The following is a 72089-nucleotide window of genomic DNA, read 5'->3' on the forward strand; positions in this document are numbered from 1 at the left end:
TCATGAATAAGCATATCCATAAAGCATTATACATAATGCTTATGCACAAATCCACAAAACAAATCCCCAGCACCCGAGTGCAATAATAATTAAGGAAAGAGAGGAAAGATAGAAAAGCACTTACCTCTTTTTCATGATGTTGAAAGAGAGGAATAGAAGACCTACAAAACTAACAAAAGGGTGAGGAAATGATTAGTAATGCATACATACAAAAGCTTATGTATGAGGCCTTATACATAAAGCTTATGCATAAAGCATTATGCATGAGGCTTTTGCATAAAGCACTATGCAAGACACACTATCCTAAACTAAACCGTATCCCGGCACTATGCATTAAGGATGCATGCATAGAGCTTAATGCTGCATACATAGATCAAGCTCTATGCATGCATTAAGCTCTATGCATAGAGCTTAATGCATGCATAGATAGAGCTGAATGCATGCATAGAGCTAATTTATACATGCATAGAACTGAATGCATGCATAGAGCTAATCTATGCATATATCTCTATGCATTATGAATGCATGCATAGAGCTTAATCTATGCATTAAGCCATAGAAATAGAGCTTAATGCATAGATTAAGCTCTATGATTAGAGCTCTATGCATGTGCATTAGACTCTATGCATAGAGGACCTACAAAACAAAACCTCTATGCATGTGCATTAAGCTCTATGCATAGAGGCCTTATACATAAAGCTTATGCATGAGGCTTTTGCATAAAGCACTATGCAAGCCATGCTATCCTAAACTAAACCATATCCCGGCACTATGCATTAAGCATGCATGCATAGATAGAGCTGAATGCATGCATAGAGCTTAATGCATGCATTAAGCTCTATGCATTAGGAATGCATGCATAGAGCTTAATCTATGCATATATCTCTATGCATTAGGAATGCATGCATAGAGCTTAATCTATGCATTAAGCTATATGAATAGAGCTTAATGCATAGATTAAGCTCTATGATTAGAGCTCTATGCATGTGCATTAAGCTGTATGCATAGAGGACCTACAAAACAAAACCCCTCTTTTTTGGTAGATAAAAATAGAGGAAAGAGAGAAAGGAATTTACCTATTTTTGGTGAATTTGAAAGAGAGGATTAGAAGACCTACAAAACAAAAAAAAAGTTGAGAAAATAATTAGTAATACAAAACCCTGAAAGTGTGAATAGCACGGATACACAAGGAGGTTTATCCTTCAACACACACACACACACCAATTTAACAACCAAGAGAAGAGGAGAGGAGAGGGGAGGGGAGGGGAGGGGAGGGAGGGCAAAGAAGGAAGTGGAGAAGAGCTTGGAAGAGAGAAAGAACCTGCAAAACAAATGAGAAAGCAAACAAACAAGAAAATTACTCATAATTACACACACAGACATTTTACATCACATGTACATGTAACCAAGAGGAGATGGGAGGGAAAAGGAGGCATACCCGGGTGAGGAAGCAAAACACATGCGCACGAAAAAAACGTAAAAAAAAAGAGAGGTTCTGTTTTACTATAAAAACTTGCATCGTCAATATATGCGTCGAAAAAAGCATGAAAAAAGCGTGGAAAAATGCGTTGAAAAGTACGCGGGAAATAGCGTGGAAAAAAGAGTCAAAAAAAAATTTCCCACGCTGTTTTCGACGATCTTTTCAATGCTTATTTCGACGATCGCTACTTTTCATTCAAATTCAAAATCTTTCTAGATCTTGCATGCCCCCGACATTTCAAATTACCTATCACCGACTACCACCCTCCACAAATACTTAAGGCAGGGTTCCCCTCCAAAAATAAGCATTCATTCCCATTTTGCAAATCAGTATGGAAATCATGGATGACTCCACACCCTCAAATTTTGTTGATTTAGAGGAGAAGACACTTTGCCCATGTACTCGTCACTGCAAATATCAAGTGGCTCGATGTCGACGTCGACGAATTTACAACAAATTAATCATTACTGATACCACAAACTAAACATGCATGCAATCCAGTGTTATCCACAATGGCTCTCTCTCTCTCTCTCTCTCTCTCTCATATCATGAAAAGTTACATTATTTAAACTTTATGTAGACATTATGTATAAAAAACCCCACTTGTATTAATAAAAAAGATATACATTGATTGTCGAACACAGTATCTAAGATAAATTTTCAAGCTAACTCATAATGTTCTTGAGATGCCTAGCTATAGTCTTGCACCTCTTCTTGGTTGCTAAGTGGAAGGGTCCCCGACAATATGGCATTGATGACACAATCTTGATCCTTCTCACTAATACTTTCCACAAATGCAGTGTGTGCGAGCACTTTAAAAGCGTAACCCCCTTGGAAGGCAACGTACACTGTAGCCTTGTTGATGAGCACTATCTTGCCAGTGTTTCTTGGAATCGTTGACAAGCATAGGACCTTGCTAAGTAATTTGAAGGCTAACATGTAGAAGCTTGCCATGGGGTTGAATGCATTGTGCACCATAACAAGGTGTTGAGGTGCAATACAACCCATGTAATGGGCTAACGTAGCATCTCTTCCAAAACCCTCGCATGTGCCACCTTTACGTTGAGCTCAAACATCTACAAAGACTATATGCTACACACAAGAAAGAGGATTAGTGGAATTCTAGTAGTATTATCATACATATTTATTAGATTCATACATAATTTATCTTACCGTGTGTTTGAAATCAGAGCTAACCACCTCAAGCTTGCAAATGTCAATGGAGGACTTGTGTTCCTCCAACAACACTAATGTAGCATCCTCTGGTTGGCGGCGGCAATTATTCCCGAGCTTTTCTAAACTCCTCCTCGATCACAAGTCTTTGATCATCCTCTTCAATTGCTGATTTCAAGATCATCATAGACTCATGCACACCACCCTGCACACCGGAACAAGCCCTTGTGGGCAAAGCCTTCGAGCCCTTGTTGTTCGATGGGAAATTCATCATTCACAGCTAACAAGGAGAGGCACTCGGCTTGGTTGAGCTTGTAGGCCTTTTCTAGGTCATGTAAAAAGAGAAATTCCTCCCCTTCAATCACCATAGAGCCAATCTTACTAAGCTCAAGCTCCAGCATCTCATGTGTAGCCTACTTTCCCTTGCCCACAACACCCTTTGTTGTGGCTGAGGCACTTGTCTCTCCAGAGTATATCACCAATGCCTTTCACAAGGATGCTTCACCAGATTGAGGTGCCTCAATTTGGAGGAGGAGATCTTTAGCCATAACGGCCTCAATTTGGAGGAGGAGATCTTTAGCCATAATGGCCTCAACAAGCTGGTTGAGGACCTCAGTTTTAGGATCCTCCTCCTTGCCTCGTACCATGCCTCCAATTGAGACACCCTCCACGTCTACCTCTTCATCATAGTCTTGCTCACCACAAAGGTATATGAAGGTGGCAACCCAAGAGAGAAAGTCAAGGCCAATTCCCCCTCTGAAGTGCAAGCATCTCTTCCTTGGTGATCTGCTTGTAGTGACCATCAAAGAGCACAATATCTTGGAATTTTTGCAACCTCATGAGGGCATTCATGTCATTCTTGTTGATAAATTGTAGGAGACCTCATGGCACCCAATCATCGTCCTCCTGTGGTAGCTTGATAGTCTAGGGTCTCATGTACTCCTCCATGTAGTCAAGAGTACCTCTGTAGTCCTCTTCTGCCAAGAGGATGGTCGTTCCAAAGTCAATCTCAAGGGAGAATATAAAGAAAAGTTCCTCTCTGTTAGGCCACTCGGTCCTCTTCACATCAAGAACTTGAGAAACCTCTCGTATGCCATGTTTGGGTCCATGCTAGAAGGGAGTGACGAATGCTAGAAATGGAGAGATGAGTGGTGAAAGAGAGAGGAACTTCAAAACAAAGTGTTAGAAAATGAGAGAGGTCCTATATTTATAGACCTCAAAATTAAACATTGGGCATTTTAGATAGTAACATAAGTGACAGGTAAATAACCAAGTTAATATTAGGTAATCTGGGAAAAATCTCATATTTTGGGAATCAATTACTCCATATAGTTTTTGGCATATCTTCAACATACCAACTACAAATTTGTCGGAGATCGTAGATTTAGATTCTACTCTTCAAGATCTTTCTAATGATATGTCACATGAGGGGGTTTTGACAAATTTTGGGATAAGTTCACCATGATCCCATTTTGCAAGTGGAAATGGGATTTTTCCCAAATTATCTAATATGGTGTTAACCTCAAATTTATATAAAAATATAAACTAAATCGACAAGACATGACACAAGTGGTCATTCATAAGGAACCATCATTTTATAATAGGTTTGATACAAAACCATCTTAATTAAAAAAAAAGACAAATAGCCCCTTGACGACTTGTGACACTAATTCTGAAGTTGAAATTTTCATTCACCATTACTCTAGTCTTTGCAAACCTTTAAGCTCTTCTCCAAACGTCTTCCAATCTAAACAAGGAAATTCAAGTGTAATAAATAAAACAACATATTCAAAAAACACAAAGCAACATAAATTTACAAATATTAAAGGTCACCTTTCGTTGGCCAATCTTGATGCTTGCTTCTTGGACCTCTTGAAATCCCAGAATGAGAAAATGCTCCCAGACATGTCCTAAGCTCCATTCATTGCTTGCATTCACCACCTCAATTGAACCATCAAGAAGAGTCACAGATAAATCTTTGGGTGTATCCACACCCTCACTTGATTGTTGCAAGGAAACCCACTCCCCATTCTTCTTCATCCATCGTTCATAGAAAAATTGAATGGATAAGATCTGACGAGTCTTCAATTATCAAAAGGTCACACTTGAAGGCACCACTTTACACACGAGTAGATGTCACCTTTGTGAAACCCCTCCACAATATTCCATCCAATACCCAAGACATTGTTAATTTGTTCAATTTGTAATTTCTTGCAAAATGAACATTGTTGGGATGGGTTGTGGAGAAAGCTTAGAGAACATAAATACAAATAGATGGATTGGGGAAAACCATCCAAGCCCCACAGACTTAGAGGCCTTAGATAATTTTAAGGAGGAGTCAGAATACATCTTGTTTTTAAAAGCATTAACACTCCACATATCCAGAACTGGCCACTCTTACACTATTTAAAGAGTCCATAGAGATCTCCTCAAGGCTACCATATTCTATAGGCCGAGAAGGGACTTTGTAAGAGTGTGTGTAAAAGAATATATTTTTGTTAAAGAGGGATCTATGATTCTCACCTGGAAACATAAGCTCGCCTATTGTACTATGAAAAGCACTAAACACACCAGTCAAGCTTCTCAAAGGTTGTTCTTCAATATAGCTTGATGGGAAAATGTCTACAACCCACATACAATAATTAGTAAAAAAAAACAAGTCATTTCCAAATAAAATTACAACCACATACTTACAGAGACAAGGGAGCATATTCCTCTCCATGGAAGGAGGAAGATACATGTCTACAGCCATGTAGACACGTTGTATTATTTCCTTGATTTCTCCATTCTTATCCTTCTTGAAATGAAGAATCCTTCCCTTCCAATGGTGTTCAAAAACACCACGGTTAAGAACTCGATGTGGACCTGTGGCACGTGGTTGCATATAAACCCAATCTTTCACCCTAAATGGATACCCGATCCACTCACCTTCAACATTTGTATATATGGGTATATAGATGCAGATTGGGCAGGTAACATTTCAGACAGGAGATCTACCAATGGATTTATGTTTTCATTGGGGAGTGCTGCTATGACATGGAGCAGCTAGAAGCAATCCACATTTTCCTTATCGATTATAGAGGCAAAGTACAGAGGAGCTGCGATGGCAGCATGTGAGGTAGCTTGGTTACGTAAGCTACTTGTTGCTGATTTGGGGTTGCATGTGGAGAGAAAGATTGTCATATACTATGACAATCTTAGCAGTATACAGTTGGCCAGGAACCCAGTTTTTCATGGGTAGAAGAAACACATTGAGGTGCATTACCACTTCATCAGCAGAGAGAGAGCCTTGGCAGGTGACATTGACTTGGCCTACATCAGCACACACAGGATGAGGTTGCTGACATCTTCACGAAGGCCTTAGGAGCTAAGAAGCTTCGTAGATTTCAAGATATTCTTGGAGTTCATGAGATAGATTTGAGCTTGAGGGGAGTGTTGAGATGTAAGGCTCAACATGAGCTGACACTCACGAGGCGCCTGCATGACCGTTCGACATTTATATCACTGGCGGATTTGGTAGCTAGCACCGACATATCTTCGCCAGAGATTCTACATTTGGACTACACCAACTAGTCCACATCTACCCACTCCTCTTAGTGTGTTCACATTATGGACCGCTTGTATATACTCTATTGTGTGTGTTAGTCACTTTATCCTCTTTGTAGACCTCTTTTGTTGTGTGAATAAGAAGAGGAATTTTCAGCCTCTCACCTTGTGTGCTCTCTTCTAGGGTTTGTGTGAGTGTGTGTCTGCTTGCAAGAGCTCAAGATCTCTTCTCCCCTGCATCTTTTCAAATACAAGAGTATTATCCTTGAAGTACCTACATTGGATGGCACTTGGAATAGGAGACCTACTTTTGGTTGACCTACTAATAACCAAGGGGATCAACATGAATTTGAATGTCTCAAAGATAAGTTGGTATTCACCAAGTTCAAAGGTGAATGCAACTCCAATAAAAAGTTTTAAGAATGGCTGAACAAAATGGACAGATATTTTTATCTCAATCCAAGTGATAGGACTAAAGTCTTTTTGTCTACTTTACATCTTGAAGGACATGTTCACACTTGGTGGAGACATCTCTCTTCTAGTAAGTATGAAATAGCTTTCAAAGAGGAAATGAGAGAGACCTTCATTTTGGAGTTTCATAACAACAAGGTCATTAGCATGTGGAATGACCTAGAGCAAAAAGGAGGAAGTGTGAATGAGTATTCACACCAATTTCTCAAGCATTCTTTGCATGTGGTTGAAGCGGTTAGTAAGTGGGACAAAATGATCAAGTACATCAAAGGATTGAAGTCTAGCATTGGTGCCGATGTGAATGCACAAAGGCCTCTTTCTCTCAAGGGCTATGATGTTAGTGAAGATCTATGATGTTAGCAAAGATCTATTAGGCTATGATGTTAGGAGAGAGATCTATGAGGCTATGATGTTAGCACAGATCTACGAAGAGAAACACCTTCGTGATTGGCACTCCAAGACTCCTTCAAGGCTTGAAATGACTCCTCTTTCACATGAAACCTCCTATGGTGCTACATTGTGTTATACAATCCCCACGGTCTATGGAAGGGGTATAAAGACAACTTGCAAAGATGATAATGCTTTTTATAAAGGCCCTAGTGGGGATGGAAAGGCTCCAAATGGTGTGAACAAGAGTAACCATATGAAGGAGGATTGTATCAAAAATGAGCTTAAGGCCAAGGGTTTATGCTTCAAGTGTGGAGAAAAGTGGAACAAAGACCACGACAAATCATGCAAAGCAACGAAGCTTTCTCTAAATATGATTCTCGCATGATCAAATGATGAAGGAATTGAGGATGAGGTTGAAAATTTTGTGGATTGCTATGAGGCTGAGGACCTTTACTATGGTCATGAGCCTAATGGTGACTTCCCTTTTGATCCAGATAGGTCATGAGCCTAATGGTGACTTCCCTTTTGATCCAGATAGGTCATTGAGGATGATTATGATGATGGTTTACCCTTTAACTTGTGAAGATGATTATGATGCACCTTATTTTGCAGATTTAGTCTTGTTGGTATCCCTAGGTCAAGATACCACTAAATATGCATAAAGGATGGTGATGAATTCAAGAAAACTATTAGAAGAAAAAGGGGGTTGTTTCATTTCATGCCATATTATTCCATTTGGGTTGTGTGATGCACCCAAAAGCTTTTAACCATTGATGAACAAAGTGCTCCAACCCTTCTCTTCATTTTTGTATTGGTATTCTTTAATGACATTCTCATCTATAGTAGCAAAGTGGAGAATGAGCATTTGATGCATGTAAGAGAAGTGCTTAAGGCATTGAGGGCCAATCATTTGTATGCAAAGGAGATAAAATGTACATTCATGACTCACATCAAAGTAGAGTATCTTGGTCACATCAAAGTGGACCCTAAGAAGGTTGAATGTGTGAAGAAGTGGCCTACACCCACTAATATGACTCAACTAAGAGGATTGTTGGGATTATCTTCTTTCTATAGGAGATTTATTGAGAGGTATGCATACAAAAATAATATGTAAAATATTAATAATAGTTCTAGTGAAATCATATATATATATTTGTGTGCGTGTATGTGTGTGTGTTGTATCCAATTTACCTAGCTCAAAATTATACAGGGTTTGCACTTTAGAAGTCCTAAAACCAAAACGCATAGCATGCATACATATTAACTATATACAACATCCACTTTTGGTATCATGTGTATTTATATATACACAAAATAAATATTATGTATCTATGTTGTATATATGCTATCTAATTTTAAGTCTCCAAGTCGACAAAATAGATAACATACATATAAGATGAACAATTAGTATGTATCCACTTCTTTTATAATGTCCTAGGAGTAGATACATGATGCACACACCGAATCCACTAGTTTTAATATCAAACTGTATCCACCACTATTAATATTGTGTAAATACAATGGGATACTATGTATATAAAAATAGATTCCTAATATTCACCCATTTTCCATGTAATGTGTATGTAAAATGGTTATTATGTATATAAGATGGATACTTGGTATCCACTTTTGGTATCTTGTACACTTGTACACATAAAATAGATATCGTGCATACAAGATGTCTACCAAGTATCCATCTTGTATATAAAGCGGATACTTGGTATCCAATTTTCATGTCTTGTACACATAAAAATAGATATTGTGCATATAATAGGGATACATGATGGGTACATGGTAAACATTTTTTGGTGCTTTACCTCAATGATCACTCAAGATCACTTACTTTAGATCCATAACTTTAGGGGAAACACTTTAAAAATATTAAGGAGCATGTAAGGTGACCCTTCCTACTTCTTTTGCAATGTAAACTCTAAGTCATGTGAGTTAAGCATAAATGCAAATATTTGTTAGACATCTAGTTCATAGAAAAATGTGATATTGATTTGGTTTTGTGTGACCTAGGTTCACTCAAGAAGGAACTAAACCTTGTGGGCCTCACTTCATCTCACTGATAGCCATGTTAGGGCCCGTTTTATAGATAGGGTCAGTGTGCAAATGGATAGGATTATGTGTGAATTAATAAGTGGATCCAATGAAAATCTAGAATTTCTCTTCTGTGTTAAAGATAATGGTTGAAAAACCCCCTTGTTGGAGATTTATATCAAACATATCTTGGTTGGTGTGTTTAGGTAATAACTAAGTTAACATGTTAAGGTCATTAGCAAGGGTTATTTTTTTTAATGGAAAGAAAGATTTTTGAGATATTTTGGACCTTCTAATTTAAAAGAAGTGTTTTACAAGTTTGATTAATGGGGGAAGCTACACGTGATCCATGTAAATGCCCTCTTCACGTGAAGCTACTCTTATGCCCATTGTTGTAAGGAGCGATTGCATCATAATTTGGTGACCCCCATGACCTTAGTAATAACCAAAATTTTCTTTAGATTCACCATGGCATCCCTTTGAAAAATAGAAGGGTGAAATTATAATTAAGGTTTTATGCCTACACTATGGTGGTTTGGTAATATATAAAAAACTAAAAATTTTCTTAAGAATCACCATGGCATTAATCCTTTCAAAAAATAGAAGGTTTAAATTATAATTAAGGTTTTATGTCTACACTTTGGTGGTTGGGAAATATCAAAAATATTAAAAATATGAGAAAATTCAAACTTATCAAGCTTATTCTCATAGTTTCCACAATGTAGAATTTTTTGGAACCAATGTGCTGTTATCAAGAAAGGATGATGATGACAAAGCATAATAGAAATTTCTGTGTGTTACCCACTTTATATGGTAATGTGATCATCACCTTTTCCTACACATTTTTCCATGTTTATCTGGCTCTTAGTTGATACTTTCCTTTTACTAGCCATATCTTTGTCTTTGTCTGCAAGATATACCTGATTCTAGTGCCATGTCCATGTACCACTCATTGGAATGTCATGCCCATGTATAACTCATTAGTATATATCAAACTAATAACATTAATATGGTTATGCACTAATCTCTTAGTGTAATGGATGTACCAATGATTGGTATTTCCATGGAAAAAATGATTACATATTAAACTTATGTTGTACAGATACCTTTCTAAGGCACATGCCAATGTTACTTAAAACTGCATAGTTATGATTAGTATGCTAGCATGGTAAGGAAAGCTTATATAACTATTCATCTCCTGATGACAAAAAAAATTTAAATGATAGTGTAGTTTCTAACTCTCCCAACCTCTCATGTGTACAATTTTTGATATCAAATTTGTGCAATGGTTGTGCACCTAGCTTGGTACTCTCTTTAGATTGGGTCATGATAGCATAAAAATTCACACTAATTGATTTTCTCCGTGTGTGACTGCATAACAAACTATAACAACATTGTCATATCTTCTACATTACAGGAAGGTGTCTTCCTTATTTAGTGGCCATCTATAATTTCTCATACATTTACTTAAACTTTGCACAGCACAAAGATAATAAGCATAATAATCTAAAGGACAAGACATACTAACTAGTCTTTGCATTTCAATACCTCTATCACAAACTCTTTAGAAATTTACATGTGCTACTTGACCATACCATGGATCATCTAATGTACGAGAGAGAGAGAGAGAGAGAGAGAGAGAGAGAGAGAGAGAGAGAGAGAGAGAGAGAGAGAGAGAGTACCTACTTTCCACCATGGCTTGATTAAGTATTCTTTTATGACATCTCAATCCTCCAATATTGTGCCTTCACTCCTGCTATAATTTGCTACAACAAGCATACATATAAGTAAGCTAAGAATCAAGCTATACTTGGGTTTTAAATTTAAACATGCACACTTGACCTAGTCAAGGGCTTCCCATTTACTCCCTAGCCTAAGCCTAGGCTACTCGATGGCTATCTAGCTAGATTTTCATCTATATAAGTTTTGTCTAGGCTACCTACATCTTATACCTACTTGCCAATCATGCATGCACAACATAATTGTACATGGCTAGCAAGTAGAGTACATGAGTTGTACAATCACACACACGCACAAGAATGAGAGAGAGAGAGAGAGAGAGAGAGAGAGAGAGAGAGAGAGAGAGTAACATTTGCTTTTGAAAACTTATAATACTTACAAAAATGAAAAAATCATGGATCATCCATTGTTTTCATGTATTCAACAATAAGATATAATAATAAGAGCCTTTTCAAAAGCCAAAAACATATGAAATAATATGACATAACTACTTAATAAAATGACTATTTTACCTTCCACTCTCTCCAAAATGTGCCGGCTACCACACCGACATTCAAATTGGGTAAAAGAGTTGCAAAGAGGAAGCCATGACTAGTGGATACCTAAGGCCACTCTGATGACACAAGGAGATTGCAACAAATGAAATATCTATAAAAAGAGATTTGAAAGTCTCCCTAGAATATTAGACATAAAATGTAAATTATAAATAAACTCACAACTATATATCTTTTCAAAAAAAGTTGCATTTTCATTTTTGGTCATTACTAATAAAAGCTCCAATTTTTCACATACCTTGTGGACTACATGATGTCTACTTAGCCATCAAAATTTATGTATTTGTCTCATATGAAGAGTTTCACAACCAAACTCTTTTTCAAGTTCATGTAACATGCTAGTCCTTTTTACACTCTTTGAGAACAAAGAAGCAATAGAATTCATGACTTCACCTATATGATGTGCAATAGTTGATTACTTTTACCACATCTATATGATGTGCAATAGTTGATTGCCTTTACCACATCTAAAACACAAACACTTATCCTATGTGCAACACAATGAATATTTGTGATTATCATTTCTTAGGAGGGTAGATAATCCTCATTGGCAACTTGTCATAATTAGAGCTCCATCTTAGCCAAAACAAACCATCTTTTAGATATCAAGTCCAATTCGAGATAAAAATTGTTTTGTTGCATCATAGAGTGATGCATACATTCTACTCCGAAATTTTAAAGGCCTAGAAAAATGGTAGAAATCTCTCATTCTCCACTTTTGTTACTACATTTTGAACCACTCTTGAAGCATACTTGGAGCCTCTTTTCCTTTTCTTTGAAGACTCGAGTGTGTTCTTTCTTGTGAATCAACCCATCCTAAATAAAGATGATTTAACAAAGGACATCTTTCCTACTTCTCCTAGAAATTTCACTCTTCATGCACTATGGAGATTTTTAAAATATCAACCTGTTAAGTATTCTATTGGAGATCATACTCTTTTCCTAGAAAAATCACTTGTCATGCACTATGGAGATTAAAATCAATTCATAGCATGCATAAGTTTTCCTTTGTTACAAGCATAAAATTATCACAATATGTGAATTTTAATGTTAAAAACAATGTGCATATTCTAGACTCAACCATCTACCCTTGAATGTGATGCCACAATAATGTGAGCATTGGATTCACATGCATCATGATATATATTAGTCATAATGGACTGCATGAATTCTTTTTTACTTAGTGTTAAAACCCTAAGATCTCTCTCGATAATTGTTATGCATAAACATGCATAAATTAGGCATAAACTCATCCACCTGACCACAGCATGTAGCTATAGTGTGAAATGGTAGGTGTGAGTAGATATGATCCTCTACTACACAAGAGACCATAGCCTAAGCCTCCAAGCCTCCAAGCCTCAAGCCTGTGCCCCATGCCCCTATTATATAGGAGGGCCCTCAAGTGACTCTTGACTCTCCATTTTCCATGTGTGACCCTTGGATGCCTGACCCTAACCCTAACCCTTAAGGTTAGGACTAACCTTAACCCTTAAGGTTAGTCCTAACCCATGCTCCACTAGAGCTTGTTCCCATGCTCTCATGTGGGTTAGCCTCCTAGAATATGCACACATAATGTGCATATAACATACTTCCCCTCTCTCAAAACATTGCACTCTTGCAATGAAAAGAAGGAGAACTGCAGAGCTTCGGTCAGCATTTCCTGCATATCACGCAAGAAATCCCTCGATGCATCAAGCTTGATGTACTTAAAGACCGACATCAAGCTTGATGTCCTTAAGACCGACATCAATAGGTGCCCTGGGTTAATACCCATACATAAGCATAAACAGACTAAAACCAATAGCCGTATGTTTTAAAACTGTTATAGGTAAATTCCATCATTGGAATATATTTTTCCCAATTTGATGCTTTTCCAGAGACATCGTCCATCGGACATGCTCAGTTGTTATACGACATTATCGTATATATTGGCTCTTGCATCGATCACACACATAGAAATTTTCTTCTCTAAACCATGCCACCAAACCATCTAAAACCTCACAAAAATTGATTTATGGTTAGTACAAAACCACTTAAGCTATATCCAAAACTTTTGACAGAAAACTACCCAAGATTTTGCTACTAGACAGCGACGACTACAACAACATTTTTTTGCTACTCAATCAGTAGAGTGAAATATCAATGCCTAACAATGAATTTAGCAACGAAATTTTGTTGCCCACAGCAAGTGACCTGAAAACTAGAACTCCCACCTAAATGGCCGCCGGACGGGAGTCTTTTCTTTCTACCTACTTCGACTGCATGTCACATGTGGAGAGGACAGCTACACATCAATATTTCCTCCCACCACAACTCTTCCCTCAAGCCTATTCCATCAAGCCTCTCTTCCTCTCCAAGGTTAAGTGTCCCTTTCTTTTCTTGCTTTCTCCCAAGATTTCATGGAAAGCTTCAATGCTTTCTTTCATTTCAAGCTTTCATGGAAAGCTTCTACATAGCTCTATGTGAGATTTTCTTTCCCTTCCGCTCTCTTTCCTTTTTCTTTCTCTCTTGCCCTAACCCTAGCTCTATGCATAGAGCTCTAATAGAGAGCTTTAATGGAGATCTCTCCATCAAGCTATCTATTAAAACATTCTATGCATAGAGCTACCAATGTCTTTTAATCACTTATGCATTAGGAATAGGATTTAGGGTACTCACCTCTTCTTCTCTTTTGCTTTCTAATATGTTAAAATGAACTAACTTTTTGATTTATTATGTTTTTTTGTAGGTTTATTCAAGTGAACAACTAACAAGGGTTTAGGCTAATCCTCTCCTACGGCTTCTCAAAGAAGAGGTAAGCCCTCTTTTTCTGTTCTCTTTGTTGATGCTTCTTCTCTTTGTGTTTCTGCACTCTTGGGTTTCGGGGATTAGGGTTAGGTCAATAGGCATATGCATAAGCCCTTATGCAATATAGGCATATGCAATAGTCTTATGCACAAGCCTTATGCATAGGCTTATGCAATAGGCTTAGGGTTGAGGGTTTAGGCTTATGCATAAGCCTTATGCAAAGTCTTACGCATAATCCCTTATGCATAGGCTTATGCATAAGCCCTTATGTAATAGGCTTAGGGTTTAGGCTTATGCATAATGCATAAGCCCTTATGCATAGCCTTTATACATATAGGCTTATGCATAAGCCTTTTGCATAGGCTTATGGATAAGTCCTTATGAAACACGCTTAGGGTTTAGGGTTTATGCATAGGCATAGGGCTTAGGGTTTATGCATAGGCTTAGGGTTTAGGGTTTTTGGATAGGCATAGGGCTTAGGGTTTATGCAGAAGCCCTTATGCAATAGGCTTAGGGTTTAGGATTATGCATAGCCTTTAAGCATATAGGATTATGCATAAGCCCTTATGCAATAGGCTTATGCATAAGCCTTATGTATAGGCTTATGGATAAGCCCTTATGAAAAAGGCGTAGGGTTTAGCATAGGCATAGGGTTTAGGGTTTTACATAGGCTTACAGTTTAGGGTTTATGTAAAAGGGCTTATGCATAATCCCTTATGCAATAGGCTTATGCATAGGCTTATGCAATAGCCTTAGGAATAAGCCCTTATGCATAGGCTATGCATGCATCAAGTTTAAATGTGTAACTTATCACTTTTTCTCATGTTATGTTTTGTAGGTCTTGCATTGTTGTCCTCTCCTTTGGCTGACATTGTCGAGGTAAGCTTGATTCTTCATGCAACCTCATGTTTATTGCAACCTCATGCTTAGTGTAGGTTTTAGGCTTATCCATAGAGATATGGGGCATTATTTTAGGCCATCTAGAATGTTTTTTAAGTCAAGTTAGGAGTGGTTATCCACGAGTAGGTGGTTCTAGTGGAGGGGGAGCCCTTGATGTTTTCACTTCCCTTCTCTTGTAAAAGAAAAGTTTCCTTTGACTTTAATAGTGGGGAGCATGTGGAAAGTACTGAGAAGCTATCATTCCAAAAGGGGGCACTGTCCACCACCCTGCTTATCTAAGCAGTATTGTAGAAGGTCTCAACAATGTTGCTATCCTCTCCTTCGGCTTGGCATTCTTGAGGTAAGCTCTCTTATTCATGAAACCTCATATTTATTGCACCCTTGGGTGCTAGGTTTAGGGTTTAGGTATACGCATAGAGATATGGGGCATTATTGTAGGTCATCTAGAATGTTGTTTAAGTCAAGTTAGGACTGGTTATCTGCGAGTAGGTGGTTATATTGGAGGGGGAGCCCTCGATCTTTTCACTATCCTTCTCTTGTAAAAGAGAAGTTTCCTTTGGCTTTAATGGTAGGCAATGTGTGTGGAAAGTCTTTAAGAGCTATCATCTAAAAGGGGCACTATCCATCCTTCTTGTCTTAGCTGTATTGTAGAAGGTCTCAAAACAATGTTCTAATATCACATTTTGCCTTTTTTGTTTAAGCATTAAGAATTCTTATGCTAGAGAAATCTTATGCTGTTGCCTCTTTTGTTTTGCAGCTCTTGCACTAATCCTCTATTTTAGTTTCACATAAGAGCTGTAAGCTCTTATGTGAAACTAATCCTCTCTTTTAGTTTCACATAAGAGCGGTAAGCTCTTGCACTAATCCTCTCTTTTAGTTTCACAGAAGAGCGGTAAGCTCTCTTCTTCTTTTGATTGGTTACAACATGATTTTCCTTTATTGTTATGCATAGGCTTTATGGATAAGTCTCTATGCATAGAGCTCTATGCATAAGGCTATATGTGTAGAGCTTTATACATAAGGGGGGCTCTTCATCTTCTCATTATGAGCTAGCCCCCAAGTGACCAATTCCACCACCATTGGATCCACGTACCCTACCATACAACGTGGATGTTGATGGTGCCCTCATGTGATGGATGCACAAGGGAAGCATGTCATGAACCGCATGCATGTACCTGCAGGCTGCTAATCTGGAGTTCATGAACTACTTCAACAAGTGGAAAGCACAAGACGAGCTTTCAAGGCAATACATCATTGATGTGCTTAAGTTGGAGTTTCATGTTCCACATGCGGGTCTTTGGTTCTTAGAGAAGTGGATGAGGAGAAGAATCAAAAGTTTTCTCTCTAATAGGAGAGAAAATATCAAGAGAGGCAAAGAATAATTTGGAAAATTTGAGCGTTTGCATGCATGAGAAGAGGCACGCACGGAGCTTTGTGAGATCAAAGCACCCACATGCTTTTCAACAACAAGCGGCGAAAAGTGCTTTTCAACAACAAGCAGCGATAAGTGCTTCTTGACTCTACGGAAGCGAGGAGATTCACACTTTGGCTCGGGAGGAAAGTCCTCCTTCATTGCTCGTTTCATAAGTACCTATTTGGGTGAAAGCATGGATAAGTGCATCAAAAAGTAGTGTCATTGGCATTCCTTTGTCACATGCTAACAAGGAGTGGTTAAAGGCAATAAAAGGAATAGTTATCATGAAAATAATGTTTTGGCCAATAGTTATCATGAAAAGTTCACGTAACCTTATCGAATAGTTATCATGAAAAGTTCACGCAGCATTTTGTCACGCTCGATCACCCTCCATGACTACGTGCTCTCTCTCTCTCTTCTCTGTCTCTCTCTCACTCTCTCTTCTCATACAGTTGTCTTGTAGATCTATGGAGATAATAGGTGAGCTCTTGTTTCTCTTGTGCTTGGCTTCTTCATCTCCATCCTTGTGGCTCACAAGAGTTGTGCTACATTCATGAGCTCTTTCTCTCTCTCTGATACACACACACAAAAGTGTTTCTCCCTCCACTTATCTCATTGTGCTCTCCTAATGTTTTCAAGTTGATGAAACTTGCATAGTATGGTTGGTCAAGGTATGAATGGTCCAATAGTACTTTCACCTCATTTTAGGATAGTACTTTCACCTCATTTTAGGATGAATATTGATGGGCATGCAATGGGACAAGATTAGTTTTTAGACAATGTAGATGTGCAAGTAAAGGGAGGCATGGTTATTCTTGGTCAGGAAGGCACTGAGAAAATCACGCAGTATTGGGTTGCAAAGCAAAGGAAACATCGACAAAAAGCCAAGGAGAATCGAATGCCTAAAGAGAATAGGTCCGTCGATGAGAAGGAAAGAAAGAAGGCTTATAGAGTTGTAGCTAACTCCCAGTACGAGCAGAAGAAGGGCCTCGACAAAGCTACTCGTACGCAAAAATTTGAAGAACTTCTCCTTCATCCCAATTTTAGGGATGTTCAACCTAAAGGAATGGGCTGCAAAGGAGCTGTGCTGGCCAACATCATTCGCAACACTTTGACACAAGTCAAAGTTCCTCGAGATCAAAAGATGAGCTTGTCTTCAAGAGGTCATCTCTAATGATGGTAGTTAATGGTAATGGTTTCAATGGACACGGTGGCAATAGAAAATCTATCAGCTTCACAAAGTATAGGTATCCACCACCAGAGAAACCTTTGTGCAGCCAATGCTTGCCTACAATTAGACGATGATGGAGTCCTACCCCTCCAAACATGCCAAAGACAGCAACCTCAAAGGAACATCATCACACACGAGGTTAAAGATCTTGTTTTTGAATTTTGGACGCTAGCAAGGGGATGGGGAGATGTGCTGTTGTAAGGAATCCGATACATTTACTTGATGAGCCTTAGGTTCATACTCTACTTTTATCAAAGAAAAATTAAAAGCACTCCTAGAGCACCTTAAGACATTCTCAAACTTGTATAAAGTAAATTTAAAGTACTTTACACTGGCCCTAAAACACCTTTAACAGATCTGAAGCACTTTAGGTGGTCCTACAAAACTTTCAATAGTAGAAAAGAACTTGTAAGTATTTTAAAGTGATACTAGAGTACTTCCAAGTTGTCCTAAAAAGCTTATACATGGTCCTAAAGTACTTTACATTGGCCCTAAAGTACTTTTAATAGCTCGGACGCACTTTTAGGTAGTCCTTTAGAACTTTCAATGGCACAAAAGAACTTGTAAAAAATTTAAAGTGATGCTAAGTACTTCCAAGTACTTTAGTACCACTTGAAAAACCTTTAGTATCACTTGAAAATACTTACAAGTACTTTTGTGCCATTGAAAGTTCTATAGGACCTTCTAAAGTGCATCAAAGCTTTTAAAAAGACTTTAGGGCCAGTGTAAATTACTTGAGGAGCATGTATAAGTACTAATACACGATCCTTAAGTAGTTTACAAAGTCCATGAAGTACTTTTAATATCTCTAAAGCACTTTTAGGTGCTAGGTGGTCCTAAAGTGTTTATATAATATCAAAAAGAACTTATAATTACTTGAAAGTGATCTTGAAGTTTCCTAGTGGTCCTATAGAACTTATACATGAACATAGAGTACTTTGCAAAGGTCTTGAAGTACTTTTAATAGATCTAAAGCACTTTTAGGTCGTTCTAAATTACTTTTAATAGCTCTGGAGAACTTGTATGATTTTCAAGGTGACCCTCAAGTTCTATCAAGTGGTCCTAAAGTAGGTTTATCCAATTCTAAAGTCTTTTGCAAAGGCCATGAAGTATTTTAAGGGCTGGTCCTAAGTATCTACTAAGTGGTCCTAAGTATCTACTAAGCGGTCCTAAAGTGCTACTTAGTGGTTCCAAAAGTATTATTAAAAGGTCCTTAAGTACTACTAAGTAGTCCAAAAGTACTATTCAGTTGTCCTTCCATACTTCTAAGTGGTCCAGAAGTACTATTAAGTGATCTTGAAGTACTATTAAGTGGCTCTTTAAGTACTACTAAGTGGTCCAAAAGTATTATTAAGTGGTCCTTAAATACGACTAAGTTGTCCAAAAGTACTATATTAAGTGGTCCTTAAATACTTCTAAGTGATCAAGAAGTACTATTAAGTGGTCCTGAAGTACTTTTAAGTGGTCCAGAAGTACTATAATAAGTGGTCCTTAAGTACTACTAAGTGGTCCAGAAGTACTATTAAGTGGTCTTTAAGTACTATTAAGTGGTCTTTAAGTACTTCTAAGTGGTTCAGAAGTACTATTAAGTGGTCTTTAAGTACTTCTAAGTGGTTTAGAAGTACTATTAAGTGGTCCCTAAGTACTTCTAAGTGGTCTAAAAGTACTATTAAGTGGCCCCTTAAGTACTACTAAGTGGTCCAAAAGTACTATTAAGTGGTCCTTAGGTACTTCTAACTGGTCTAGAAGTACTATTAAGTGGTCCTTAAGTACTACTACGTGGTTCAGAAGTACTATTAAGTGGTCCTTAAGTACTTCGAAGTGGTCTAGAAGTATTATTAAGTGGTTCGAAAGTACTATTAAGTGATGTAGAAGTACCATGAAATGGTACAAAAGTACTTGAAGACTTAAAAACAACCTGTGCATTATCAATGACCTTGTTTTGTGATAGGTGGAGTTCTTTAAAAGATTCAAGGCCTGCTATCCCCAGCTTAAGATTTTTCAAAGATGCTTTGAAGGCTTTAAGCCCTTTTTTGTACGCAAGTTGAAGGATAGATACACTTGTTGTTGTATTTCACACGTGCTTCATGTTTTTTTGATGGGGGCATATTAAATAGAAACCATGCTCAGAGAGAAGGAACACTTAAAAGAGAGAATGAGTTTCACTATCTACACACTACAAAAAGAAGATCAAGCATAGTGTTGATGAGACCTGCAAAGTTCTTTTAAGTGGTTTGAAGCACTTCAAAACACTGCAAAGTCCTTTGTAGTGCTTTCAAAATTAAAGAAAAAGCACTTTCAAGCGCAATAAAGAAAATTAAAGAAAAGCACTTTCAGGTGCTTGAAAAGCACTTTCAAGTGATTGGAAGCACTTTCAAGTTCTTTTAAAATAACTAAAAAGTGCTTTTCCAACACATTGGAGTGCTTTAAAGTGCTATTAAGTACATTAAAGAAGAAGCACTTTTGGGTGCTTCAAAAGCACTTTTAGTAGGTGACTAGAAGCACTTTTAGTAGGTCACTAGAAGCACTTTCAAGTCCCTAGAAGCACTTTCAAGTTCTTTAAAGCACTTAAAAGTGATTTTTTAACACATTGGAGTGCTTTCAAGTGCTTTTAAGTACATAAAAGAAAATCACTTTTAGGTACTTGAAAAGTACTTCCAAGTGACTGGAAGCACTTTCAAATTCTTTTAAACACTTAAAAGAGCTTTTCTAGCACATTGGAATGCTTTCAAGTGCTTTTAAGTAAATTAAATAAAAGCACTTTGAAGTTCTTTTAAGCACTTAAAAGTGCTTTTCTAGCACGTTGGAGTGCTTTCGAGTGCTATTAAGTACATTAAAGAAAGAGCATTTTCAGGTGCCTCAAAAACACTTTTAGGTACCTAGAAGCACTTTCAAGTTCTTTTAAGCATGTAAAAGTGCTTTTCGAGCACATTGGAGTGCTTTTAAGTACATTAAAGAAAAGCACTTTCAGGTGCTTGAAAAGGACTTTCAGGTGACTGGAGGCACTTTCAAGTGCCTAGAAGCACTTTCAAGTTCTTTTAGCACTTAAAAGTTCTTTTCTAGCACATTGGAGTGCTTTCAACAAGTGCAATGAAGTTCATTGGAGAAAAAGCACTTTTAGGTGTTTGAAGGCACTTTCAAGTGTATGAATTCCCATGCATTTTCTTGCAAGCAAGTGCTAGAAAGCACTTTCAGGGTGTGCTTCAAAGCACTTTGAAGTGCTTGAAATCCCATACATTTCAAGAGAAGCACTTTTTAGTGCTATAAAGTGCATGAAAGCACTTTCAAGTGTGCTTCAAAGCACTTTCAAGTGCTTGAAATCCGATACATTTTCTTGGAAACACTTTCAAATGGCTGGAAGGACTTTCAAGTGCTTGTAAGCTCTTTCAAGTTCTTTTTGGCACTAAGTGTGCTTTCCAACACTTTGGACTGATTTCCAGTTAAAGCAGTCAAAATTAATTTTAATAATAAGATTTACTAAAATCCTAGTGTTATTACATCTAATGACTCCATATTTTCTTTCTCACTGGCGAGAGGCTCTGTGGGTCAATCTTGCAAAAGTTCAAGCCCTTCTCACATAGTTGGATCTGCACTTCTAGCTTTTTGGACTCCACCAAGTCGGGGGCTCCGGGGCTGCTTGTATTATTACAGCCATCTGTCTTTTCAAACTATGCATCTCTGACATGTGAACATTGCAGTTGTACACTGGAAGCACTTCTAGTTGTCGAAGCAGAACATCTCTCTTACTTTCATACTCTACTTTTGTTGTCCTCGGTGCTTCTTCCTTTTCAACTAACTTGAATTTCACCTTGGCACGCATTGCCTCTACCAGCCCTATATGTTTCATAGGAGTTTCTTTGAGCACCTTCTCTTTCACTTCCTCCATGAATGGAGGAGGCTTACCTTCTTCTAATTGCTCTTACATTTAGCTCCTAGCAGTGGAATAAGCTCTTAATGGTCCATTGGCTCTCCTCCAATTTCCCAACTTCTTATTTTGACCACCCATTTGGTCTTACACAGTCTTCAACACATTCTCGCCAAAAAGAGCCCATGCAATTTTATGGCCCTTTGGAACATTTTTGGCTGCTTTGCAGTTTTCAGATGCAAAGCACTTTGCAAACTTTGTTGTGATTTCATTGTTTGGAGGAATCCCCTAATATATCTTCTGGTAAAGCAGCCCCACTGACACTCATGAACCATGCTCAAGAAAATCTTGCTGCCCTTTTGGTGTGGCTGGCATTGAAGACCATCAATCACTGACTCTCTGGAGTATCCTTGTCGCAGCTTGCATGTCAAGCTGAGTCCATACTCAACGTTCAACACCTCAGCCGTATAGAAAAATTGTGTGAGGCGTAGATATTCAAAGTTAGATGACCGCTTACCACTCCCTGCATAGAAAACCATAGATGATGACAAAGAATCAGCATTGATTGCCTCAATTAGAATCATGTAGAAACCATGAAAGAATAAGCCATTTAAAATAATATTAATAAAGACACCTTACCTTGAGAAGGAGCTTTGGATGATGACTTTGTTGTTCCAGCCGACTCTCCTATTCCAACGTCATCAGGGGGTTGTGGAAGGTTTTTGTTGGTGCACTTTCTTGGAAGAGTTTTCATTCTACACAAATAATTAAGGGAAAAGAGGCATATTACATGGTCAGACCTAGCAGCCTGCTAGTTCTCTGATGAATTTTCATGTGTGTGTGTGTGTGTGTGTGAAAGAGAGAGAGAGAGAGAAAGAGAGAGCTACCTGTTGAGGATACCACCCACGCTCTTCTGGTCGGGTTGGTACAACTACCTGGTAGAGTCTTACTGAGGCTGTTTGAGCAAGGACCTTTTATCTGTCAACGACGGGTAGAGAATAGGGATGGGAATGGTTAGGAGGCTTCACATGCCACTACTTGAGAAAGATAAAAGATAGTATAGATTGTTTGTTGGCATATATAGAGAGTATTCTCTCACACCAAATCATTTGGATACACATGTCATGACGATAATGCTATAAAGTATTATTCCCTTCTTCCTCCCCACCACCACTGCATGAGCTTTGTTTGCTTTGTCGGCCGTTGTCTCTCTTTTCTTTTTGTCATCCTCAGCTTTGTTTGTTGGCATATATAGAGAGTATTCTCTCACACCAAATCATTTGGATACACATGTCATGACGATAATGCTATAAAGTATTATTCCCTTCTTCCTCCCCACCACCATTGCATGAGCTTTGTTTGCTTTGTCGGCCGTTGTCTCTCTTTTCTTTTTGTCATCCTCAGCTTTTCTTTTCTTCTCATCTCTCTCTCTCTCTCTCTCTCTCTCTCTCTCTCTCTCTCTCTCTCTCTCTCTACACCACTGCACACGAGACTGTTGATGCAAAAAAGAATGAAAGAGAAAAAAAAACTAAAAAAATAAGAAAAAAACAAGTTGATCAGTGTGCTCAGTGTTAGATCTGGGTGTTGGTGTGGTGCCGACCACAACGAAGGCGAGGGTGGGCAGCAAAGTTTTGGATGAAGCTATGGTAAGGTACGTGGAAGACGTGGGCCAAGAAGGTGGGTCTATGCAATGCTAGGAGCACCGACCCATGTGGATGTTTGTCAGGCTCCATGCTGTGAAAAAGGTGAGATGTGGCATAAGCGGCGAGCCTACGTGCTTGTTGCAAGTTATGGGAAGGGGCCAAAGTGGTTGGCTGAGTGAGTGAGCCCATGAGAATATTGTTGATGTGATGCCGCTTTGCCCTTAGTTGTTGCTGGAGATTTTAGAAACGAAAGGAAGCGTCAAAAACGAACGAACGGAAGTGTCAGAGACCCCGATTTCAGCTCTCTCATCCTCCAGCTTGCCACATTGCAAGAATAGATGTCTCTCGTTAATATGTAATAGTTTAATTGAAGGTTGTTTTCAAATGGAAAAATAGAGGGAGGTTTAAAGAAGAAGAAGAAGAAAATTCAATATATACGAAGTTGAGGACAAAGAGATTCAAATCCAATCGTTTCTTATACTTTTCTACTTGACCAGCACGGTCCTGTGGTCGGAGGACCACTCGAGAGTAATGACGGCCCCGTTCGAGATGTCGGACTTCTCGATGAAGGAGGTGTAGCGGCCCTCCACGATAACGGCAATGCGGCTGTTGGTGCGAAGCTTAGCCAGGCGCCGGCTCACCACCTGCGATCCCGGCGTCGGGGGCACCTCCGCCACGTCGCCCTCCCACACAGCGCCCGTCTTCCGCCGCAGCGTCACCACGGCACCCGTCAGGTTGCGGAACTTCACCTCCATTCGCGTTATGCTTCTTCTTTCAGACGGTTGAGCAGGTAAGAGATGGCGATGAAGCCCAAGAGCAACCCGGAGCAAAAGATCTGGAACGAGAGGACGGCCGTTGAGATGATGCAGGTAAGAAGACGATGCAGGAGGAGAAGCGACGAGTCTGCATCGAGAGCACAGCTAGCTGCTTTTTTAAAGCCGGTTGAGATCGGCCTCCTCCTCGTCGACGATCGGAGAGAAGTTTCATGTTCAGCCGTGAGCCCGAAGAAAGCGTGTCCCGCTCCATGCAAGCTTCGTCTTGACCACTTGACGTTCAGCTATCGTCTGATTTTTTAAAGTCGGTTGAGATCAGAAGAAAGCGTGTGCTGGAAGAAAGCGTGTCCCGCTCCATGCACCTTCGTCTTGGCCACTTGTTCTACGTTCGCGGGGGGAGGGGGGGGGGTCTCAGGGGGTCTACGGTTGAGATCAGAAGAAAGCGGCCCTGAGAGAAGTTTCATGTGCAGCCGTGAGCTCGAAGAAAGCGTGTGCTGGAAGAAAGCGTGTCCCGCTCCATGCACCTTCGTCTTTGTTCTACGTTCTCGGGCAGGGGCGTCTTGTTGTACGTGGTAGCTGGCTCGATCTTGGCAAATACATCTTTTCACGAAGAAACTTTTTCGACAAAAAAAAAATTAGCACTTGTTTTTTTAAAATAAATAAAGTTAACCTTTCCTTGTAAAGTCCCGTGTTTTCCCAATGGAAATAGTTCCTCATCTTGTTAAGGAAAAACTTGAGCGAGTGTGGCATTGCTAGAGGAGAGGGTCTAATGCCCTTATAAACATTACAAGTATGATAATTCCTTGTCTGCTGAGGAAAAAACTTGAACAAAGGAGCATGACATTGATAGAGGAGAGGATTCAATGCCCTTATAAACGTGACAGGTACTCTATTAATCTATTAAAAGACAACATCAAGTCAGTCAAATGATATAGACAGTTTGGCAAGTCCTTAATGCAACACATATAGAATTCTAAATCCGTGAGTGAATTGGGCATAAAATGTTTAAGTAGTTACATTCTACATGTTTTGTTGGTGTGTAAGGGGGGGTTTAGGATGTAGAATGATATAGAGAGTTCGACATGTCCTTAATGCAGCACATTTATAATTCTAAATTTGTGCGTTAATTAGGTATAAAATTGTTTAGGTAGTTACTTTTTACATGTTTTGTTGGTATGTTAGGGGGGGGGGATATATTCATGCTTTTTGATAGGATGTAGAAGATGTGAACTACACATGATTGCAACCCAATGAAGTCATACAATAAAAAAATTGGGGCGAGTCACAAAACATGAAATTGGTGGATCAACACTTAAAGGAGAAGAATGAGAAGAGTTGGTTGATACTATGGAGCCACATATACAAGAAGGTGTGATACATGAGATGGTTGTTACATTGTTTGAAGGCAAAGGAGGTGGGCAAGATGAAATGTTAGAAAGTGCAAGAGTGTCAAATTTGGGGTTAACCCTTTTATACGAAGGACAACCCCTTTATACGAAGAAGAAGTACAAAATTTGGGGTTAACCCCTTTATACAACCCCTTTATACGAAGAAAGAGTGCAAAATTTGGGGTTGACCCCTTTATACGAAGCAAGAGTGCAAAATTTGGGGTTGACCCCTTTATACGAAGCAAGAGTGCAAAATTTGGGGTTAACGCCTTTATACAAAATAGAAAAAACATCAAAGTTGTGAGCTTGTCTCTCGTTGCTCAACTTACAATCTATTTTTAGTTGGTCGAACACAAGTGTATCGGCATTATTGAGGTTAGTGAATTATACTATTTAACTTACAATTGGTTGAACATAAGCGTCTCTACATCATTCCTGGATTACTGAATATACACTTTTTAATAAAACACAAAGTATAAATTCTTTAGATTTTTCCATGATTTCTTACGTATTATGCAAGATTGTTGAAATTTACAATATTGCATGAGAGAAATGCCATGATCAAGTCACAAGAGGTGAGGCAAAGAAGATATTAAGTTCCATAGGAAAATAAGTCAACAGAGAAATGACATGCTCAAGTCACAAGGGGAAGCAAAGAAGATATTGAGTTCCGTAGGTATGGATTCAAATTTTATACATCCATACCCAAATGATTGTGTGCTATTTCATAGTGGAGAGTATGAAGAATTCGAATTCTCCACATGTCCAAAATGTGGTGCACAGAGATGCACGCAAGATTTACAATGTGTACCCATTCCTTGTATGATATTAAGGCATTTTTTATTATCCCAAGGATAATGTTCAAGTGAAACTCAATGATAACAAAGAAAATGTCATAGCAGAGCTAATACAATGGTAAGCAAACCATAGATCCACATATAGTATCTTAAGGATTCCTATTGATTGTGCTGCATAGACACTTAGAGGAGACATGGACTAAATTTAAGGAGAAGCCTTGACACATGGAGGAGACATGGCCTAAATTTAAGAAGAAGTCGATAGAGGAGTAGCCATGACCACATAGAAGAGATATAGCCTAAATTTAAGGAGAATCTACGATACATAGAGGAGACATGGCCTAAATTTAAGGAGAAGCCTCGATACATGTGTCTTGTTTAGATCCATCTAGTTTATGTTGCACATCATGGAGTCGACAGAGGAGTAGCCATGACCACATAGAAGAGATAGCCTAAATTTAAGGAGAATCTACGACACATAGAGGAGACATGGCCTAAATTTAAGGAGAAGCCTCGATACATGTGTCGTTTAGATCCATCTAGTTTATGTTGCACATCATGGAGTACATGGACAGTGGTATTTGTAAACGACAATGTCCCACCATGGATATGATGTGTATATAAATTAATACATGAGCTTCCAACCTTATGGAAAATTCATGAAAAATACTATGAATTTTTCATGATATGATGTGTATATATTACCATTAATACATGAGCTTCAAACCTTACCATTAAGCCCCAGACGAGGTGTCTCTAGTTCAGTCATTCATGGGTCAATAGAATATCCATGGAAGGCACTCAAGAGCTTGTCTCTCCCCCAAATCCTCAAGCAAAGAATAATTAAAAAATAGTAATGAATGTTCTAATCTCCATTGTGTAATCTAAAATGAATGGATAATGAATAAGGTAATCTGGTGGATGTATGTTTGTGTAACATACAATTAGAGTATCACAGGTGTACGATACCATTCTATTACATATTACAAGCTTGTTATAAGTGTAGAAGTTTTTACAGATGCCCTTGCTTCTAATGGATCATCACTAGTAGATGACGATGGTATGGTACCAATTTGTGACCTTGAATGGGCTTGGAAAAGAAAACAACTAGTTTCAGACCTCCATTAGAGTTCGAGAGAACTTTCCTGATTTTCAAGAACTTATTTCTCTCCTCATCCGTGAGGAATTGAATATTAGGGGAGGCTTATCCTCTAGAAATACATATAAACATACCTTTTACTCATATATAGATAGATTTCGTGACATATCATCATTCTAGAGGACAAGGGGTGGTGATCAGTTTGGAAATTAAAACAAGTAGCAACAAGACAATCAATCTCATATAGGTGGAGGGAGACCATTCTAGATAGGTAGAGGGAGCCAAAGGGGCCAAGGTGGTTGGCAAAAAAATAAGAATACAAACAACATCAAGTGCTACTACTATGATGACAAACCATAGCACATGGCAAAGGACTACTATAAGAAGCTGAATTATATCAAAAATGGTAAGTTGCAGCAAGGTAGTCAAGTAAATAGGGTGATGATGGTAGAAGTGAGCAGCTATTTGTGACACAGCACATGCTCAATTCCAGAATAGGGGACGTGTCAAGATTAGGAGATATTTGGGTAATGGATTTTGGTACTTCTAACCACATAACTTATCATGGTGAGTGGTTTAAAGATCTGCAAAAAAAAAAACTAGGTTATGTAGAAACAAGTGATGATATTGCACATCCCAATACACATGTTGGTAATGTGCCATTTTCTATGAACGAAGAACTTGAAAAATGTACTTCATGTTCCAAATATTATGAAGAACCTGGTTTCTGTTGTTGGTGGATAGGGCTAAATGAATTCTATAAGTGAGGTTTAATCCTCAAGGATTTTTTGTGAAAGACTTCAAAAATCATTGTTGCTTGGTTACAAAGAGTAACAGAAATGGCAATGGAAGGATGCTTGCTTTGGATGTTAACATGCATGAGGTTAAAGGAGCCATGTTTACGTATAGGACAAGTGTCATCTCATAGATATTGATATATGGCATGAGAAGCATTCGTCATGTGAAGGCTAAAGTCTATGCAGGCCTAAACTATTGTTTAAGGTTGATGGCATGCATAATGTATGTGAAGCATACCATCTTGGTAAAGAAGGACAAACATGCTTTCCCACATGAAAAGCACGTTAGTGCAAGGCCATTGGATGTATGGAGACCAACCAAAAGTGCAACAATTGCAAGTTGCAAGTATTATATTACATTCATTGATGATCACATTAGGAAAGGTGTGGATTTATTTCATTAAGGAGAAAAGTACGGTGTTTTCTCACTTTTAAACATTCAAAGCTTTGGTTGAAAAGGAAAAAGATACGCAGATCAAATGCCTAAGATCACATTAGAAAAGTGTGGGTTTATTTCATTAAGGAGAAAAGTAAGGTGTTTGCTCACTTTCAGAGATTTAAATCCTTGGTTGAGAAGGCAAAAGGTATACAGATCAAATTCTTAATATGGAATGGTGGGAAAGAATATTTTTCCTATGAGTTTATGGACTTATTGAGAAATTAAGGAATCAAGAGACAATTTACATGAGATACACTTTGCAATAGAATGGTGTTGCAGAAAGGAAAAATATGCACATTGTCAAAAGCTACTCGTGCGCCTTGATGTTTGAAAAGAATATAAGAGATTTTTTTTGACACAGTAACAAACTTTTGTTGTTTAAATTATAAATAAGACTACCCACTCTCAAGTTATTCATAGTATTGTTGAGATATCGAGCTCATCTAGTGAGGCGGTGGACAATGATGACCCGCCTAGGGGATAGGCCCCGCACTTACACCACTGTCATGGCTAGTGAGATCATGGGTGATATGCGGCCAGTGGGATGACAGGCTGTGTGACAGCCATTCTAGAGACTGGCATAGTTATAGTGCCAGCTCATTTAGTTGGGTTCACACTATAGAGAACCCTAGTATATATTTGGTTGAGTACCTTTTCATATTGTGTGTACTCTTATCTTTGTATATGGTGTGTTGAGTGTTGTGTGAAGAAGAAGAAGATTTTCAGCCTCTCACCTTGTGTGTTCTCTTTTAGGGTTTTGTGATGAGTGTATGTGTGCTTGCAAGAGCTCAAGCTCTCTTCTCCCCTGCATCTTTTCATGGTATCAAAGCCTGGTTCATGTTAAGGGCTGAGATGCAAGTAAGAGAAGCATAGGAAGCGGTACGAGGGTAAGAGCTTCATCTACTCTTCCCTATTTGTGTTGGCGACTACACCCCTTGTCGGGAGCTCTACGGGAGGCACCGGCAAACAATCTCTGATTGAGGAGCTTTCTTTGTGGGAGTAAAGCTATAGGGCAACTATATTGTCCTATTGGATAGAGTCCTATTGGATAAAGTTTTCGTAAAACGAAGACGTATTTCGGGCGTGTTAGGACCTCTGTTTTTCAGAAAAAGCAGACGATTTCGAGCATTGCGGGTAAGTCTATGCACTGCGGGTAAGTCTATGCAGAACTTTGTTTTAAGAACTGCAGGAAGATAGATTGGTTGTGCAGACATTGTGTGTGCTACAAGGAGGTCAATAGTTGCCATTGGGTGTATGTATGCACATTGAGGTCACTGGTTGTGACATTTGAGTGTAGTACAGTACCATGACAAAAAATACAGTAGTTTGTGCGCAGGACAAACCAGAGTGCTGTTTCTCGTAAATTTGTGTGTCTAGCAAGATGTCAAATAATGGCATAAACCAGATTGTTGCTGAGAAGCTTGATAAGAACAACTTCTATGCTTGGAGGTTCAGGTTGACAAATTTCCTGAGGGAAAGGGTTACTAGGACTACATAGAAGGTGAGCATGAAGAGGCACCGGAGATACCGGAGATCAATCCGACTACTGCAGATGTGAAAGACTTTAAATATTGGAACCAAGGAGCCAAAAAAGTTATGTATTGGCTCTCTATCAGTATATAGGACACCATGATTGGGCACATATAGGATGCCAAGTCCCCCAAGGAGGCGAGGGACACCTTGGTAAAACTCTATGAAACGAATACCAAGGCACGAAAGATACAGTTGAAGAATGAACTTCATACTGTGGAGAAAAAGAGTATGTTTGTGAATGACTATGCATTGAAGATCAAGGGTATTGTGGAATCCCTTTGCATCTATTGGTGTTTCAGTAGATGATGATGATAAGGTAGAAGTCTGTCTACGTGGTCTCGGACCACAATACAAGGCGTTCAAGATGGCTATTCAGACTCGGGAAAACATTCCCAATTTCACAGATTTGGTGTCTATGTTGATTATAGAAGAGAAGAGCTTGGGTGAAGACCAACAGTCTTCACAAAACAAAAACATTTCAGAGCAACAGACCTTCTACACAAGTTCAGGAAGAGGACGAGGTAGAGGAGGCTGTGCACACGGCCAAGGAGGTGGTCGAACAGGTAATTAGAATTATGGCCAACAATAATAACAACAACAATCCCAGAATTCACAACAACAACACACAAGTGGAAGAGGCCAATTTAGAGACAGGGGGAGTCAAAGAGGTCGTGGAAATTGGCAAAGACAGTATAATGATACACGTGGATGCTTTTATTGTGGTAAGCCTAGACATGTATAGGCAAATTATTTTATAAAGAAGCAAGCTGACATGCAAAATGAAAAATTACAGTAAAACAACTATGCATCCTCGAGCAGAAACAATGAAGATAATGAAAGGTTGTTTATTATGCAGCATGTCGTTAATGCCATGTCTGAAAATGTTGAAGCAGCACATAAAGATGATGTATAGTACGTTGGTTCAGGTGCTTCGAACCACATGACAAGTCATGGGGAGTGGTTCAAGGAGATGAAAAACCTTGAAAGCCCAGGTTTGTGGAAACAAGGGATGACACTGCTCATCCAATTGCCCATGTTGGAGATGTGCCATTGTCTATGCAGCAGGATGGCAAAGTGAAGTACCTTGCAGATATACTTCATGTTCCAAACATAACAAAGAATCTGGTTTCAGTTGGCCAAATGATTGAGCAAGGTTTGCAGGTTCAGTTTAATCCTGATGGTTGTTATGTTGAAGACTTTAAAGACAAGTGCAGGTTGGTTACAAAAGGCAACAGAGTGGGCATAATGTCTACATTGAATGTAAAACATGCCTGAAGTGAGTGCTGTGATGTTTACAAATGGTTCAGGAATTGTTGTAGACACAGACATTTGGCATAAAAGAATTGGACATGTGAATGTGTAGAGAATGAAGTCTATGCAGACTAAAGGAATTGTGATAGGGCTGCCAAAGTTTAAAGTTGAAGGTATGCAGAAAATATGTGAAGCATGCCAATTTGGAAAGCAAACAAAGCATGTATTTTCACGTGACAGAAATGTGTGCAGAAATGCACTAGATGTTGTGCATTCAAATGTATGGGGTCCTATGAAGACCATGTCTATGGGAGGCTGCAGGTAGTATGTGACATTTATTGATGACCACACAAGGAAAGTGTGGGTATACTTCATGAAGGAGAAGGGTGAGGTGGTCACCCATTTTCAGAATTTTAGAGTTACGGTTGAAAAGCAAATAGTGCCTAAGGAAATTGTGGGTATACTTCATGAAGGAGAAGGGTGAGGTGTTCACCCATTTTCAAAATTTCAGAGTTACGGTTGAAAAGCAAATAGTGCCTAAGGTCAAATGGAGGTTCTCCAATGAGTTCTCTGAATTTTTGAAGAAGAATAGTATTCAGAGATATTTTACATGCAGATACACTCCACAGCAAAATGGAGTTGCTGTGAGCGAAAAAACAAGCACATTGCTGAGATTGCGTGAGCATTGATGGGAGAGAAGAATATGCCGCATAGCTATCGGGCTGAGACTGTTTCTACAGCAGTTTACATCATGAACAGGACTCCAACTACAGCTATACATGATGTAACTCCAGAGGAGAGGTTTACTGGCAGAAAACCTGATTTGTCTCATCTGAAAGTCTTTGGATGCATTGCATATGTGCATGTGCCACAAGACAAATGAACTGAGAACTAAGTTGAATCCAAAAGCTAAAAAATGTGTATTTATTGGGTATTCCCTTGAGCAAAAGGGATACAGGTGTTATAATCCTGCTACATGTGAGTTGAGGGTAAGCAGGGATGTTTTTTTGATGAGATAAGCAGCTGGTATGCTGCTGAAAAAAGAAGCTGTTGGGGCTGATGTGAGTGGAAATGTGGTTGCACAGAATGCAAGTCAGCAATCATAGTCTTTGAGTGGACCAGGAGAGTCCTCATGTAGTGGTTCAGTTATAGACTATGGAGTGGCAGGCTACGTCATAATACCAGTCCTGCAAATGTGATTAGTATATCACATAAAGGCAAAGAGAAAGTGATTGAGCCCCTTAGTATGCCTGACATTTCTGCAGGGCATTCGCATATTGATGATGGAGAGTCTAGTGGCTTAGAGATGAGCCTTGATGAGGATCTTGGGATACTAGCTATGAGAACACCTGGTGTAAAGAAGGCTATGGAAGCCATGAATGCAAAGCTACGAAGATCTGGGAGAGTAAAGAATCCTGTGCAGAGGTTTACCTATGATGGTTATGTGGCACATCACTATGCATACATGGCAAAAATTGTGTAGGTTGTAGAGCACACATGCATTGATGAGGCTGTTGGAAATGTGTGTTGGGAGAAAGCTATGGATGAGGAGATGGATGCACTATATGGAAATGAGACTTGGGATTTAGTGCAATTGCCTGAAGGCAAGAAAGCCATTGGATGCAAGTGGGTGTACAAAGTAAAAACATAACAATGATGGAAGCATAAGCAGGTAGTACAAGGCTAGATTGGTAGCCAAAGGATATGCACAGACATATGGCATTGATTATGAGGAAACTTTCAGCCCAGTTGCCAAGATGGCAACAGTGAAAGTTGTGATAGCAGTGGCTGCGTCAAAGCAATGGTCTTTACATCAGATGGATGTAAAGAATGCATTCTTGCATGGGGATTTGCAGGAAGAGGTGTATATGTTGTAGCCACCTGGTTATGAGGATGTGAGTCACCCCGAGCATGTTTGCAGGTTGAAGAAAGCCTTGTATGGCTTAAAACAAGCACCAAGAGCATGGTCTGACAAGATTTCTAAATATCTTGTCACTATTGGCTTTCATGTAGCCAATGCAGATTTCTCACTGTATGTGAGACACAGTGATAGACATTAGGAAAAAAGGGAGCTCATTTTGGGGCCTTTTACGGTTTGGAAAAATAAGCTCTCAACCAATGAACAGAGGGCCAACGTAACGTTGAAAATTCACAAAAATAAGAGAAAATAGATAAAAGAAACAATATTTTATGTAGGTACAAGCGTGCTACATTAATGTGGAGATTGGTTTTTTATTCTCACAAGATCTTTGGACATGAAGATAGAATCTAGTCTGACATTTTCTCTGACAAGGGCCTTTCCGCTTCCACCTTACTTTGAACTTTGAAATGTTGTGCTGCCTTTCCTTCGAAAGGTCTACCATTCTACACCACTGCCTCATTGTGCACAGCAGCCTCTTCTTTTCCAAAACTGCTCCCTTGATCCTGTTTGGCTTAGAGTAAGATGTTTCTTGTCAACTGTCTGTCTGCCCACTTTCTCTTTCTTGAAACTTCACTTTGTTGTCTTGTTTACATTACTTTGTTGTGGTTACAGATTCACAAGGTCTACATGGTGAATAAAAACTATGGCCATTCTTGTGGAAGACGCTCTGTGGATGATAATGCTATGAAGGCAGAATTATACCACACATCCTTACCCCGTCAACTTGCTTCTTCTATTTCTTCGGTAGAGAATTCAAGTACAGTCAAAACGGAAGGAACTTGGGAAAGGTTTAGTGTTTCAAAAGGAGCATGGGTGCTCATGCAACCTAGCAAAAGAAAGAGACCCCAGACAAAAAACATTTTCTTGGCATCATGGAAGGGAAGAGTACGAGATTTTAAAATCCCCAGAAGGAAGATATCGGTGAAAGAAGTTTTGATTCAGCATGTGTACATGCATAAAGAACTTGTCTTGCAAGACTATCCAAATGATCTTCCGCAACACAGGCCTAATTGTATATTTTTCTATTGTGGTTTTGTTCTTTATGAGGTGTATGGATTTTTAAGATAAAGCTTTCTTTCTTTGCTTATTGACATTCTTATGTTATTTTATTTCAGATTTATACCCTTCATCGTATGAGACATGGCAAAACATCGATTGTATTCTGGGATTTATAGATGTTTTACATGGATCGATAGGAGAACAACAATACCAAGGTCGATGTGCAACAGAGCTAGCTCAATCCGGTATATTTTTTACTGATCATTTTTATCAGTTGCTGGACAATGCAAACACACATGGTGTGTTAAGAAAACAAGACCTTCCGGCATGGAATTCAGTGGATTGGCCTCTCCCACATTTTAGTGTTACAGAGGCATATAGGGCCAAGCTTTTTCAAAGAAGTACAGAAAGCTCTGAGACCCAATATTACCACAAGGATAATAAAAATTTCTTTATGTATGCCTCTCACAGTTTTTGTAGACTTGTTTAATACCTTTCCAGTGAAGGTTTCAAAAACAATGTTCACAGTTAAAGCAACAAGTTTGGCATGCATGCCACAATTTTTGGATAAAGGTTGGGATAAGAAGACATGTAGTTCAGTGTTTTGTGAGGTTGTCCAACCTTCTATGCAACTGAAGCACATGGTTGCATCACAAAATTTTATTTTTTCTTTTTATTATAAGCGCAGTCGAATGCTAGGTACAAAACTAGTCCCAATGGATCAAGATGAAGATTCTTTTGGTGCAGAAAATAAACTTCTTGATATTGATGTTGTTGAGAATGGTGATGTGCTAGTCAATATCTCATTAAGACAATGTTGCTCCCTAGCTGAATTGCGCAATGACATTCTATTTGAGACAGAAGGTTCTATTTCAAAGGACTTTTTATTTATCTACAACAATAAGAAGTTATACCATCTGACTTATCCTAGTCTCATTAAGCACTGCTATTAGTTTACTTTACCCTATTGTTTCATATTGCTTTTTTGCAGGTGCTCAAAAGAAGAGAGAGTTCAATAAAATGCAAAGACTTTGAAAATTGAGATAACACAGACTCCATAAACAAAGGTATTATATTCAATAAAGTAAAATTCTGTACAGAAGTGTTTAATTATATATGTAGAACATATTCTTGACAACAATTTTCTATTTATCTACAGGCTTATCTAGAGGCTGCTCTACATGGTCCAAGCTCACCGTATCATCTTTATTTGGAGAATCTATTTTCTACTGCTCCATCCTGTCATGTACAGTCTCTTGGTGCTGCTCCATTGTCTCCTCTACTGCCCCGGGAGCATCTGTTTGTTGCTGCTCCATCATCTCCTCAATAACATCAGCAGGTCCTTGTTCTTGTGGCTTCTCCTCATCAGCACCACTAGATCCTTGTTCCTGTGGCACCACATCTGCATCATCTGTGTCATCAAGGTGTATGACACCTTCTTGGACTTTAGAGCTCTCACCCAACTCGACAGTAGCTGGTACAATAGGTTTGGGGGAGGCATACTTCAAAAACTTTCAAATTGCGAGCATTCATAGAGTCTTGTTATGACACATATCGAGTTTTCTTACACTTTTACTTTTATCACAGTGATGTTTGCATGGGCCTCAATAGCTTCCATGACTACCCATGACATCGACAAGCCATCGTTTCATTGCTTCTCATTTACCTAGACCGGTTAATTCATTGTATTAGGATGGGGATGATGTTGTTATATTACACACACACACACACATGATTATATTGATACATTTGCACATGATGCCACTAACACATATGCACATGATGATGATGTATGTGATAGTAATGTGTGTGAGTCAGATCATGTGGTCATGATCTCACTACTACATGATAGCCTAATATTGGTGCTTATACCAATGTCATTATACAGGGTCTAAAAAAGCCCCGTTATCGGTATAAACGCCGGTATCTGCACCGGAACGACGATGTCGGTATAAGCGTCGAGGATCAATACCGGCACCTATACCGGTGTTTATACCGACGTTACACTGGCGCCTATACCGGCAAGCATACCGACTACCGGCACATATACCGGCAACTATACCGGTGCCTGTACCGGTACCTATACCGGGGAATATACCGACGCTACAACAGAAATTTTTTTTAGATTGAATGGTGTTGCCTGGCTACCTGTAATGAACAGGACTCAACAGCAGTAAACAGACAGCACCATTCTATCTAAAATAGAGCACAAAAGACAATCGTGCTCGGTTTTTAATTTTTTAGATAAACAAGAAATTAAATTAAACATTAATACTCAAGAATCTTTTGATCATACACCAATAGTTTGAAGGTCGTCTTACATTATGGTAATGCCTCCCAATTGACGGTCTCTCCTTCTTCTTCAAGCATCTCAAATAAGGCCACAAGGCCATGTTTGTGAGCATACTTCTCTTCTCGCCTACTTGGTGCGATTCATGGCCAACTCCAACACAAACGATTAACAATTAAAACTTTTAGAAATCAACATTTAGTCCACATACATACATTTAGATAAACAAAATTGCTACAAAAAAGTTAGAAACACATTGAAATGACTGAAGGCATGCTCCAGCATGCTGCCTCAAGAATTTACAGTAAAACGTGAGGAGGGGGCTTTAGGAATCTAAAACAGCCCAAATCGCATTTTGTTGCAAATTTAAAATTGCTGCTTCATCCACCCCTATCATTGTGATTTTGTGTCTTTCTAGGCTATTCAAGGCTGTATACTCCTTGCATAAACTCAATCCATATTGTTTGTAGTTGTAAAGGCAGAGAATTCACTGTAGGAATGTAATAGCATGTTGTTTCAAGTATTTGCAAGAAAACGCGATGGTGAGCTATTAGGACAGGTGGAACAGGACTGCCATTCTTTCCTTACAGGAAATGGCAGAGGATTACTTGGAGAAATACTTTGAAGATGCAATGCTTGTAGCAGTCCATGCTCACAGGGTAACTCTGATGGCCAAAGACTTCAACACTTTGTCCAGAGTGAGATGGAGGTATGACAAGCTGGTCCATCCTGTGGAATGGCAGGACATAAAAATGAGAGACATATTATTAATTCCACCTACAAGAAAATTGAAGGTAGATAAGGTGAAGGTTGTTGAAGTAACCCACTCAAAGCCAGAGGGAAAGCTGCTTATGAGGAGTCACTAAAGCAGCAAATAGAAGAATCCAAATCTGCTATAGATGTGGAGACTGTACAGATAGAGCTGCAGATATAGAGAAGGTTGCAGGAGCTGGGCCCTAACATAGTTGTCCATATTGAAGATGAAACTTCAGAGAATAATTTTGACTTAACAAAACCATGCTTGGCAGCATTGGCTCATAAGAATGAGTATTGCTCAAATACTATCATTCTTGCAATGCTCTAGTAAGTGTCTTTTATTTTACATTTGTTTGCAAAACAATCCTTATTATACTTCCTCCTTTACACCCTACCCTAATTATTGTTTTGTCCAATGTAGCATGATGAGAAGCTGGCTGAACCATGCTGTACAGCAGACAGTTCATATTATTGATCCTGCCATTTCCTTCAAGTTAAGAGATCCAAAGGAAACTCCCATGGATATTTCCAATTGGTTCAGACACTGTGATTTTGATCATGTCGATATTTTGCTACTTCCATACCATAACAAGTATGTGGGTGACTGCTTCTTTTAATTGTAAGTGGTTTGTGTGCTATTTTTAACTTTAAACTTCATTATTTTGATTTAATGCACACTAACTGAATTATATATATTGCAGTTGTATTAGAAGGCTTCTAGATGCATTGGATCACTGTCCTCCTAATGTCAATCTTTTGGATTCAATAGAGCCAATAGATTTAGAGGTAGAAAGTCGTTCCCTCTATTGATGTCTATTTCATGCTATGCCTTTGAACTTATTGAGTAATTTTATTTTGTTCAGATATTAACAGTTTCTAACATATCTTTCCAACTATCCAGACACCACAACAAGATGATTCAAGTAACTGCGGGGCTGGAGAGTGCTGATTAGTGCTAAATATATACTTTCAAGCTATTTTGAGATAGGACAGCCAGAGCTTGTAAGAAAAAATAATTTTCATTTAGCTTCAAAAAATTTGATATTGGTACAAAGTGTTCTAAATCATCATATCTCATTGCAGATGAGAGAAGATAGCTTCAGCTCGAACTATGTATATAGTTTCAGCCATGAATGACCATCATGATCATCATCACCCATATAATCATCCATAGCCGCATCACGAACATAATCATCATCCTCAATGGAATTACAAAACCATACTTGCATGTGCACTAGTCCTCCCAGAAGTAGTACTAGTATGTGAAAAGTGTCCCAAATTGGCCAATGAAATCTATAGCTCCTCGTCTAATCCCATACAAAAGGAAGTAAGGATATATACATGTACATAGCTCTGTGCTCATCAAAATAGCATAATAATGTTGTCTTCTCATCCAAAGTAAACATCTGATAATCATGATATGCATATAGCTCGCCTACATGGCATACATATACAATGCAATACAAACATCTAAATGCTCAAAGTGTGAGACACATGTGAACAACCACCAATAAGGCCTAAGGGGTGTAAACAAACTTACAAAATCCCCAGCTGCGCACCAACAGCCGCATTGCCGTTATCGTGGAGGGCCGCTACACCTCCTTCATCGAGAAGTCCAACATCTCGAACGGGGCCGTCATTACTCTCGAGTGGTCCTCCGACCACAGGACCGTGCTGGTCAAGTAGAAAAGTATAAGAAACAGATTGGATTGGATTTGAATCTCTTTGTGTCCTCAACTTTGTAGATATTGGGATTTTTTTCTTCTTCTTCTTTAAATCTCCCTCTATTTTTCCATTTGAAAACAACCTTCAATTAAACTATCTAGTACATATTAATGAGAGACATCTATTCTTGCAATGTGGCAAGCTGGAGGATGAGAGAGCTGAAATCGGGGTTTCTGACACTTCTGTTCGTTCGTTTTTGATGCTTCCTTTCGTTTCTGAAATCTCCAGCAACAACTAAGGGCAAAGCGGCATCACATGAACAATATTCTCATGGGCTCACTCACTCAGCCAACCACTTTGGCCCCTTCCCATAACTTGCAAGCACGTAGGCTCACCGCTTATGCCACATCTCACCTTTTTCACAGCATGGAGCCTGACAAACATCCACACGGGTCGGTGCTCCTAGCATTGCATAGATCCACCTTCTTGGCCCACGTCTTCCACGTACATAGAAAGAGAGAGAGAGAGAGAGAGAGAGAGAGAGAGAGATGAGAAGAAAAGAAAAGCCGAGGATGACAAAAAGAAAAGAGAGACAACGGCCGATAAAGCAAACAAAGCTCATGCAGTGGTGGTGGGGAGGAAGAAGGGAATAATACTTTATAGCATTATCGTCATGACATGTGTATCCAAATGATTTGGTGTGAGAGAATACTCTCTACATATGCCAACAAACAATCTATACTATCTTTAATCTTTCTCAAGTAGTGGCATGTGACGCCTCATAAGGGGGATGTTTGATGTGTCAGTTTGCTCTAGAACAAAAAGACCAATGGCATTCTGTTGGGCTGTTTGTGGGCTCTAAGTTAGATGGGGGCATGTCGAGAGAGAGAGAGAGAGAGAGAGAGAGAGAGAGAGAGAGAGAGAGATGGCTATACAGAGAAAACAGGTTCTTTTATGGAACCACTACAACAGAATGAGAGTGTAGTAGAGTGAAAATAGTAGAGCTTTTATAACTATAAGGGTAGCGAGATGTCGGGCTATTTTCGCTATTCAACAGTGAACCCGTTGTGCAGCAAAATAGCAGCTTTTTTAGCATAACAACGAAAGTACTGTGCAATAAATAAAGATGGGGTGGACTGGGGAGTTTGCACATGATTCCCCAGCTGTTTTTTTAAATTAAAACAGAGTGACAATTTTATGACACAAATATAAACATGAAAAACACATAGATTGGGAAGAATGCTATTGAGCCCAAAATTTATTCTATTTCACGAAGTGAGGTGGCGAATCGGAATCCTCATCGGATTTTGAGTGCTCATCATCATCGTCTTTGTCCTCCTCTTCATCACTTCCTTCTAATGCTTTATGCTCATAATTTGGATCTTCGTCTTCCTCTTCCCCTTCATCCTACATTCATGCCATCAAGCACAAGGTAAGCATAGGAAAATAAAATACAATTCAGCATAGATAAGAGAAGGGTTGTTTCACTACTTACCTCATTTTCTTGAGTCCCAAGAACGAACTCGTCCAAGTGTACGCCTCGCATACACACACATGCCCACAATTGCACATTGGGGGCTTTGCAACCATAGTCGTACTCCCCCTTTGTTGGGTCACGCCCAAGAACCTCCCTTAAAAAAAACAATTAAGAAAATATACAATTAGTTAAAGAAAACAATATACTACAAAACAAAAAGAGGAGAAGAAATGATTAGTAAAATGGGTCAAAGCATGTATAGGTGGTATCACTTTTCTCCTTTCTGGAAGGCTTTCACAAGTAGTTATTCAGGGTGTAAAAGAGGCATTTTGAAAGAAGCAAAAATGTTTATTTTAAAAACTTCATGATTAAACGTTGTTGTGGTGGTGGGACGACATGTGCCACTCCACTCTCTCATGCTGTCTCGTGCTAGTCCACTCTCTCACGATATTGAACTCTTCTTCTTCTTCTTCTTCTTCTTCTTCTTCTTCTTCTTCTTCTTCTCTCTCTCTCTCTCCCTCTTTGCGTCACCTGCTCAGGAAGCTTGAAGAAGAGAGATATCCTTCCCGGTAGTGATGGGAGTTGCAGGTGCTGATGTGCATAGGCCTGTCACCATTCCCATTCCTATACCTTGAGCTCCTCTTGGCCCCTTGCATCCTTCTCTACCCATCATTGACATATAAAAGGTCCTTGCTCGAACAGCCTCAGTAATACTCTACCAAGTAATTGTACCAACCTGACCAGAAGAGCGTGGGTGGCATCCTCAATAGGTAGCTCTCTCTCTCTCTCTCTTTGTCTCTCTCTCTCACATGAAAAGTCATCAGAGAACTAGCAGGTTGCTAGGTCTAACCATGTAATATGCCTCTTTTCCCTTAATTATTTGTACAGAATGAAAAATCTTCCAAGAAAGTGCACCAACAAAAACCTTCCACAGCCCCCTAATGATGTTGGGATAGGAAAGTCGGCTTGAATTATAGCAAAGTCATCATCCAAAGCTCCTTCCCAAGGTAAGGTGTCTCTATTAATATTATTTTAAATGGATTATTCTTTCATGGTTTCTGCATGATTCGAATTGAGGCAATCAGTCCAAATTCTTTATCATGCATGTTCTATGGTTTTCTATGCAGGGAGTGGTAAGCGATCATCTAACTTTGAATATCCTCGCCTCACATGATTTTGCTATATGGCTAAGGAGTTGAACGCTGAGTATGGACTCAGCTTGACATGCAAGCTGCCAATACATCTCAGTGACAAGGATACTCCAGAGAGTCAATGGTTCATGGTCTTCAATGCCAGCCAGTTCAGCCCCAGAGTTTTTGCATGAGTGCCGGCTGCTTTACCAGAAGGTATACCAGGGGATTCCTCCAAACAATGAAATCACAAAATTTTTTGCAAAGTGCTTTGCATTTGAAAAATGCAAAGCAGTCAAAAATGATCCAGAGGGCCATAAAATTGCATGGGCTCTTTTTGACGAGAATGTGTTGAAGACTGTGCAGGACCAAATGGGTGGTCTAAATAGGAAGTTGGACAATTGGGGAAAGCCAATGGGCCATTAAGAGATTATTCCATTGCTAGGAGCTCAATGTCAAAGCAGTTAGAAGGCAAGCCTCCTCCATTCATTGAGGAAGTGAAAGAGAAGAAGCTCAAAGCAACTCTTGTGATGAAACATATAGGGCTAACAGAGGCAATGCCTGTGCCAAGGTTAAATTCAAGTTGGCTGAAAAGGAAGAAGCATTGAGGACAAAAAAAGTAGAGTATGAAAGTAAGACAGATGCTCTTCTTTGACTAGATGGTGCTTCCAATACAACTACAATGTTCACATGTCAGAGAGCTAGATAGTTTCAAAAGACAGATGGTTGTAATACAAGCAGCCCCGGAGCCCGACCTGGTGGAGTCCGAAAAGCTAGAAGTACAGATCATTCAACTATATGAGAAGGGTCTGAGCTTTTGCGGGGCTGACCTACAGAGCCTCTCACCAGTGAAAGAAAATATGGAGTCATTAGAGGTAACAACACTAGGATTTTAGTAAATCTTATTATTAAAATTATTTTTGACTGCTTTAAATGGAAATCACTCCGAAGTGTTGGAAAGCACACTTAGTGCCAAAAAGAACTTGAAAGAGCTTACAGGCACTTGAAAGTCCTTCCAGCCATTTGAAAGTATTTCCAAGAAAATGTATGGGATTTCAAGCACTATGCTTTGAAGCACATTTGAAAGCGCTTTCTAGCACCTTATAGCACTAAAAAGTGCTTCTCTTGGAATGTATGGGATTTCAAGCACTTCAAAGTGCTTCTCTTGGAATGTATGGGATTTCAAGCACTTCAAAGTGCTTTGAAGCACACCTGAAAGTGCTTTCTAGTACTTCCAAGAAAATATATGGGAATTCATACACTTGAAAGTGCTTCCAAGAAAATTTATGGGAATTCATACACTTGAAAGTGCTTTTAAACTCCTAAAAGTGCTTTTTCTCCAATGACCTTCATTGCACTTGAAAGCACTACAATGTGCTGGAAAATAACTTTTAAGCGGCTCTAAAAGAACTTGAAAGTGCTTCTAGAAAGTGCTTCTGATCACCTGAAAGCACTTTCAGGTGCTTTTTAAGCACCTGAAAGTGCTTTTCTTTAATGTACTTAAAAGCACTTGAAAGCATTCCAATGTGCTGGAAAAGCTCTTTTAAGTGTTTAAAAGAACTTGAAAGTGACTGGAAGCACTTTTCACTCAAGAACCTAAAAGTGCTTTTCTTTTATGTACTTGAAAGTACTCCAATGTGTTGGAAAAGCACTTTTAAGTGCTTCTAGGGGCTTGAAAGTGCTTCTAGTCACCTAAAAGTGCTTTTGAAGTACTTCTCAACCACTTAGAAGTACTTTTAAAAGGACCACTTAATAGTACCTCTCAACCACTTAGAAGTATTTTAAGGACCACTTAATAGTACCTCTCAACCACTTAGAAGTACAAGGACCACTTAATAGTACTTCTGAACCACGTAGAAGTACTTAAAGACCACTTAATAGTACTTCTGAACCACTTAGTAGTACTTAAGGACCACTTAATAGTACTTTTAGACCACTTAGAAGTACTTAAAGACCACTTAATAGTACTTCTAAACCACTTAGTATTACTTAAGGACCACTTAATAGTACTTTTGGACCACTTAGAAGTACTTCAAGACCACTTAATAGTACTTCTTGATCACTTAGAACTACTTAAGGACCACTTAATAGTACTTTTGGACCACTTAGTAGTACTTAAGGACCACTTAGTAGTACTTAAGGACCATAGTAGTACTTCTGGACCACTTAGTAGTACTTAAGAGCCACTTAATAGTACTTCAAGACCACTTAGAAGTACGGAAGGACCACTTAATAGTACTTTTGGACCACTTAGTAGTACTTTATACAAATTTAAAATAATTTGTGTAGTCAATTACAAAACCAAGAAAAGAAAAACTTATTCAAAAGGGATCGTAGAATCCAACCTTGAACTATGTGTCAAACATAGCCATGTAAACTAACAAGGAAAAGAGATTCTAAAATCCTACCCCACAAGCTATTGTAAAAAATCAAAGAAGCTAACAAAATTATAGAAGACCAATCAAAGAAAAGGATTGTAGAATCCATTTAAAAATATAAAAAAACACTTGTTTTCATGTGGTAGGATGTTCATGGTAGAATGAGGAAAGGCATAGTAAAAAAGTGTTGTCACCACTCACATAGAACTATCGCCTATAATGGAGGGTTCGAGGGTTTCCCCTATGATTCACAAATGGGGAGTCTAGAGCCCCTTATAATGGCCTATAGCAGTAGGAGTTTGGGGGAATGCCACTAGCCTCCTTGCACGTTACTACATGACATGTACATGTTTTTAGGGTAAATTCATATATCAAATCTCCATTAGTTGAGGTATTGCCTCTCCCTCCTCCTCCTTCTTTCTCCCATCCTCCACATGTCCTTCTCCCACCTCTTCTTCTACCCTATCTAATAGTGTTGCCACATCACATCCCCCTTCTTAGCTAATAGCTACCCCTTCTCCAATCCTCCCCCCTTCTCTCACTCTCCCATTTTGAGCCTAATTTAAGTGTGAGGATCAAAGCTTGTAGTGCTTTTCACAGTAAGACAATGTGAAGCTCTCTCCCCAAGCACACTCTTAAAGGTGATATGGCATGGTTGCAATTCAATAGTGACATAACACTATTATACGGACAAAATAGGTAATATTTCTTGAAAATGAGAAACATTTGGCATCTTTCAAAGATTCCATCAAAAAGGTTCACTTTTTACCTCTTTTTGAAAAGTGGTCTACGATACCCCAAATCTGTCTAGCATTCCTGGAGTCTCCCAGAGTCAAGATATGATCGCCTTTGCCTTCGAAAATCTCATCAGCTCTGGTACAACCCGAGTAAGCAGAGTGAGACTCGCTCGTCCCTTTGAGGATCTATACTTTCCTGATCCAATAGAGTGACGTTAGCATATGTGGTTCTTGGAGGGAGAAGTATTCGTGTCAATACCAATCAACGACTGAGACTCAGATAGAATATCTCGCTAGCCATGATCTTGATAAGGCTAGGAGTTGTTCATTATGTGTAACTCTATAATCACTCACCCCAGAATTTTAGAATTTCTTACCGTATTTTTAGACTTCTTAGCCGCTTTATTCCTAGGAGAAGAGTTACAGCACCATTACCAGTCATGAATCGTGTATATCATAGCATGTCTCCATCGCAGTATCGCCTTTTATGCGTACGCGATTGAGGCAGTGAATTTTGGACCTAAGACACTCTATGTATATATCAAAACTTTTGATAATAAATGATGTTTTGCAAAAGATTCCAAATTGTTTTTGCGCTTGTGAATATTGGTTAATAAAATTATTAGAGTGAATCTTGTTTTCAAGAATTATGATGGAATATTTATTTGTTTAAGAAATAAATCTCAAAAATTAAAGTCATAAATCTGATGACAAAGTTAAGTTGACAAAAATATCATTTTGTCAGAATCATGAGGCGCACGGACCGTGGTAGGCAGCCAGATCCTCTTATCGATGAATGAAGAGTTAGATTCGAACATTCGTAAAGCCCTGCACCGATCCCAACTTGGTCCCTTCAAGGGTGAAGGGGAACAGTTAGGAGAAGTAGTGGAAAAATGGATCGAGGCAATGGAAGAGTATTTTGATGTAACTGGTTATAACGAGAAGAGCAAGATGGCTCTTGCCAAATTGAAAATTGTGGAAACGGCCAGGGTCGCATGGAGGAGGCATTGCGAGACAAACCGTCTCAACTGAAATACCTAGACCTGGTCAGATCTTAAAGCTTACCTCTCAGGAAGAGGTTCTGTCCTCCTGGCTTCGTGGAAACCAAAATGAATGAGTTCTTGGAAAGAACTGAAGCCAGATAGTCGGATGATTGAAGAATACCATCAGGCATTTGCCCTTCTCCTCAAATATTCTCCACTTTTGGATGAAGAGAGTAGCTGATGGCCAGATTCATTCGAGGGATGAACGAGCCATTGGACACTTTAGTGAAAAATGCCAAACAAGTCTCAATGGCAAAAGCTGTCAGAATGGCAAAGGACTTTGCTAAAGCATTTGTTGTTAAGGTCCTGCTGAAGCCTGCATCCTCAAACTTTAAAAGGTTCCTAACCCCGGGAAGTGCTTCAAACTTTCCACCCCCCCAAAGAGGTAGAAAAGCCCTAATCAGAATCAAGATGCTGGAAAATTCAGAAGTGAAGGAAGGCCCTTCCCTTAGAACACTTTCTCAAGAGCCCCACCTCTTTCAAGGATTCAGAGAGATGAGCTTAGAAGTGAGAACAGGTGTTTTGGGTGTCAGGGTTTCGGTCACCAGCAAGACTGCCCGACTCCTGCCATGTCAAGAGTACAAAGTCAAGGACCCAGAGTGCAGAGACCAACCCCTTCGTATCAGTCAAATCAGGGTCCGCCTCGCCAAAATCAGGGCAATTCGAGGAGGACTCCAGCTCAACCATCTGCCTCTATTCAGAGTAACCTCAGAACTCCCTCCGAGCTCAACCATCTGTCTCTCTATTCAGAGTAATCTCAGAACTGGGGTAACCAAAGAGAAAGAGTTCCGCCCCAATCTACAACAGCAAGCCAGAGCAGTTACGATAGCAGAAGTAGTGGAAGAGGAACGAGGTCAGATTTATACCGCGATTGAAAACCAAGGGCCAAATCATCAGTTCTCTGTCATCCATGCTCCAGCTGAGTATATGGGTAAGACATTTAAGCTTTTGATTGATTCAGGCAGTACTCATTCATTTATTTCTCCAGGATGCTTGTGTAAGCTAGTCTTAGAACAGAAATCAGGAAAACTTATGCAAGTTGAATTGGCTAGTGGGAAGATTCTTTTCACTCACCACCATGAGACAGATCGTATTCAGCTTAATCTAGATGGGAATGTAACTGACTGCCAGTTTAGATTCTTACCTTTGGGAGTTTTTGACAGAATCCTTAGAATGGATTGGCTCCACAAAAATCAAACTAACATTCACTGTCACAATGGAACCATTTCCTTCTGTGACCTTCACGGGAATAAAGTTCAAGGAACTAGAATTTTTGGATCCCCAGATTTGCAATTAGTAAAAGCATATAAGTTACTGAAAGGACTTAGAAAGAAGCAGCTCATTTATGTTGTCAAAATGAATCCGGTAGACACAAAGTTAAAGGCTAAAGAACCAGAATGGTTAAGTGAGTATGATGATTTATTCCTAGCAGCAGAGCTAATTGAGATACCTCCGATTCGGAAAGTGGATCATGAGATAGAATTGACCCCCCAGAGCTCAATCAGTAGCCCAGCGCACGTACAAAATTCCAGTCCTTGAAGCCATTGAACTCAAGGAACAGCTTAGGCAGCTGTTAGAACAAGGGTTTGTAAGACCCAGTGTTTCACCTTGGGGAGTGCCTGTTCTCTTTCAAAAAAAGAAGGATGGAACGTTAAGACTCTGTGTGGATTACAGAAGTCTCAATTAGTTGATAGTTAAGAATAAGTATCCTATCTCCACAATTGATGAGCTTCTGGATAGGCTAAATGGAGCTTCTGGATAGGCTAAATGGAGCCCAGATCTTCACAAAGATAGGCTAAATGGTGCCTTGATCTTCACAAAGATAGATCTCAAATCAGGGTATTACCAGATCAGGATTAATGATCAAGATGTCCCGAAGACAGCCATCAATACTTGCTATGGGCACTATGAATTTACTGTCATGCCGTTTGGATTTACAAATTTCCCAGCTACATTCAATCGCCTAATGCAGGACATTCTCAGAGAATACTTGGATGATTTTGTTCTTGTTTTCTTTGATGATATTCTGATTTACTCAAAGAATGTAGCTGACCATGAAGCTCACGTCCGTCAAGTTCTTGAGATTTTAAGGAAGCACCAACTCTTTGTAAAAAAAGAGCAAATGCACTTTCTCTATGGACCATGTTGAATACTTGGGCTTTCTAATATCCAAAGACGGAATTTCTCTAGATTCTGCAAAAGTCCAAGCAGTCATAGATTGGCTTGAACCAAAGATAGTGAAAGAAGTCAGGGGATTGTTGGGATTAACTGGTTGGTATAGAATTTTTATACCTAAGTATGCTCTCATAGCTTCCCCCCTAACTAATCTTCTCAAGAAGAATACCCCATTTCAATGGTCTGCCAGGTGTCAGAGCGCTTTTGAAAAGCTGAAAACCCAATCCCGTTCTAAAGTTGCCAAATTTCTCTCTACCCTTTGAGGTAGTAACTGATGCCACTGGTTTTGCCCTAGGAGGTGCGCTCATGCAGGAAAGTTATGCAGTGGCCTATGAATCCCGAAAACTCAAAATGCATGAGAGAAATTATGTTATCCACAACGTGGAGCTACTTTCAGTAGTCTATGCCCTAAAGTTGTGGAGACATTACCTACTGGGTCAAAGATTCACTTTGATGTGACAAATCATAAAGTGGATCTTCAGTGTTCACTCAAAAGGATCTCAACTTGCGCCAAAGAAGGTGGATGTAGACCCTACAGGAATTTGATTTTAAAATCAAGTAGTACCGCCCAGGCAAAGAAAATGTGGTAGCAGATGCCCTCAGCAGAAAAGCCTCCTTGCTTGCAATCACAGTGGTGTCAAATCCATTGATTAATGAAGCAAGAGAGAAGATCATGCAGGATAGATTCTTTGGCGCTATTGCTACCCCACTCATGCAGGAAAGCAAAACTCCTCAGGAGTTGAACCGAGTTCAAGGGTACAGCCTGGATGAAGGAATTATGTATTATAATAGCAGGCTATGCATTTCCAATGATGAGGGATCTAAGGGTCAAATTCTCAATGAAGCCCATGATAGCCTTATAGCAGGGCATCCAGGTTTCATCAAGACCTACATGTCTGTAAAGAAAAGCTTCTTTTGGCTTGGACTAAAAAAGGATATACTTAATCATGTACGTCAATGCCTGATATGTCAGAAAGTAAAAGCAGAGAGTAAAAATGCCTGGGAAGTTACATCCATTAGACATCCCCCAAATGAAGTGGGAATGTATTAGTATAGATTTTATTACTGGACTACCTTCAGTGCAATCAGGATACAACTCTATCTTCGTGGTAGTTGACAGACTAACCAAAGTTGCCCATCTAATTCGAGTAAAAGAAACCTACACTGTAGTGGATGTGACCAGAGTGTTTCTCAAGGAAATCTTTAGATTGCATGGCCTACCGACGAGGAGAATAGGAAGTGATCGAGATCCCAAATTCACGTCAAGATTCTAGATTGCATTCTTTGAAGCAATAGGAACTTTCTTGGATCTCAGCACAGCTTACCACCCCCAGAGACCGATGGTCAAACAAAAAGGGTGAACCAAGTAATCAAAGATATACTTCGGTCATGCTGTGGTAGGGAACCTAAGAAGTGGCTAAGCTATCTGCAACTTGTCGAATTCGCCTACAATGCTTCTTTTATCACCGAAGTATCGGGATGAGCCCTTTCAAAGATTTGGTATGGACAAGACTGCCGCCTAACACCATTAACTTGGTCTCTGACCCATTGATTAGGGTCGAGATGTCCAGACAGATGCTTCACGACATGGAGCAGCAGCAGCAGATGCAGTCAATCCGCAAGGATATAAAAGCTGCCCAGGATAGACAGAAGCAGTATGCAGATAAGAAGAGGTCAGATAGAAAATTTAAAGAAGCAGATATGGTCTTCATTCGAGTACACCCCAAAAGAAGTTCTCTATCTCTTGGGAAGTACAAGAAGTTATCCCCCAGATACTGTGGGCTATATCTGATTACAAAGAAAGTAGGTGACTTAGCCTATGAACTTCTTCTACCTCCTCATCTCAAAGTACATAATGCATTTCATGTCAGCCTACTTAAGAAGTATGTACCGAGCCCGAATCATGTGCTTAATGATGAACTCTTAACTTATTCAACCCAAGGGCAAATGGAACTCCAACCTGAAGAAATCCTTGATGTTTGAGAGAAGGTTCTCAGGAATAGAATTTTGAGAGAATTATTAGTCAAATGAAAGTTCTATCCTTTTGAAGATGCCACCACCTGGGAGAGAAGCCGAACTGATGCGGGATTAACTCCAGTTTACGAGACGAGGATATCTCGCATTTTTCAAGTGGGAGAGGATGTAAGATTCCTCCCCAGTCCCTCAAGATGTCTAGTTTCTTCCCCTGTAATCAATCCCCTTTTCAGAATAATAAAAGATCTTGTTTCTACCTGTTTTGGCCTAGAGAGAGAAAATGTTCTAGAGAGAGGTAATTCAATTTTTAGATATCTTTGGATGGAAAAATATCCCTTCTTATTAAAATAAATTCCCTCGAAACATAAGTTTAAAAAGAAATTCCTAAGGTGCATAAGAAATAAATTATAATGTGCATAAAAGACCTTAGTCTAAGGGTCAAGATTTTCTGAAAATTTTGGATTATGGTCAAATTAAGGTTCCTATGGACCAATAAGATTAATCCGAATGTAGGGAGAAGATAAATTGAAGAATAAAAGAAAAACCTCCCAAAAATGAGTAAATGCTCACTTAACATGAAGAGTGGACTAAGGACCAAAGAAAAGAATTAAAAAACTGAATTTTGACACCTCAGAGTGGGGATCTCCCCTCATCAAGTAGGCCCCTTGTTCTCATCATTACCACCAATTTTTAATCAATAAAATGAGATATTTTCATCTTTTCTCTCTCCTGTTTCAAAACTAGACCCAAAAAGTAAGCTGAACTGACCCCAAAAAGGTCAAAAATTGACCAAACTGATCTGGAAAATTCTAGAATTAGTTTGCTTGGTTAGAGGCTCACTTTTCTTATAAATAGAAGCCTCCCCCTTTGTAAAAGCTTAATGGTGTTTATGCACTGTTACTCTACTCCTGTCTCCTGAGCCATCTACATTGAATTTTTTAATAATTTAATTGTTTTTGGCCTAATCCTCTCCAAAGTGAATTGGTGGAGCCACTCTTGCGTCAAACAAGAGTAGAACCCTCAATCGCTCAATCCAAAGGAGAGCTTACAAGCTCCATGTAAGCTAATTTTCTTATTTTGTTTATGAAATTTAATGAAAAATCTATGGTTTTCTTGATTTTTATGTTTTGCAATTGATTGAATTAAATTCAAATGCTATGCCTTTGATGAAAAGGCCACCCCCTTCTCTTCTTTACATTCCAACCAATCTTAATCCTGGAAAGAAATTAAGGGATTAATTAAACTCTTCTTATTGTTTACTCTCTTGAATTTAGAAAATTATGTAGATTAGAGTTCTATAAATCTAATTTGGGTTAATTTAAGTTAAATAAAGAATGATAAAAATGAGAAATGGTCAGCCATACAAAGGAGGTTATGGTAAAATTTTCCAGAATTTTGTGGAAAAGAAAGTTTGTTTTTATGTTATTCCAAAAGAGTAATTCCCACCATTTTTACATCTAAAAGAAATATTCTAATTACTCCATGTACATATTCACCTATGAATATGCATGGATATCATTGATGTTAATTATTAAATTTGATTTCTATGCATAGAAAGACGCATAAAGGAATTTTTTTATTATAAAAGTGTTTTTCTTATTAAAATTGATTTCTATGCATAGAAAGATGCATAAAGGAATTTTTTTACAAAAGTGTTATTCTTATTAAATTTGATTTTTATGCATAGGAAGATGCATAAAGGAATTTTTTTTATTATAAAAGTGTTATTCCTATTAAATTTAATTATTTGTCATAGAAAGATGCATAAAGGAAAGTTTTTATTATAAAAGTGTTATTCTTATTAAAATTAATTTCTATGCATAGAAAGATGCATAAAGGAATTTTTTAATTATTAAAGTGTTATTCTTATTAAAATTAATTTCTATGCATAGAAAGATGCATAAAGGATTTTTTTAATTACAAAAGTGTTATTCTTATTAAATTTGATTTTTATGCATAGAAAGATGCATAAAATAAATTTTTTTATTATAAAAGTGTTATTCCTATTAAATTTAATTTCTATGCATCGAAAGATGCATAAAGGAAATTTTTTATTACAAAAATGTTATTCTTATTTAATTTGATTTTTATGCAAAGAAAGATGCATAAAAGATTTTTTTATTACAAAAGTGTTATTCTTATTAAATTTATTTTTTTATGCATAGAAAGATGCATAAAGGAATTTTTTTAAATTATAAAAGCGTTATTCTTATTAAAATCAATTTCTATGCATAGAAAGATGCATAAAGAAATTCTTTTTTTAAAATAAAAGTGTTATTTCCATTGAAGTTGATTTTTATGCATAGATAGATGCATAAAGAATTTTTTTATATCAGAAGTAGAATTCTATTAAATTCTATGAGTAATTGATAAATGAATGATTAAATACTCTAAGAGAAAAATTTGTATCGTTTTATATTCACACGGTTTATAAAAAGAAAATTCAGGAAATCTATCGAGATCAAAATATTCAGATAAATGATTAATTTATTCCTCATTGGAATTCGTAACTAATTTAGAAATCAGTTAAGTGTATATTCAAAGAAAGAAATTCGATAAAATAGTAAATTAATTATCAAACCTTTTCGAGAAAGATAGTTTAGGAAAAATCTTATCCGACAGAAACCTTGAATCAGACCATGACCAAGACCAAACTCTTTCGTCAGTTTGGAGGAAAGAAGATGTGACCAGTTTAGAAAAATACACTCAAAACTCGTGCCAAATCTGAAACTAAGTCTGAGACCCTTTGAATTGATCTGTGGATCAAGGTTAGAGAATTCGAGGAATTCTGGTATGAAATTTAGAATTCCGTTCAAGAAGTTTTGGGGATACTGATTCAAGAAATACTCATTGTATTCAAAAGAAAATCAAACTAAAAACTTGCATAGAAACCCTGTTTTCTTAAAGGACTGTCTTACGCCAGAATACTGGAGGGAGCATTTGGTATATGTTTTTCTAAGGGAAGTTCGGTTGCAACAGCTGGCGGGGAGTGTTCAAAGGATAGCTCACGCGGCAAAGCCTGCCCAGGTCTTGACTAGCCTCGGTATGGTTGAAAAATGGTGTGCTTCCGGTACGATGGGCAAGGGTCGACGAAGCGGTCCCTGAGTGAAGGGCTAAGACACCTAAGGAGGATCATGGAGGGTTCTGACAAGGCGATGCACGGGCTCGCAGTGCCTAGGACACCTATGCATATGTCGTGGAAGATATGTATGATGGGGACAAAATGATTATTGACCAGTTAGTCTCAAACCAAGAGTCTAGAGTGATACTGTTTTTTGAGAAACAAGGGACTGGATGGAAATTTTGAGTTATGATATCTATAACCAATAATTGTTTATCAATGGACTATTTTATATGTTAAAGTTTTAAAGAGGAGTGTGTGTGTATCTGTATTCGAAAGAGAAAGTTAAGAAAGGCATTCAATTATGGGTGGGTGAGTAATTGTCTACTACTGACTCCAGTGGTTTTTGGGTGGTGGCTAACCCATGGGCCGGATGCGGCTAGGTCGGAATCAGTGGAGTTTTAATTAAATTGAAATAATAGGAATACGCTTAGAATTCGAGTAGTTAAATAAGAACCTAAAGAATTTCTCAAATGAGTAGATCAATGCTGTGTCTTACTTTGGTTAGGAAAAAAGCATTGATTTTCTCAAATGATTAGATCAACGGCTGTGCCTGATTTTGATTAGAAAAAAAGGGTTGATTTCCTCAAATTAAGTCAGTGATAGTTTTCTTTCTATCTAGTTTAATCAGGTGAAGGATAGTTTAGTCTCTTGAAAATTCCTTAAGAAGATAAAAAAGGTGGAATCGTCCCCATTTTCCTGGCAAGGGAAATTTTCTCGGTTTCGGTTTCGAAATGACCACCAAATTAGTCTCGTGTCTGGACATTTGAGGGCGAGGCCTCGAGTGGAAAACCTACCCTGCGCAAGAGGAATATACTTTTGCTACTAGCAATCGGGAATCCGGTGCACGAAGGGGGCAGAGGGGTCTCACACTTTCCATGAAAGCTTGGAATGAAAGAAAGTATTGAATCTTTCCATGAAATCTTGGGAGAAAAAAAGAAAAGAAAAGGGCACTTAACCTTGGAGAGGAAGAGAGGCTTGATGGAATAGGCTAGAGGGAAGAGTTGTGGTGGGAGGAAATGTTGATTTGCAATCGTCCTCTCCACATTTGATGTGCAGTCAAAGTAGGTAGAAAGAAAAGACTCATCCGGCCGGCAATTTAGATGGGAGCTCCAGTTTCTAGGTTGGGCAGCAAAATTTTGTTTGCTAAATTCATTGTTAGGCATCAATATTTCACTGCTGAGTAGCGAAAAAACGCTGTTGTAGTCGTCGTTTAGCAGTGAAATCTTGGGCAGTTTTCTATCATAAGTTCTGGATATAGCTCAAGTATTTTTGTACTAACCCTAAATCAATTTTGGCCAGGTTTTATATGTCTGATAGTGATCATTAAGGGTTGAAAGTTGGTTTGTAGGCATGGTTGAGAGAAAAAATTTGTTATGTGTGTGATCGATGCAAGAACCAATATATACGGCAACGTCATATAACAATTGAGCATGTCAGGTGGACGTATGGGCTTCATGAGACATTGGCACGACCAAGTGCGGATGATGGCATAGAGGAGAACCATAGGAGAATGCTAGGTAACATACCACACCATTTGGTGACTTCGGGTAGAGTGTGGAAGAAGGTAGCAAGGCTTTATATGGAAAGCATGGTTGAGACTCATCTTCACCAACCAATGAATGAAGTGCATCCACCATTGCCATATGAGGAGGAAGAGAACTCATCATGGATGACATGGTGAATTACTTCTTTGGACGGGAGGTCATAGATGATAGTGAGAAAGCTATAATGTCATAACAAGAGGAAACCTTGCATAGAGAGGCAAGAACCCCTTTGTATGAGAGATGTTCATCCTCCACACTGCGAGTAAACTTGGAGCTATCAAACTTGCAACAACTTATGGATGGAGTGATGCTTGCAAGTGTCACAAGTCTTCTTAGGTAAGACCGTCTCATTCTATTCTCTTAAATTTCTCAACCGATGGCATCATGAGGATTGTTAGCTGATTCACTGGCATGGCAACATGTGGAGCATCAACGGCTAGAGTTTAAAGATGAGTCCCCTCATGTCTTGGCTTGGTCATGGATGGTGTTAACCCATTTGGCTTCAACTCCACATCATGGTCTACTTGGACTCTTGTATTGGTGAATTACAGCCTCCCTCCATGGGTGTCAACCAAGAAAGTTCATATCATGGTCTCTCTCCTTGTAACTACTTAAACATTTTATGCCCAATTCACTCACGGATTTAGAACTATATATGTGTTGCATTAAGGACTTGTCAAACTATCTATATGATTTGACTGACTTGATGTTGTCTTTTAATAGATTAATAGAGTACCTGTAATGTTTATAAGGACATTGAATCCTCTCCTCTAGAAATGTCATGCTCCTTTGTTCAAGTTTTTCCTCATCAGTAGACGAGGAATTATCATACTTGTAATATTTATAAGGACATTGTAATATTTATAAGGACATTGGACCCTCTCCTCTAGCAATGCTACACTTATTCAGTATAAGTGTCGGTAAAACCAACGCTTATACCAACACTGGCAATACCGATTAATTTTTTCTCCCCTAAATAAATTGACAATAAGTGAGTGTGTACACACTTCATTAAGTTTTGGGCAACCAAAACTCACTTATAAATTATGACCAGCCTTTCACACACACTGATGTCCTGAGGTGGACATAACCCAATGTCCACCGCCCAAACCTTATCCCCTTTGTACAAAGGGAGTAACCAGCCATGTGTCCACTCTAGCTTGCTCCACAAAGCACCTGCCTGCCACCTACACTGGTTGGACAACTCACCACTTCTCTCCTCCTCCTCTCTCTAGAGATTGGCGCCTCCTTCATGAGGGCTGTTGGGTTGCATTTTCTACACATTCTCCTTTGAACCAACTCCATTTCCAAGCTTGCTAAGGTGATTTTCAAGCTTCCAAGAGTGTTTTCGGATGCTAATCACTCTCCTACACACTCCCAATGACTGAAATTCAGCAAAAAAGCTCTCTTTATTGCTGTAATTTTTGGTCTTTTTGCTGAAAACCCTAATTTTAGTCCTCTATTAATCAAGTTGAACCATAGGGAAAGAATTGCGACAAATCGAAGATCTCTTCACTCCAAGGACTTCCAGTGCGAAGACTTTCGCTGTCATCGACTCTACTTGCAATTGGTAAGCTTTAATGCTTAAATGTGGAAGCAAGTAGCAAGAGGGAGGAACCGGATTTCAAGATCACATACCCCGTGTAGTGTTCTCTTGTCCTACGTGCTCTCTTGCAGATTGTTGCTACCATGTGTTGGTGGAACAATAGAGAGCAGATGGTAGGGAACATGGGCACTTGAGAGGGTAGTGTGGATTGCAAGTCTACATCGATAACCACTTGTTTGCAATATTGTATTCGTATGCATTGGTATGGAAATTTGGTAAGAAATGCCCATGACACTATGAACGTGATTCTCCCAAGATCAATATACTTTATTTGAGGGAGGGGTCGGCCGTTTTGGCTCATTGTGTGTCTCTTGTCAATTCAGCAATTTACTTCTTGTGTTTGAGCAAGTGTCCATCAAATCTTAGCGTATTTAAGTGTATTGATTAGCATTGTGTTCAACCAAGTTACAGTACATGTTAGTGTCTGGAAGAGAGCCTCTACTACCAACGGGAAAGCTCCAAACTTTGCTATGACAATTTGGTGTGGTACTGATGTTTTGCTTTTGATCATCCTCGAGTACATCATGAATACATAAACTCTTTAAAAAATGATTTTGAGGACTATACCAATGCTAATACATACACTCTTAAAAAATAATTTTGAGGCTAATACATACAATGTCACTCTTAAAAAATGATTTTAATGCTAATACACCAAAGCACCCACCGCATCCTCCACTCCCACTCTTCCTACTGCTGCGGGTGGAGTCACGACTGGGGGATTGTCTACGTGAGGGTGGCTCTGAGGGAGTGCGTGATGGTGGCTGTGAGCCCTGACGTGACGGTTCTTGGGAGGGTGTACGTGAGTGTGTCTGGGACGAGGTATGTCTCCTCGGTGGGCGTGGAAGAGGAGAAGCTGCATGCTGTCTCGTTGGACTCGCAGGCATAGACGGCAGTGGAGTGCCCAAGATACTCGTCGGCGGGGTATAGATACCAGGCATGGAAGGAGGGGGATGGACATACATGTACTTTGTAAGCTCAACTAGACCAGGATGGCGCCCAAAATGATTTAGCATCTCCATCAGCCAATTGCTGTATGCAAATGGATCGGATGAAGAACCTGGACTCTTACAAAAATGATTTTGAGGCATATACCATTGAGTGGAAATAAAAGCCCGAAAATAGTATTTGAGTTCTTTTAATTTGAAAAAAAATAAAAGCTACCACCTCTCTCTCTCTCTCTCTCTCTCTCTCTCTCTCTCTCTCTCTCTCTCTCTCTGCCACTTCTCTCTCTCTCTCTCTCTCTCTCTCTCTCTCTCTGTCTCTCTTGCTGGGCTTCTTCTTGATATTCCATGTCATAGCAGCACTCCCTACTAATGAAAACATAAATCCACTGGTAGATCTCCTGTCTGAAATGCTACTTGCCCAATTTGCATATGTGTATCCATATAGCTCCAATGGTACACTTGCTCCATAAAACAGTGCATAATTAACAGTGGTCCTCAAGTATCGAAGTGTGTGTCGCACACTGTCAAGATGTGGTTTGTGTGGAACCTGCGTAAACTGGCTCTCTAAGCCAACAGTGTAGCTCAAATCTAGCCTACTGACCGTGACATAGATCAGACTCTCCACAATCTTCTTGTACATAGTGGGATCCTCCAACACATAACCTACATTCGCACTAAGCTTGATCTAATGGCACCGAGATTATCTTACAATCAGTTATCCCATACTTGGACAATATGTCCAATGCATAATGTCTGTGTGATAGCCAAATACCCTTAGGTGTGCGAATGATCTCAATTCCCAAAAAGTAGCGTAGATCTCCCAAATCCTTTATCTTAAACTTCCTTTTGAGAAGACTTTTCACATGCTCAATCTGTTCCAAGTTGTCACCCCCCAATAATAAGATCATCTACATATATGGTGATGATCACAATACCCTTATCACTCTTGTGCACATACAAAGAGTGATCTGCATCTGCCATATGAAAACCAATAGTGACAAGATACTCAACAATCTTGTGATGCCATGCTTGTGGAGCTTGCTTCAGCCCCCCATACAAGGCCTTACAAAGCTTACACACATACTTTGGGTGACCTATATCCTCAAAACCTGGTGGCTGATCCATATACATCTCTTCTTGCAAGTCACCATGCAAGAACGCATTTTTGACATCCATCTAATGTAAAAACCAACCTTTAGCTGCAGCAACCGCAATCACAACTGTCACAATTGCCATCTTTGTAACTCGAAAAAATGTCTCCTCATAATCAATCCCATGTGTCTGCGCATATCCTTTGGCTACTAATCTAGCCCTGTACATGCTTATGCAACCATCATTGTTATGTTTCACCTTATACAACCACTTACAACCAATAGCTTTCTTGCCTTTAGGCTAATGGCACCAAATCCCAAGTCTAATTTCCATACAATGCATCCATATCCTCATCCATAGCTTTATCCCAACACACATTTCCAATAGCCTCATCAAAACATGTGGGTTCTACAACCTGGACAACTTTTGCCATATATGCGTAGTGATGTGCCACATAACCATCATAAGTCAGCCTCTGCACAAGATTTTTGACTCTTCTAGATCTTTGTAACTTTGCATTCATGGCTTCCAGAGCCTTCTTCACACTAGGTGTCCTCATTGCTGGAATCCCAAGCTCCTCACATCAAGGCTCATCTCTGAGCCACTAGAATCTCCATCAACAAGAGAATGCCCTATAGAAATGTCAGGCATACCAAGGGGCTCAACCACTTTCTCTTTGCCTTTATGTGATGTACCAACTACATTTTCAGGACTGGTATTATGACGGATCTTGCCACTCCATGGTCTATCAATAGAACCGTTGGATGAGGACTCTCCTAGTCCACTCAATGACTGTGATTGCTGACTTGCATTCTGTGCAATCACATTTCCACTTACATCACCCCAACATCATTCTTTTCATCAGCAGCATACCAGCTACTCATCTCATCAAATACAACATCCCTACTTACCCTCAATTCACATGTACCAGGATTATAATATCTATATCCTTTTTGCTCAAGGGAATACCCAGTAAACACACATTATTTTGTTTTTGGATCCAGCTTGGTATGTAACTCATCTAGCACATGCACATATGCAATATATCCAAAAACTTTCGAGTGAGATAAATCAGGTTTCTTGCCAGTAAACTTCTTCTCTATGGCGTTACATCATATATGGTTGCAGTAGGAGTCCTGTTCATGATATAAACTACTGTAGACACAACCTCAGCCTAATAGCTATGTGGAATATTCTTCTCAGCCATCAATGCTCGTGCTATCTCTGCAATGTGCCTATTTTTTTGCCTAGCAACTCCATTTTGCTGCGGAGTGTATCTACAAGTAAATTGTCTCTGAATGCCATTCTTTCACAAGAATTCAGAGAACTCATTGGAGAAGTATTCTCCCCCTCCATTTGACCTTAGGCACTTCACATGCTTTCCTGTCTGTTTTTTAGCCATAACTCTAAAATTCTGAAAATGAGTGAACACTTCACTCTTCTCCTTCATGAAGTACACCTACACTTTCCTTGTGTGGTCATCAATGAATGTAACGTAGTACCTGCCCACCCATAGACATAGTCTTCACATGACCCTATACATTTGAATGCACAAAATCTAGTACATTGCTGCTCACATTTTTGTCATGTGGAAATACATATTTTGTTTGACATGCTTCACCAACTTTCTGCATACCTTCAACTTTAAACTTATACAGCCCTGTCACAATTTGTTTAGTGTGCATAGACTTCATTCTATGTAGATTGACATGCGCAATTTGTTTAGTGTGCATAGACTTCATTCTCTGTAGATTGACATGCCCAATTCTCTTATACCAAATTTCTATATCTGTAGATTGTAGCACTCACTTGAGGCATATTCACATTCAATCTAAATATTCTGCCCACTCTGTTACCTTTTGCAACCAATCTGCACTTATCTTTAAAGTCTTCTACATAATAACCATTAGGGATAAAATGAACCTACAAACCCTTCTCAATCATCTGGCCAATAGAAACTAGATTCTTTGTAATGTTTGGAACATGAAGTACATATGCAAGGTACTTCACCTTACCATCTTACTGCTGCATAGACAATGGCACATCCCCAACATGGGTAATCGGATGAGCAGTGTCATCCCCTGTTTCAACAAAACCTAGTCTTTCAAGACTCTTCATTTGCTTGAACCACTCACCATGACTTGTCATGTGGTTCAAAGCACCTGAATCAACATACCATACATCATCCTTACATGTTGTTACATCATTTCCCGACAAGGCATTAACCACATGTTGCATAACAAACAAACTTTCATTATCCTCATTATTTCTACTAGTGGATACATAGTTGTTTTGCTGCACTTTTCCATTTCGCATGTCACTATGCTTCTTATAGCAATTTGCCTGCACATGCCCAGGCTTACCAGAGTTGAAAAAGCCTAGTGTATCATTATGCTGCCTCTAAAGTGGCCTCTCCCACTTGTATGTTGTTGTTGTTGTTGTGAATCCTGGGACTGTTGTGCTGCTATTGACCATAATTTTGATTACCTGTTTGGCCAACACCTTGGCCACATCCACGACCTCTACCTCGTCCTCTACCTGCACTTGTGTAGAAGGCCTACTACTTTGAATTATATCTATTTTATGAATACTGTTGATCTTCACCCAAGTTCTCTTCAATGATCAACATTGACACCAAATCTGTGAAGTTGGGAATATTCTCCTGAGTTTGAATATATGTCTTGAATGCCTTGTATTGTGGCCCAAGAACACGCAGACACACTTCCACCTTATCATCATCAATAATAGAAACACCAATTGATGCAAGGGATTCCACAATGCCCTTGATCTTCAAAGCATAATCATTCACATACATATTCTTATTTTCCACAATCTGAAGCTCATTATTTAACTTAATTTTTTGTGCCTTGGTGTTGGTTTCATACAGCTTCACCAAGGTGTCCCATGCCTCCTTAGGTGACTTGGCATCCTGTATATGCCCAATCATAGTGTCACGTGTGTTAATCAAAAGCCATACATGAATTTCTTTGCTCCTTGATTCTAATCCTTGAACTCTTTTATATCTACAGCAGTTGGATTAATCTCCGGTATCTCCGGTGCCTCCTCATGTTCACCTTCAATGTAGTCCCATGTTCACCTTCAATGTAGTCCCAATAACCTTTTCCCATTAGGAAATTTGTCAATCTAAACCTCCAAGCATGGAAGTTGTTCTTGTCAAGATTCTCTGTAAAAATCTGGTTTATTCCATCATTGACATCTTTTCTACAACACAAATTTACTAGCAATATCACTATACAAACTGTTGTATTCTCTGCACAGCAGTACTATACTGCACCCAAATTGTCACAACTTATGACCTTACTTTGCATACATACACCCAATGGAAACTTTGAGACCTCTTTGCAGCACATACAGTGTCTGCAGCACAACCAATCGCTCTTCTTGTAGTTCTAAAAACAGAGTTCTACAGAGAATCGAAACTTACCCGTAGTGCTGGTGCACGCCTACAAACTAAAAAAGTGGAGGTCCAGACGTGCCCGAAACGCATATTCAGCCTAAAAAATAAAGTCCAATAGGATAAATAAGTTGCCGTGTAGCTTTCCTCCCACGAATAAAGCTCCTCAATTGGAGTTCGTTTGCCGGTGCGTCCCGAAGAGCTCCCGACAAGGTTGTAGTAGCCAACACAAAGGGGGAAGAGTAGATGATTCTCTTACCCTCGTACTGCTTCCTTTGCTTCTCTTGCTTGCTTCTCATCCCTTAGCATGAACCAAGCTCTGATATCATGAAAAGATGCAGGGGAGAAGAGATCTTGAGCTCTTGCAAGCACACACTCTCTCACACAAACCCTAGAAGAGAGCACACAAGGTGAGAGGCTGAAAATTCTTCTTCTTCTTCACACAACAAAAGAGGTCTACAAAGAAGATAAAGTAACTAAAACACATAATAGAGTATATACAAGCGGCTATAATGTGAACATGCTAAGAGGAGTGGGTAGATATGGTGGGTAGATATGGACTAGTCGGTGTAGTCTAGCTGTAGAACCTCTGGTGAAGATATGTCGGTGCTAGCTACCAAACTCCCCATTTATATAAATGTCGAACAATCATGCAGGCACCTCGTGAAGAGTGTCAGCTCATGTTGAGCTTGACATCTCAACAGTATTGCCCTTACATCCTTTATTGTTGGTAAAGCACCATAGGGTGGTAGATTTTCCTTGCCTTATGCCATGAATTCCTCTTCTTCATAGGTTTCCAAGGCTAGATTACTTTGAAGTTTCCCCACAAATGGTCTTGCCCTTTTTCCCTTCATGAAAATTCAAATGAGGATCATGGGTTGAAGATTCTTTGCTTTCCTTTGTGAAATTCTTTACCTAGAAATGCACATCCACTCTTTATTTTTTTAATGCCAAGAACACTTATAAAGGATAGGTGATCAAACATGCCTTCAATTATGGAAACTTGTATTCTATCTAAGTGGGAAAACATGCTTTGAACCATGCCTTACATTGCCAATATGACCACTTTCAAGTCCTTGATCACATGACCACTTTCAAGTCCTTGATCACATGACTTTTTTCCAAAGCAACACTTATAAAGGATAGGTGATCAAACATGCCTTCAATTATGGAAACTTGTATTCTATCTAAGTGGGAAAACATGCTTTGAACCATGCCTTACATTGCCAATATGACCACTTGCAAGTCCTTGATCATCACACGACTTTTTTCCAAATCAACACTATTGGTAATTTACCTATAGAAATTCTATCATGATTCACATCCTAATTTTAATATCTGAACAAGTGGTCAAGATGAAGGTGCATGGAGCCTACTACCATGTTAGATGGAGTACATTGCACCACAATTGAAATAAGATATTCCTTTATCAATTAGCCAATTTAGCTCCCTCGTTATGCCATCAGTATAATGTGGTAGCACTAATGCTAACTCTCGTTTGGGTAATAGTAGAGAGAGATTTCTTGTCCACAAGCATGTGCAACCATGTGTTGCAATGCAAAGAACGTTAGTCTTGATCTCGTCCTTATTTTCTCCCATTTACTACAACACCACTTATGGTAGGTGAATATTGTATATTTTATTTGTAAGCTTATAGTAGAGAGAGATTTCTTGTCCACAAGCATGTGCAACCATGTGTTGGGATGCAAAGCACGTTAGTCTTGATCTCGTCCTTATTTTCCCCCATGGACTACAACACCGCTTATGGTAGGTGAATATTGTATATTTTATTTGCAAAAGGGCATCTTAGTCGAACTTGCACTCATGACACCTTGTAATATATTTTGTGTGTTATAAATAGACCAAGTCCATTTAGGTCCAAATTTATCCATTTTTTTATGGATGCATACAAAGAACTATAAAATGTCGAGGCCCAAGCAAACACCTCTACAATCACCTACTAGAACTTTGTCCCTCTCACAAAGTGATAATGTACCTCAATGTGCTTCGTCCTAGCATGATCGGCTAGGCTATTTGGCAGTTGTATGTTATTCATGTTGTCAGAATATGTAATGAAGTAGATTTGCTATGCACATGTACATGTGGGATGTGGCCTAGGCACACTTGGGATTAGGGTCATCTACATGTATACTTTTGGGAGTCTTGGGCTATATTAGGCATAAGGCTCATGGACATTGTACCCTTTTTAACCCTTTTATGATATAGACATTTATGTCTTCTTGGAGATTATGGTGACCTTCACTCATGTCTAGACTTCCATGTAAACGACGTCTCGTGTCTCTAGACTCCACATAAACGAGTCTACAAGGCTGTAATCTATGCTAATGAGTAAAATCTCATTCTCTCCCTTCTTTGATTGGTATCAAAGCTCGATCTTTGATCCTAGTTTAGGTTTTCCCAAAGTTAGGAGTTTCAACCATTTTGTGGATTATCTCTTGGTGTTGATCTTGGTGTTATGATTAGAGAGTGATTTGAGCCTTAATCATTTTTGAAATTGATTTTTACACAGTTTTTAGATTTACTAATTTCTTGATTTGAGAAGATTAGCAATAAAATTTATATTAATTATTTTTGAATTTACATTAAGTACTGTTTTTAGAAACCCTACTCCATTTTACCTCTTGATTTCTTGAATTTCTTGAATTTCTTGATCTTCTGATCTTGATTTCTCGGAACTTATTTGATTCCCAAAATTAGGGTTTACATAAATTCAACAACTAGTTTTGAGTGATTTCTTGCATTATCTTGCTTAGGGAGCACACTTTTTTAAAGATTAATCCTTAGAGTCCTTATTTCTCCAAGATTGAAACCCTACATTACTAGATTTTTGAGTTCTTGAAGGAATACTACAACAAGAAGAAGGTTGCTGTGGAAAATCTTGGTGTAGTAGTGTGCAGAATAGAGTTGTAGAATACAGTTTGGTGTGAAGTTTCAACTGTAGGGTTAAAGATTCAAGTGCAGAGTTAAGGATTCAAGAGCACAGTTAAAGATTCAACTGCAAAGTTGAAGAACAGTGAAGATCTATTTCAAGATCAATGCAGAATTGAAGATTCAAGTGTAGAGAGTAAGATTGGTGCAAAGATTCATAGTTGTGAGTGATATTTGTCAAAATCCTACATATTATTTGCATCTCTTTACTACATATTATTTGCATCTCTTTACTATATGTTATATTTCTTGTTGATTTCTTACAACAAAATAGTAAAAATACCAAGAAATGGTTGGAATGCCAAGAAATGTTTGCAAAGAAAGATTAAATTATAGTGGTTGTGAAGATTATCCTCAAATTAGATTGTTTAGCTTAATCAACTATATTGATACTAATCTTTAAAGATTAGTGTTAATATTATAAAAGTTTAAGAAAACAAGTCACATGAGTATTGTTTTGATAAAGAAAGTGATTGGAAAAGATAGAGTGCAGATTGTAACTTAATTTTGAAAACATTGCAAGATTTTGTGTACTCGATATTGCAAATACAATTGAGAACCTTGCTACTAGGAATCGAACCCAATCTATAGGGGTAGACCAATGTGCACCATACACCACAAGGTTTCAAACAATTTGAAAAGAAAGCGAAAATTACTTGAGGAAGAAGGAAGTTGTTAACAACAAGCTATTTGGACACAACCGTTGTAAGATTAAGACTTGGATTTTGATTTTAATCAAGATGGTTTTGATTTAATCAAGATGATTAAGGAGTTCCTAGGGTGGATCTTGCAAAATATTAGTGATTAAATTAATTGCAATAGCTTCCTTTAGAAAGACAAATAGATTTATAAGGGCACATGCATCATTTCCTTTGGTTAAAGGTTCAGCCGCCTTGAGATGGATCTTCACACATATTTGGGGATTGACGTACTATTTGATTTATTCACACACCTTGAGCTTCCTTGGTGATTTTTTACGCGGAGTTCACGCGTGCGAGGTGTGCACATGTGTTGATGCATTATTTGGGCTTCTTCACGTGTGATGTGTGTTTTGTATTGTTAGCCTTGATTCATGCACACTTTGGCATTACTAGTTTTTGCTCACACTATTTGCGCTTTAATAGCCTTGATTAGGCCCATCAGCACATTGTGGGCTTGTGTCACACATTTGGGAATTTTGTAAGTTTGTTTACATACCTTAAGCCTTATTGGTGGTTGTTCACATGTGCTTCACACTTTGAGCATTTGGATGTTCGTATGACGCTGAGGTGCAACATTATCATGATTATGAGATGTTTAGTTTGGACCAGCAAGCAACATTATTAAGTGGAATTACTTGAGGAAGTAAGGAAATTGTTAACAACAAGCCATTTGGACATATTTATTACAAGATAAAGTGAACTATGATTTAATCAAGATGAGGGTGGATCTTGCAAAAGATTAGTGATTAAAGTAATTGTAAAAGTTTCCTTTAGAAAGACAAACAGATTTGTAAGGGCACATGCATCATTGTGGGCTAAAGGAGAAGTGCAACTTCATCGACCTCAACAAACAATGTTTGTGATTAGATCCTCAACACTATGCTTCTCCAAAAGCTTCGTAAATAAGGTATTCCAATAACGAGATTCAAAGGTTTTCTACAACACCAAATCATCATCACTATCAAGGAGCAGATAGCACATGGAGATCTTGTTTGATGTGTAGCAGCGTGGAGCATCTAGACCTTATTTGCTATGTAGCAGAGTTTGCGAAGAGCCAGAGAGTGCATGGAGATCTCATTTTCTATGTAGCAGTGTGGAGCATCTAATGCAACAATATATATATATATATACCTAGATGAATCGAGGAACATGCCCAAATACACCTTTTAGGAGAGTGCATGTTATATACTCAATGGTGATCTTGCATTCATGGTATGAATGCAACAATGGTGATCTTGCATTCATGGTTTGAATCGGAGCATCGATGGTGATTTTGCATTCTTTGGTCCTCTACAGCTAATGTGTGCAAGCAAGTAAGCATCCGAGTGTTCATTTTGCCAAGCTTAGGGTGCAAGAAAGTAAGCGTTCAAGATTTCACTTGGCAAAACTTTCAAGCGTTCATTTCACTAAACTTCAACCTTGATTGCTGTGACCTGTAGCGTCTCACCAAGCGTAACTGCAAAAGATTGTTTTTTTTTCGTCATCGCCATCACTGAGCTAGGGGTTAGTTAACGAACATTGACATACTATTTGGGTATATTCACATGCCTTGAGCTTCCTTGGTGATTTTTCATGCGTGCAAGGTGTGTCACATGTGTTGATGCATTGTTTGGGCTTCTTCACGTGTGATGTGTGTGATGTGTGTTTTGTGTATTGTTAGCATTGATTCATGCACACTTTGGCATTGCTAGTGTTTGCTCACCCTATTTTGCTTTCATAGCCTTGATCACATGCATTAGCACATTGTGTGCTAGCTTAGCCAGGCGCCGGCTCACCACCTGCGATCCCGGCGTCGGGGGCACCTCCGCCACGTCGCCCTCCCACACAGCGCCCGTCTTCCGCCGCAGCGTCACCAGGGCACCCGTCAGGTTGCGGAACTTCACCTCCATTCGCGTTATGCTTCTTCTTTCAGACGGTTGAGCAGGTAAGAGATGGCGATGAAGCCCAAGAGCAACCCGGAGCAAAAGATCTGGAACGAGAGGACGGCCGTTGAGATGATGCAGGTAAGAAGACGATGCAGGAGGAGAAGCGACGAGTCTGCATCGAGAGCACAGCTAGCTGCTTTTTTAAAGCCGGTTGAGATCGGCCTCCTCCTCGTCGACGATCGGAGAGAAGTTTCATGTTCAGCCGTGAGACCGAAGAAAGCGTGTCCCGCTCCATGCAAGCTTCGTCTTGACCACTTGACGTTCAGCTATCGTCTGATTTTTTAAAGTCGGTTGAGATCAGAAGAAAGCGTGTGCTGGAAGAAAGCGTGTCCCGCTCCATGCACCTTCGTCTTGGCCACTTGTTCTACGTTCGCGGGGGGACGGGGGGGTCTCAGGGGGTCTACGGTTGAGATCAGAAAAAAGCGGCCCTGAGAGAAGTTTCATGTGCAGCCGTGAGCTCGAAGAAAGCGTGTGCTGGAAGAAAGCGTGTCCCGCTCCATGCACCTTCGTCTTTGTTCTACGTTCTCGGGCAGGGGCGTCTTGTTGTACGTGGCAGCTGGCTCGATCTTGGCAAATACATCTTTTCACGAAGAAACTTTTTCGACAAAAAAAAAAAAAATTAGCACTTGTTTTTTTAAAATAAATAAAGTTAACCTTTTCCTTGTAAAGTCCCGTGTTTTCCCAATGGAAATAGTTCCTCATCTTGTTAAGGAAAAACTTGAGCGAGTGTGGCATTGCTAGAGGAGAGGGTCTAATGCCCTTATAAACATTACAAGTATGATAATTCCTTGTCTGCTGAGGAAAAAACTTGAACAAAGGAGCATGACATTGATAGAGGAGAGGATTCAATGCCCTTATAAACATGACAGGTACTCTATTAATCTATTAAAAGACAACATCAAGTCAGTCAAATGATATAGACAGTTTGGCAAGTCCTTAATGCAACACATATAGAATTCTAAATCCGTGAGTGAATTGGGCATAAAATGTTTAAGTAGTTACATTCTACATGTTTTGTTGGTGTGTAAGGGGGGGGTTTAGGATGTAGAATGATATAGAGAGTTCGACATGTCCTTAATGCAGCACATTTATAATTCTAAATTTGTGCGTTAATTAGGTATAAAAATGTTTAGGTAGTTACTTTTTACATGTTTTGTTGGTATGTTAGGGGGGAGGGATATATTCATGCTTTTTGATAGGATGTAGAAGATGTGAACTACACATGATTGCAACCCAATGAAGTCATACAATCAAAAAATTGGGGCGAGTCACAAAACATGAAATTGGTGGATCAACACTTAGAGGAGAAGAATGAGAAGAGTTGGTTGATACTATGGAGCCACATCATACACAAGAAGGTGTGATACATGAGATGGTTGTTACATTGTTTGAAGGCAAAGGACGTGGGCAAGATGAAATGTTAGAAAGTGCAAGAGTGTCAAATTTGGGGTTAACCCTTTTATACGAAGGACAACCCCTTTATACTAAGAAAAAGTGCAAAATTTGGGGTTAACCCCTTTATACAACCCCTTTATACGGAGAAAGAGTGTAAAATTTGGGGTTGACCCCTTTATACGAAGAAGCAAGAGTGCAAAATTTGGGGTTGACCCCTTTATACGAAGCAAGAGTGCAAAATTTGGGGTTAACGCCTTTATACAAAATAGAAAAAACATCAAAGTTGTGAGCTTGCCTCTCGTTGCTCAACTTACAATCTATTTTTAGTTGGTCGAACACAAGTGTATCGGCATTATTGAGGTTAGTGAATTATACTATTTAACTTACAATTGGTTGAACATAAGCGTCTCTACATCATTCCTGGATTACTGAATATACACTTTTTAATAAAACACAAAGTATAAATTCTTTAGATTTTTCCATGATTTCTTACGTATTATGCAAGATTGTTGAAATTTACAATATTGCATGAGAGAAATGCCATGATCAAGTCACAAGAGGTGAGGCAAAGAAGATATTAAGTTCCATAGGAAAATAAGTCAACAGAGAAATGACATGCTCAAGTCACAAGGGGAAGCAAAGAAGATATTGAGTTCCGTAGGTATGGATTCAAATTTTATACATCCATACCCAAATGATTGTGTGCTATTTCATAGTGGAGAGTATGAAGAATTCGAATTCTCCACATGTCCAAAATGTGGTGCACAGAGATGCAAGCAAGATTTACAATGTGTACCCATTCCTTGTATGATATTAAGGCATTTTTTATTATCCCAAGGATAATGTTCAAGTGAAACTCAATGATAGCAAAGAAAATGTCATAGCAAAGCTAATACAATGGTAAGCAAACCATAGATCCACATATAGTATCTTAAGGATTCCTATTGATTGTGCTGCATAGACACTTAGAGGAGACATGGACTAAATTTAAGGAGAAGCCTTGACACATGGAGGAGACATGGCCTAAATTTAAGAAGAAGTCGACAAAGGAGTAGCCGTGACCACATAGAAGAGATATAGCCTAAATTTAAGGAGAATCTTCGACACATAGAGGAGACATGGCCTAAATCTAAGGAGAAGCCTCGCTACATGTGTCTTGTTTAGATCCATCTAGTTTATGTTGCACATCATGGAGTACATGGACAGTGGTATTTGTAAACGACAATGTCCCACAATGGATATGATGTGTATATAAATTAATACATGAGCTTCCAACCTTATGGAAAATTCATGAAAAATACTATGAATTTTTCATGATATGATGTGTATATATTACCATTAATACATGAGCTTCAAACCTTACCATTAAGCCCCAGACGAGGTGCTCTCTAGTTCAGTCATTCATGGGTCAATAGAATATCCATGGAAGGCACTCAAGAGCTTGTCTCTCGCCCAAATCCTCAAGCAACACCATATTAGATAATTTGGGAAAAATCCCATTCCCATTTGAAAAATGGGATCATGGTGAACCTATCCAAGCTTTTGTCAAAACCCTCTCATGTGACATATCATTGGAAAGATCTTGAAGAGTAGGAGCTAAAACTATAATGTCCGATAAATTTGGAGTTAATATGCTCAAGATATGGCCAAAACTATGTTGAAAAGGTAATTCCCAAAGTATGAGATTTTTCCCAAATTATCTAATATTGTCTTAAGCAAAGAATAATTAAAAAATAGTAATGAATGTTCTAATCTCCATTGTGTAATCTAAATGAATGGATAATGAATAAGGTAATCTGGTGGATGTATGTTTGTGCAACAGACAATTAGAGTATCACAGGTGTACGATACCATTCTATTACATATTACAAGCTTGTTATAAGTGTAGAAGTTTTTACAGATGCCCTTGCTTCTAATGGATCATCACTAGTAGATGATGATGGTATGGTACCAATTTGTGACCTTGAATGGTCTTGGAAAAGAAAACAACTAGTTTCAGAACTCCATTAGAGTTCGAGAGAACTTTCTTGATTTTCAAGAACTTATTTCTCTCCTCATCCGTGAGGAATTGAATATTAGGGGAGATTTATCCTCTAGAAATACATATAAACATACCTTTTACTCATATATAGATAGATTTTGTGACATATCATCATTCTAGAGGACACGGGGTGGTGATCAGTTTGGAAATTAAAACAAGTAGCAACAAGACAATCAATCTCATATAGGTGGAGGGAGACCATTCTAGATAGGTAGAGGGAGCCAAAGGGGCCAAGGTGGTTGGCAAAAAAATAAGAATACAAACAACATCAAGTGCTACTACTATGATAACAAACCATAGCACATGGCAAAGGACTACTATAAGAAGCTGAATTATATCAAAAATGGTAAGTTGCAGCAAGGTAGTCAAGTAAACAGGGTGATGATGGTAGAAGTGAGCAGCTATTTGTGACACAGCACATGCTCAATTCCAGAATAGGGGATGTGTCAAGATTAGGAGATATTTGGGTAATGGATTTTGGTACTTCTAACCACATAACTTATCATGGTGAGTGGTTTAAAGATCTGCAAAAAAAAAAAAAACTAGGTCATGTAGAAACAAGTGATGATATTGCACATCCCAATACACATGTTGGTAATGTGCCATTTTCTATGAACGAAGAACTTGGAAAATGTACTTCATGTTCCAAATATTATGAAGAACTTGGTTTCTGTTGGTGGATAGGGCTAAATGAATTCTATAAGTGAGGTTTAATCCTCAAGGATTTTTTTGTGAAAGACTTCAAAAATCATTGTTGCTTGGTTACAAAGAGTAACAGAAATGGCAATGGAAGGATGCTTGCTTTGGATGTTAACATGCATGAGGTTAAAGGAGCCATGTTTACGTATAGGACAAGTGTCATCTCATAGATATTGATATATGGCATGAGAAGCATTCGTCATGTGAAGGCTAAAGTCTATGCAGGCCTAAACTATTGTTTAAGGTTGATGGCATGCATAATGTATGTGAAGCATACCATCTTGGTAAAGAAGGACAAACATGATTTCCCACATGAAAAGCACGTTAGTGCAGGCCATTGGATGTATGGAGACCAACCAAAAGCGCAACAATTGCAAGTTGCAAGTATTATATTACATTCATTGATGATCACATTAGGAAAGTGGTGTGGATTTATTTCATTAAGGAGAAAAGTAAGGTGTTTTCTCACTTTCAAACATTCAAAGCTTTGGTTGAAAAGGAAAAAGATATACAGATCAAATGCCTAAGATCACATTAGAAAAGTGTGGGTTTATTTCATTAAGGAGAAAAGTAAGGTGTCTGCTCACTTTCAGAGATTTAAATCCTTGGTTGAGAAGGCAAAAGGTATACAGATCAAATTCTTAATATGGAATGGTGGGAAAGAATATTTTTCCTATGAGCTTATGGACTTATTGAGAAATTAAGGAATCAAGAGACAATTTACATGAGGTACACTTTGCAATAGAATGGTGTTGCAGAAAGGAAAAATATGCACATTGTCGAAAGCTGCTC

This window comes from Cibotium barometz, chromosome 34 (assembly GCF_041138505.1).
Source record: "Cibotium barometz isolate CiBa-2024 chromosome 34, ASM4113850v1, whole genome shotgun sequence".
Taxonomy (NCBI): Eukaryota; Viridiplantae; Streptophyta; class Polypodiopsida; order Cyatheales; family Cibotiaceae; genus Cibotium; species Cibotium barometz.